The 66,055-nt window shown below is 44.4% G+C and overlaps 6 protein-coding genes across 22 annotated transcripts in view; 4 read left to right on the top strand and 2 right to left on the bottom strand.

Moving 5' to 3' along the window:
• csad (cysteine sulfinic acid decarboxylase) overlaps nt 1-5,882 on the top strand; it is a 6,198-nt gene extending 316 nt beyond the window's left edge. The window contains exons 2-14 of the mRNA XM_026998774.3: nt 620-771; nt 870-996; nt 1,081-1,171; nt 1,937-2,159; nt 2,317-2,396; nt 2,494-2,548; nt 2,828-2,944; nt 3,277-3,341; nt 3,474-3,555; nt 3,868-4,067; nt 4,220-4,271; nt 4,356-4,445; nt 4,566-5,882. Of these exons, the coding sequence (XP_026854575.2) occupies nt 620-771; nt 870-996; nt 1,081-1,171; nt 1,937-2,159; nt 2,317-2,396; nt 2,494-2,548; nt 2,828-2,944; nt 3,277-3,341; nt 3,474-3,555; nt 3,868-4,067; nt 4,220-4,271; nt 4,356-4,445; nt 4,566-4,739 (1,508 nt within the window). The 3' untranslated portion in view covers nt 4,740-5,882. The remainder of the gene's footprint in view (nt 1-619; nt 772-869; nt 997-1,080; nt 1,172-1,936; nt 2,160-2,316; nt 2,397-2,493; nt 2,549-2,827; nt 2,945-3,276; nt 3,342-3,473; nt 3,556-3,867; nt 4,068-4,219; nt 4,272-4,355; nt 4,446-4,565) is intronic.
• Nucleotides 5,883-6,136: 254 nt separating this feature from the next.
• On the top strand, nt 6,137-11,932 carry znf740b (zinc finger protein 740b). 4 transcript variants are annotated; one of them, XM_026998730.3, is made up of 7 exons: nt 6,137-6,260; nt 7,324-7,470; nt 7,876-8,094; nt 8,890-9,018; nt 9,139-9,268; nt 9,770-9,888; nt 10,264-11,932. In XM_026998730.3, exons 2-7 carry the CDS (start codon nt 7,426-7,428, stop codon nt 10,438-10,440), a joined length of 819 nt encoding a protein of 272 aa, XP_026854531.2. In that variant the 5' UTR covers nt 6,137-6,260; nt 7,324-7,425; the 3' UTR covers nt 10,441-11,932. The 4 variants fall into 4 exon arrangements, with proteins under 4 accessions (XP_026854531.2, XP_026854529.2, XP_026854532.2 ...); XM_026998728.3 differs by having other exon boundaries at nt 8,890-9,024; XM_026998729.3 differs by lacking the exon at nt 6,137-6,260 and adding an exon at nt 6,268-6,505 and having other exon boundaries at nt 8,890-9,024.
• Nucleotides 11,933-23,235: 11,303 nt separating this feature from the next.
• Nucleotides 23,236-28,941, bottom strand: copz1 (COPI coat complex subunit zeta 1). 4 transcript variants are annotated; one of them, XM_026998791.2, is made up of 9 exons: nt 28,843-28,941; nt 28,137-28,205; nt 27,253-27,334; nt 26,972-27,063; nt 26,807-26,862; nt 26,617-26,694; nt 25,338-25,389; nt 25,016-25,054; nt 23,236-23,884 (listed from the first exon to the last, which is right to left on the bottom strand). In XM_026998791.2, exons 1-9 carry the CDS (start codon nt 28,858-28,860, stop codon nt 23,837-23,839), a joined length of 534 nt encoding a protein of 177 aa, XP_026854592.1. In that variant the 5' UTR covers nt 28,861-28,941; the 3' UTR covers nt 23,236-23,836. The 4 variants fall into 4 exon arrangements, with proteins under 4 accessions (XP_026854592.1, XP_081560759.1, XP_081560757.1 ...); XM_081704633.1 differs by lacking the exon at nt 28,137-28,205 and having other exon boundaries at nt 28,843-28,922; XM_081704631.1 differs by lacking the exons at nt 25,016-25,054; nt 25,338-25,389.
• Nucleotides 28,942-35,883: 6,942 nt separating this feature from the next.
• On the top strand, nt 35,884-41,474 carry nfe2 (nuclear factor, erythroid 2). 2 transcript variants are annotated; one of them, XM_081704075.1, is made up of 4 exons: nt 35,884-35,931; nt 38,760-38,833; nt 38,974-39,126; nt 39,769-41,474. In XM_081704075.1, the coding sequence occupies exons 2-4, from the start codon at nt 38,786-38,788 to the stop codon at nt 40,984-40,986; spliced, it is 1,419 nt and encodes a 472-aa protein (XP_081560201.1). In that variant the 5' UTR covers nt 35,884-35,931; nt 38,760-38,785; the 3' UTR covers nt 40,987-41,474. The 2 variants fall into 2 exon arrangements, with proteins under 2 accessions (XP_081560201.1, XP_081560200.1); XM_081704074.1 differs by lacking the exon at nt 35,884-35,931 and adding an exon at nt 36,198-36,527.
• On the bottom strand, nt 41,303-45,382 carry hnrnpa1b (heterogeneous nuclear ribonucleoprotein A1b). 5 transcript variants are annotated; one of them, XM_035521698.2, is made up of 12 exons: nt 45,237-45,382; nt 44,643-44,762; nt 44,416-44,562; nt 44,126-44,336; nt 43,901-43,993; nt 43,726-43,815; nt 43,465-43,545; nt 43,162-43,311; nt 42,908-43,072; nt 42,743-42,828; nt 41,499-41,563; nt 41,303-41,396 (listed from the first exon to the last, which is right to left on the bottom strand). In XM_035521698.2, the coding sequence occupies exons 1-10, from the start codon at nt 45,246-45,248 to the stop codon at nt 42,758-42,760; spliced, it is 1,140 nt and encodes a 379-aa protein (XP_035377591.1). In that variant the 5' UTR covers nt 45,249-45,382; the 3' UTR covers nt 41,303-41,396; nt 41,499-41,563; nt 42,743-42,757. The 5 variants fall into 5 exon arrangements, with proteins under 5 accessions (XP_035377591.1, XP_081560202.1, XP_081560203.1 ...); XM_081704076.1 differs by having other exon boundaries at nt 42,743-42,825; XM_081704077.1 differs by lacking the exon at nt 42,743-42,828.
• Nucleotides 45,383-45,529: 147 nt separating this feature from the next.
• Nucleotides 45,530-51,608, top strand: cbx5 (chromobox homolog 5 (HP1 alpha homolog, Drosophila)). Of its 6 annotated transcripts, none has more exons than XM_081704080.1 (7): nt 45,929-45,944; nt 47,144-47,271; nt 47,357-47,429; nt 47,585-47,843; nt 48,019-48,241; nt 48,380-48,480; nt 50,217-51,608. In XM_081704080.1, the coding sequence occupies exons 4-7, from the start codon at nt 47,707-47,709 to the stop codon at nt 50,356-50,358; spliced, it is 603 nt and encodes a 200-aa protein (XP_081560206.1). In that variant the 5' UTR covers nt 45,929-45,944; nt 47,144-47,271; nt 47,357-47,429; nt 47,585-47,706; the 3' UTR covers nt 50,359-51,608. The 6 variants fall into 6 exon arrangements, with proteins under 6 accessions (XP_081560208.1, XP_081560204.1, XP_026854544.1 ...); XM_081704079.1 differs by having other exon boundaries at nt 45,930-45,944; nt 47,630-47,843; XM_081704078.1 differs by lacking the exon at nt 47,144-47,271 and having other exon boundaries at nt 45,829-45,944; nt 47,630-47,843.
• Nucleotides 51,609-66,055: the final 14,447 nt, after the last annotated feature.

The following is a 66,055-nucleotide window of genomic DNA, read 5'->3' as shown; positions in this document are numbered from 1 at the left end:
GTACACCAGTTATTTCAACCGCACATAAGCGCGTTCGACTGGCACAAAGCCACGACTACCTTCACGCTTCACTCTGCCTCAGCCTCTCCGAAGACAGACAGTAGAAATGTTAATTAAACAGTTTCTCTCTCTCGCTCTCTTTTTTTTTTCTTAAAAATGAAGTTGATTTTTTTTTACGTTTTTAAAATGCCCGGAAAGTCACAGGGCTTTTCTCAACGTGGCGACCTGCCTCCAGTCCCATCGCGTACACGGGCGGAAAGTGAATGAGGGGCGTTTACCGTTTTAGTGCTCGGCATGTTTTTGTTCGCTCCCATCTACGGCCTTCTTAGCCCGGGCCTACTCGCAATCAAACCTAAAGCCATGCCCACAAAACGGATCTCAGATCAGTGGGAAAAGGCACCATGGTTGCATTAAGTCACATTGTCGCGTTCTTGCAATTTTCTTGCCTGCTGTTTTTGTATTGATGTCCCATGTATTCACTTTTTTCTTTCTATGCGGATGTACCGAGTGAATTTGAATCTTCTCCTATCTTTCTGTATCCAGATGCCAAGATGCCAAGGTCACTACAGTAACTCATTTTTACTTTATTTGTTTGCGTCTTTCTTTATTTGTCTGAAAGCCTTAGGGAGTAGCATGAGCAATGGCTTGAATGGCCATTATCAGTGTGCTGAGACTGAGCTGAACTCTACGGAGGGTGAGCTTTTCCTCTCCGAGGCTTTCAAAGTCATCTTGGAAGAGGCGGTTCATAAAGCTACAGATGTGAAGGAAAAGGTCCATTGTTTTCAAAAAAATAAAAAATAAAATTTCAACCTAAAACTGCATTTCAGTAAACATTGAACAACACAAACCTTGTCTCCGAATGTTCACAGGTGTGTGAGTGGAAGGATCCTGACCAGCTGAGGGATGTGCTAGACCTGGAGCTGAGAGACCATGGAGAAACCCACCAGCAGCTGCTGCAGAGAGTCCGCGACGTGGCCAAACACAGCGTTAAAACGAGTTAGTCACTGGGCAGGTCTTTATGGAGGACATAACGCACCAAAGAAAGCTACAGTTTCTTCTTCTTCTTCTTCTTCCCCGCAGATCACCCACGCTTCTTTAATCAGTTGTTTGCAGGAGTGGACTACCACGCCCTGACTGGACGGCTCCTCACAGAGACACTCAACACCAGCCAGTAAGTGTTTGGTCATGTCAGCTCGCCCAATCATAGAGCATCATTATGAGTTTTAACAAATGGGTACCACAGCACACTCACCTGAGTGATGGTCTACCCAGACAACTACGCCTGTTACATACACATCATCCCCTTATTCTCCAGAATATCACAGTGCAGAGTTTTCCATCTTTGCCATCCACTAAAGCTCTTTTTCAAAAAATACATTTATGTTTTTGGAAAGGTACGCAAATATTGTCACAAAAAGCTACAGTGACAAAACAGTAAAAATATTCTAAAGCATTTTTATTGTACTGTAAGCCTCTGGTGTAGTTTTTGTATGGCTTAGAATCAAGTCTGAAAATTGTGCCTTCGGAATTTTCCATTAAACCCTATATCAATGATTGTCAGATCACTGTACTGACTCAAGGTGATAAAACACAAGCAGGTGACATCATTTTAAACCATAGCCACTGGATCAAATATCTGAAACACTTGTCATGGTAAAGAAAACTGGTTATGTTGTGATTTTGACATTTTGAGATTCATAGACACATGAATGTCACGATGCAACTCCAAGAAAGACTCCACAGTGAACCAATGCTATAAAACAAAGCTATCCATCCCTGTCCAGGAAAGCAGGAATGCTAGATTCGGAGACATATCCAAGAGTTCAAAATTTACATGAACTGCATGAAGCAATATACTAGTCTTTCATTGGCTGATGCCTAGCTCACACCCTTTGCAAAGTAACCAATCCAGTTTTACTTGCTACACATCTCTCAGGTACACCTATGAGGTGGCCCCAGCGTTTGTTCTAATGGAGGATGTGGTGCTGCGTAAACTGCGCTCGCTCGTGGGCTGGGCAGAGGGCGATGGTATCTTCTGCCCCGGGGGGTCCATGTCAAACATGTACGCCATGAATGTGGCCCGATACTGGGCATTCCCGCAGGCGAAAACCCAGGGGCTGTGGTCCGTTCCTCGCCTGGCTGTGTTCACATCCCAGGAGGTAAAGACAACACACAAACTTTTGTTCACACAAAAAATAAAAAATAGGGCTTGACATCACCAGTCTTATTTGAAATGTTTGCTTTAAGTGTGTTGCTTGGTTAAATTAGGATTAATAAACATGAAACCAAGTATTCTGGCACTTGTGTTCCATGCAGAGTCACTACTCGATGAAAAAGTCTGCTGCGTTTCTTGGTATCGGGACGGAGAACGTTTACCATGTGAAAGTTGATGAAAGGTACACCAAGCTGTGCGAGGTCGTTGTTGGTCTTTTCTACATACCCCACATGGCCTGCAGTCCACCTCATCCTTCTTTAACCTCTCTGTACCCACAGCGGCAGAATGATCCCAGAGGACCTCGAAGCTAAAATTGTTCATGCCAAATCACAAGTATATGCCTTACCCTTCCAACTGACTTTACTTTATATCTCATTTAAGCATTATTTAACCATGAGAATTAAGTACGAGAACCTTGAATAGAGAAACCCATACCCGAAGACCTTAATATCTGATTTTGCAAAAGCAAGTAGCTCTTTTACATGCCAATGGTTTTGCTAGACTCTGGTGTACATTTGGGTTTGAGAGGCAGCTCAGTATTACTGCTATGGTAGGTAGGGGATAGTAAGTGTTTGACTAGGCCCTGTTCTCTTCCCCCTCCTCCCATTGCAGGGCGCGGTCCCATTCTTCGTCAACGCCACGGCCGGCTCCACCGTGCAAGGGGCCTTTGACCCCCTCGACCGCATAGCTGACATCAGCGAGAGCAACGGCATGTGGATGCACGTCGATGTGAGTCCTGTCGCCTTATCAGCAAAATCGCACGGAACAATAAAGCAATGATGGGAAAAAGGCACGCGAACAAGTACTAGTGTGAAGTAATATCACTGACTACACGGACCCTTCAGCTCTCTTGGCATAACTTCCTCGTTACAGACATATATCCGATGCGGCGTCAAAAATCGGATTCCTGTACAACATACAACGCGACTGTATATATACCTGTCCGTTGTGGGTGTGAGGCATGGGTAATGTTTCAACCTGTCATGGAACTGCGATCAGAGATCCAGGTGATCCGGTGCATGTGGACAGGTCTCTTCATGACATACATCTCTTTCCCACAGGCTGCATGGGGGGGCAGTGTGCTGTTTTCCAAGAAACACAAGCATCTGGTTGCAGGCATTGAAAGGTACAGACATGCCAAATACCAGAGAGCAAATAAGCCAAATAAGCCTTTCTTTAGGGTGACTTCTGCCATAGATAAACACACCAGCGGGACAACTTTGACCCTGCTGTTTAACGGTGTCACTCTCATTTCCAGGGCGAACTCTATGACATGGAATCCACATAAAATGCTTATGGCGGGACTTCAGTGCTCTGTGATTCTGATGAGAGACACAACGGTACGGACCTGTGCTACAGCCCGTGAAAATCTAACATTTCTGTATTTCATGTATTCCAATACCATGACTAATGGTGTTCAGAAAGTGAAGGCACATTAAACCAGGGTTCCGCTACCTCGTAGTGTTAAACATCCTGCTATTTTTCTAAAGAGGACATCTAAAGACATAGAAATGTACTGTGGAGAATCCATTAGCTGAACACTAGTTCAAAGGACTGAATAAGAACTTATTATTTTATCGTATGACAGAGTATTTTCAGAGAAAACAGGCACCTTTTTTGGAAGACCTCCAGTAATCCTCTTTTCTCACCAGGACCTGCTGATGCGCTGCCACTGTGCCAATGCTACATACTTATTCCAGCAAGACAAGTTCTACGATATAAGTCTGGACACTGGGGACAAGTCTATCCAGTGCGGGCGCAAAGTTGATTGCCTGAAGCTGTGGCTCATGTGGAAGGCAGTGGGCTCTCAAGGCTTAGCCAACCGTGTTGACATGGCTTTTGCCAACACAAGGTAGATAATGTGTTGCTTAAGAGCGCCAGTGGAACTTGTTTGTGAAAGAAACATTAGCTCTGCTCTTTGGATTGGAGTTTGTGTACTACATTTTTAATAGTACCCAGGTTAGTGTGGTGTTTGAAATTCTTTGTCCTTCCTGCCTGCTCTAGGTATTTTGTTGAGAAATTGAAGAAAAGAGAGGGGTTTCAGCTTGTTTCAGAGGTATTTAACACAGTCTTTGGTGAATATGGCAACATGTCTATTCAATGTAGCATTGAAATATTTGTCCCATGGATTTTTCCACAGCCACAGTTTGTGAATGTATGCTTCTGGTATATACCACCCAGTCTGAGAGGAAAAGAGAACAGCGCAGACTACAAGGACAAATTAGCCAAGGTTGCACATAAATCCTGTGAAATTGGAATATGTGTTGGTGTTAATCGAATCTTGACTGCAATATTTATTTTTCATAAAAAACAAGTAATGTAGCATGTCATGACAAATCTTGGTCAACAGGTGGCGCCAATCATCAAAGAACGCATGGTGAAACAGGGCTCAATGATGGTGGGTTATCAGCCTTTGGATGGGAGAGTCAACTTTTTCCGCATGGTCATCCTTTCTCCCCAGCTGACTCAGAGTGACTTGGATTTCTGTCTTGATGAGATAGAGAGGCTGGGAAGAGATCTGTAACTTAAACGACTGTCGGTTATTATTTTCCCTTTTATAACATTGTTCTTTCAACACGCTGTGTAATTGTCACCCTCTATATTAGTTTAATTTGTCTGACCAACCTGTAACTTTAGAACTCAAGGTCAATGTAAACTTTAGATTCACCCAAGGGCTATTGCACAGCCAGCAGTCAGACATCAACAATAATCAACACACTCCAGATAAACCGATCTACACAGAAAAAAATGTTTATTATTCAAAAGTCACTATGTAAATTTGTTTTTAAAGGTAGGTTACTGATTGGTTGGAATAAAAGATTAGACCATCAGTGGCCCTTTGTTGTTGGGGCACTAGAACTTTAAATATGGAATTATAAATATGGTTAGATCTAACAATATGAAAGTAATGAGCTCAGAGAAGGATGCTGGAGCTTCTTGTTCAACCTTCTATAGCCACCTATTCAACCTTCTGTACTATTCCTCTACGTTAGTATGGGTAATTTATTTTCCAACTTTTGGCTCTAATCTTGGAATCTAAGATACTGTTGTGTCTTTTTTCAGAGGTATATTCTTTAATTTTAGCCAATGCTCTTCGAGTCATTTTCTAGGTAAATGTACTTTGTACATAACATCTTACACACGTGGTGTGTAGTTTTATACTAGACTTTTTGGGGGGGTTTTCTCCTATAACTCCCATATCTTCCTCAGGCCTTCAGTCTTGTAAGATTGTAGGCCTAAGCTTCCGACTCTTAATTTTCCATATAAATCACGTTTTCATCTTTGCTATTTTAGCTTAATTCGTCACTAGATTATAGGTCTTACAACAGCTCTTACTGCTTGAAAATGAAATGTATCATTGGGTTAATTTTAATAACCATAGATTAATCTTAACGTTATGAAGGCAAAGTTATTCTTTGTCGTGGTACATGAAGCCTAACTGAATTTTAGGTACATTTGTAAGTGCAGAGTCCCTTTCACATTTGCTACCAGTCAGGCTACTATAATTCCTTCTGTTTTAGAGAAACACAAATTTACTTGTTTTCTAAAGGTCTATACGGTTTTTCTGATGAAGGTTTGTCTATAGGATAATAACTTTTAAGTGCACGGAACTTAAGAGGGCATATGTCAACATGATGAATGAATAAAATTGTTTCCCAACTAACCATATATGCCCCAGCGTCTTTGCTGCCTATATGCGCTGCTTGTTTGTTTGCTAAAGCAACCTTTTTACAGATATAAGGACTACGTAACACTGTATGCATAACCAGATAACATAAAGGCTACGAGTATGAACGGTCAAGCACAGCACGACAAGCCAACAACGAGACAAAAATCACGTTTGAAAGCCTGTATCCCGCACACACGTAGCGTGTGCTGTAGCGCCCCCTGTCGGACCGGAAGAAGAACGTCACGTGTCGCCAGTCTCGTGGTCACGTGGTCGGCTCTCCCCTGAGAGCACTTCCGGTAGTGTTTCCTGTGTTTGTAAACTGGAAAAAAAAAATTGCAAGTCCGACGAAAAATATTAATCGCGAAGAAACGGAAGGTAAAGCCAACCGCGCAAACAAAACAAAACGGTCCTTTTTTAAACAGTTAGCACTCGATCGTTTGTTTTCAAATGGCAAAACGTGCGGTTTAGGTGACGCTTAAAAGGCGGCGGTGAACTCAGCCACACGCCCTGTTGTTGTGTTGTGGAGGGGGGGGCGATTGAGCTATCTTAGCATCATGCTAATGGCCCACGGCTGTCCCACAGTTGGCTGTTGCTATAGCTGCACTATATCTACACTATAGGTGGGTAGATAGCTGAATGCATGCGTTTCGTTTCTCATACTGAGCCTACAGTTGTGTCTTAGTTCTGGGTATTTAACGTGCCTGAGAACTTGTTCTGTCTATTGAATCAAATTCGCAGCAATCGTAGTTTTTTTCTGGTATTGCAGCACGAAATATTTTGTCTTCGTTTATGATTCAGTGTGAATATAGTGTGAATTTGTTCCCCAAGTAAAACCCGTTAAGTTTTCAATATTGATAGTGCCTCAGATGGCTATAGATTGGCTAAGACCTGTTAAAACCACTTACTGGTTGTTACTGTTTTCTTAATCATCTGTATGCATTTCATTTATATGTTCTTATCATGTTCAGGCCACTGGGTCTTATTGGATTTGAATGTCTTGCTTTTTTTGTGGATAATTTTGCTTTATGCGTCTACTGTGTTTGACCTGTGTTACTTTGGCTTTCCTCATTCCAATCCTTAAAACACACTTGTCCTGTGTTTTAATAGGATTGGTCTGTGAAGACACCAATTCCCACATGTATCAAACATTTCAAACTACTGATCTAGGACTTCCTCCCTCTGTCTATAACAACAAGAATGTCAAAAACTGATCCTAGAACAGTTGTTCTGAGAACTTTGATACGGAACACAGTGAATCATCAGGCCTACACTCAAGGAACCACTGGAGAATGAAATAGAACAAATGTCTGTTTCTGTCATTTACAAGCTGTACTTTATAGTTGAACAACTTTCTAGAGCTGGACATCTGTGGACCTGTTCGATGAACACGGGGTGATGTTTTCTTGGGCTGACATCCCCCTCCTCCCTCTGTTTGTAGGCTTGCGTTCCTGATGATTGTGCCTTGTGTGGTATCTATTCATTCTCTCTGTCAAGTGTGAAGTCCCCCCCCAACACACACACACACACTCTCATCACTGCGATGTCCCAGCTTTCCAACAGCTCAGTCCGTGAGCACATGAAATGGGTCAGTGTTTTTTTTCCCCCTCCTTATGTACATTTTCAGCTGTTTCTGTTTCATGTCTTTGCATTCAGAGCTTACGTTGTCCCCTCGCACGCTTCCACTGTCAATCCTGCCATAATCTGCTTCAGAGTTAGATCTGATCCTAATCTTTTTGTGGCACCTGCAAACATCTGAAAATCTTTACTTTTAACAAAACTAACCTTTTCCTACAAAACTGATCAAATACAGTTTATTAAATTAAAAGTGAGTTCTGTTCAATCTGATAAATCAGTGTTTACCAGTGGTCAAAAAAAGAACGAAGCAAGCAAAAGAGCCTGTGTTCAGATTATCTTTATGCTAGTGTGCTCGCTCGTGTGTGTGTGTGTGCGTGTGTGTGTGTGTGTGTGTGTGTGCGTGCCTGTCTGGCAGGCTGGGTTGCTGGGCTGTGAGGCAGTGCTCTCCAGTATGGCTCTGATGCAGGCCAATTCCACAGCCAGCCATAAAAAGATGAGCTCTCCCCTGGGCCAGAGAGACAGCCACAGCCAGAACCAGAACCCAAGTCAGAACCACAACCACAGTCATTCCCAGGATGCCCATAGCCACCACAGTCACATGGTCCTGCCCTCCGGAGTCAGCTGCCCACCAATGGTAAGAAATGGAGCCGGGGTCTGGGAAAGGAAACACAGTGAATCACAGTGTGGGAGGAAAAAAACTTTTGTTTCTTTTTAAACTCAGTACTTTGTAAATTCTTTACAGTGCATGCATGCATATTTGTGTGTTTGTGTTTGGGTTTCATTGTTAATATTTGCTTTCAATTCATAGCCTAGCAATTGCTGCAATCATTATTTTGTCTCCCTAACCTGTCCAGGAACATTTCCACCACAGTTGATTAGCTTTGTTGGAGTTCTACAATAATACTGTAAGCTTTTTTAAAAATCTTTATCGCAAAATTGTACTCACCGTAAAGATCCACCAGTGCTTCGCAAGGCATATCCCAATATGGTGTTTTCTCCACGTTTCGCAGATTTGTTAGTATACACTGCAAATTTACGGAGTCAGTACTTTTAAAATTATTGTTCAAAAACGGAGGTTAAGCTTCATGTCAGCTCGGCGGAGTTGTGCGTTGAGAAACAAAAACTGAAAGAAAGATGTCAGCTATTGGAGAAGACTGTGAAATGCAAGACATGTGTTACACGTCTTGGGCCAGTAAGGGCCAAGAAGTGTCAGCACTCTTTATAATTTTTTAGTTTGGGCCCCCTTTGGCCATTCGAGTCTCCACAGGCATAACTGCACTATTTGTGTTCTAGACGTTCGACAGTGCTTTAGCCAGGCTTTAAGATATCTTTACTGATGTGTGTGAGTAGCACCGGGTACCCGCGCGAGTGCGTATTGCAGATGGAGCCGCAGGGATCCTGACGGAGTCCAACTCGTTCGCGTTTGCAGCTCATCCATAAGGACGGAGAGTTCCACTCTTCCAGACTGCTGGAGGAGAAGGACATGCAGTCCTCCCAGAATCCGCAGCCAAAGAAGAAGAACAGGAAGTCGGGGACGCCCGCCAAAGTGCGAGAAAAGGCGCGGGCAAGTACCGAGGCAAAGTGCGCGCCGCTCGGCGCTCAAACATGTGGACGTGGGCGTGGCCCAGAAAGGTAACGTTGCCTCTTTGGTGTGTTGGGCGCGGGTGCGCGTCCACAGGTGGAGATGTCCGATGTGAACGATGACGGCTCCCTGGGTTCCCAAGTGCAGAAGAACTTCATCTGCGAGCACTGCTACGGAGCGTTCCGGAGCAGCTACCACCTGAAGCGGCATATCCTCACCCACACAGGTGCGCTCCTGAACCTCAGCGCGGCTCCTCCCGCACTAGTGCTGGCCTCGCCAACTTGTTTCCCGGCTGTCCCGCGTGCTAACCATCCACGGCTGGAGGAGTGTTTGAGGACATGCTCGGTGACATTCTCACTGGGGGTAAAGAATGTCAGGGCCCCAGTCTGCCTTGACCCTCAGTGATGTGACGGCAGGATTGGCACGGTCATACGGCTGAGTGGGGGTATTGGCGTTCTCCTCGGGGTGCTAAATAACCCGCCAAGGTCATTCATTCGAGATTTAGATGACAGGTCATAGTGTAGACACATAGTGAGAAAGCGAGAACTGCTTAGCATGAAATTATGTCTGAGGACTGCTTATAACGAAATAAGTTTGCCTCTGTTCAGAAAGTCTTGATTGGATGATACAGGTGCATTATTTTATTTCAGAAGCCAAGCTCTGGTGTTTAAGATGGAAGAGTACACCTTTTATGCCTGACAATGGAAATGGCTGTGTGTGTCTGCAGGAGAGAAGCCATTTGGGTGTGATATGTGCGAAATGCGGTTTATTCAGCGCTACCACTTGGAGAGACACAAACGCGTGCATAGCGGAGAGAAACCTTATCAGTGTGACCGCTGCCAGCAGGTCAGACACACACACTCACATTTGGACATAAACATTTGCTTTGCTAATTCAGCTCATTTCGTATGCCACCTTTGTGCTGCAAGAGCTGGCTTGTAATAAGACATTATCTCTTCTTTCCCTTGTTATTGAAAACTCCACGACGACCATGTCTCCACTCTGTCTCCTTCATTCATAATGAACTCCCTTAAACGTAACGCCAGGCTTTGTGTAAATGGGAATAACACGGGTCATCTTTTTGGTTAAAAAAACCCCCCCAAAGGTGTAGGAAGGCAAAATCATGCACCTTCCCTCCTGCAGACCTCTGCAGTACAGAACCAATTCTCTCTCATATCTCTCTCTCTCTCTCTCTCTCTCTCTCTAACTCTCCCGCCTCAGAACTTCTCAAGAACAGACCGGCTGCTGCGGCACAGGCGCTTGTGTGCTGTGGGCGTCCCCAAGGAGGAGAGCCAGTCGTGCTGTGAGGGCCGGCCGTACTCGCAGGAGCCGCCGCAGCACACGGCCTCCTGGAGCCCCCTGCAGGGCAACAGCAGCAACAGCCGGCTGGCGGTGTGATGGCTCCCCACCCCGCCCCCGATGGGAGCCTCCGGTCTGCCGGAGCGGCCACCTGGGGGTGCTCTAACTGTCTCAGACTGATCGTGGAGCCACTGGCAAAGACTTGGCCCCCAGCTCTGCTCCGAACGGCTCATGTTCAGCCACAGGAACGCAGATGTGTTTGTTTGTTTGTTTTTGTTGTTGTTTTTTTGTTTTTTTTTCCCCCCTTCTTTCTTTCTTTTTCTTTGGTACTGATCTGACTTGGGAGAAGAGGAGCTTTTTACGTCGTTATTTTCAGTAGATGGTACTGACCCATGGAAGGTCAGGCTAGTTTGTTATACTGCACAGGCAATAATGAGTTGTGTTAGCAAGTAGAGATCAATGAACAGGGGTAGTTACTACCTCTATTGATAGCAACCAGCACAAGGGTAGAGTTGGGCTTACACACATGAGCCAGTTAATCGTGTGGTATTGCTGTAGGTTTGATGTTACTGAATCGCAGGACCCATGGACAGGTCCTGGGGCCACAGCGAGTGTCACACGTGGCCTTTTGACTGTCATATCTAAAAAATACGCTCCAATACTCTTTAACGGCACACGTCCACTGTAGGGTAACCAGTAGTTCTTGGAAGAGGTGCTAACCAGTGTAAAACTGACTAATACAACAACCAGTAGTTTTCTGTCCACTCGGTACATTGTAATTATTCCAAGACAAACAGATTCAGAATATTTCGCTTGTAAGTATGTCAGCAGCCAAAAAGTCGTGAAATTCGAAAAGGTCATGAAATACATTTCTGTGTTTATCATGTCCAAAAAGTCGTGAAATTCGAAAAGGTCATGAAATACATTTCTGTGTTTATCATGTACAAGTCTATGTGCTTTGGCAACTGAACTGTCCTTTTTGCTGAACAACTTGGATCCAGGGTGTAAATGGGTCATTCCATAGACATGGTGCGATTCTTGTTCGGTCTTGTATTTGTGACACTGCGTCTTGAGTCCTGTTCTCTAACTGAACTGGAAAAACACTGGATCAACAGGGCAGAGGAAAAGCTAATGGTGTGTGCTTCTCACAGTTCCTGTTCTCGTAGTCATTTTTATATCTGAACCAATAGTTCCTTAGGAGGCCAGGTACTGTAGACTATCACCCCAAACACAGACTACATGCAGTTTTCCTCTGCTGAATTTTAATTTAATATATATTTTTATTTTTTAATTTTTCCAAGTCATTTTCAGTAGTTCTAGTTCTTAGCCTGCTGCAAGTGTTTAACCTGGTAGTCTCAGTAGGCCTGCCCCATTTTTGTACTAAGTAGGTTTGCATGATGTTGATTTCTTCAAATATGTATTGTGATTGTTAAAAGAAAGAAGAAAAGTATTTTTTTGAAACTTTTTTTGTATTTTTTACCATGCACAAACATGCACACTAAAGTCTTTCTTACCCAGCTAGGTATAATGTAGTGAATGGAAATATAGGACATCAAACACCAATAAATTGACTTCTTTTTCAAGAAACGTATGCTTTCTTTTGTACTTGTGTATCATGTACATACATTGGACATAGGCCCATATAATTTCGAGTTTGTTGTAGTACTGAACGTCCGCCAGCAGGTGGCACAACACATCCGATTCTAATGTCCCAAGTCGAATCGCATAAGAAGTGCACACTGCACGTGTGTGGCGTTTTAACCTCTACGGGTGCCATGAACTTGTATTGATTTGATTTGATTTTTTGCTTATTACTAGGGTTTATGACAGGACCAGCGGAACAGCTGCGAAATGCGCGGGAAGCATCTTAAAGTACAGCGTTGTTGACGACACGGGGTTAATTAGGGTTTTTTTTTTTTTTTTTGGTCACGCTTGGGTTTTGATTACTGATCAGCGAAACAATGACGTCCTAATTTGCTTCATATTTTTTTGCCTCAGTTTGCATAATTTAATGCCCCGCTGACGCGTCGGCTATAATGTTCAGTACAGATGTTGGTTAATGAGCTGTTGCCTATGGCGTGGATGTATGTGACAGGAAACTGTATAAACCAAAGCAGTGTAACGACTAATGTGGCATTGGGACCTCGTTGAGAGGATTATAGACCCTTTCTCTTTGGGTTGTACTAGTAGCCCTGATTTACGCTGCGTGTGGATAGGGAGCAATAACGGCATTCTCCTCTATGATTAAAACAGTGGGGGGGGGGTCGCACCCACGACCAAACCCAATCATCTAATGCAAGGGCTCACAATTCTACTCCCATGCGTACCCCCAGCGCACTATCATTATGTCACGAGTCCACACTTAATAAAACGTATTGTCATATTAGGTTATATTGTTGCCTTTGATTAGGATATATGGCATGGTCAGCTGTGCCACTGCATGAATCGAAATACGTGGGCGACGTAGGCCCACTCCGGGTTTAGCTCTGGTGCGAAGTTGTTCTAAGATATAATCGGTTTCTAACATTATGGATAAGGAGAGGAATTATGGATAATACTGTAGCTGAGATGGTGAATAGCACTCAGCGCAGAGGTTGAAGGAAGCGCATAGCCTCCGTCATTGATATTCTCCCCTTCCCTTGGATATTAACTGCCCCATCGAGTTTATCTCCAGTCATAGCCTGCACAGTCAGTGGAACTGATTGAGGTCTTCGGGATTGCTTTAAGAGGCGTATACGGGACTGGACCTTAACTCTGATGGGGCAACCCTGGAATATGGCGTATCTGTTTGGCTAATTTGTAGGCAAAAGACGTAGACAAATCGTTGTTTCTATAATGCATCCGAAAATGCATACCGTACTAAAGAATGCCCCACGGCGTAGAATGCACTCGCCACACAGCCCGAGCACACGTGCTCGTTCAATTAACAAATGAACCGCTCTTCCTTTGCAGCAGCCCGCGCACAACAATCCGTCATGCTCGTGACAGCGCGCGCCTCCGTGTTAATTAGCGGTGATATTTAAGCGCGTGGAGGTGTCCGGTGCCTTCAGCGCGGCAGCGATCTTCATTAAAATTTCAGTCCCGCCGTCCGCCCGTCGTCACGTCTCCCAGGACACAGCCAAGTATTAATATACTCGGGCTCCTAAATGATGAAAATTAAATATTAATAAAGCGTCTCCTTCCCTTATGAAACCTCCAGGCTACGCCTAATAGTAAGTAGATAAGTTACATTTTGGAGACGTTTAAGTGTCGTGGATACAAACCTAGCCCATCTTTCTTTTTTCATTCGTAGATTAAATATTCTAAAAGCATCTCCCGTCCTCAGAGAGTGTATATGCTTTACTCAAAATTATATTTACTGCAGTAATTACGCTGAAGTATATTCAGCAATGAAGACCTGCAACGTCTTGCTGTGTTTCATGAATAAAAAACTTTCATCAGTATGAGTCAGATTAATCAAAGTCACAGCCTTGTTTTTGTGAGGCCTAGGAGTTTGTTCTACTCAGAGCAGAAGAGATATGAGAGCTGGTACTGCAAGACGAAATAAAAGGAAACTGATCAGTAAGGCAGGTCTGAATTTATATACGGTGATTGATTTTGATGCCTGCGGATTTTTTTTTCTTTTTGCTTTTAATGCTCCATTTTGTCATTCACTTTAACATCTTAAGATACAAGGTAACAACAGTAAAGACACGGAGGAAGATTAATTAGGTAGCCCCAATTCTCTGTTGTACTGGAAGAGTCCTGTCACCAACATGGTACGGGACTCTAGGGAATTAGAAACGTTCTCCCTGCCTTATCCAAATAATTCATACATATTCATGTGAAGCTGAAAATGCTTCAGTTTGCAGCTGTATTCTTTTCGACGGTAGGAGCCTTTACGCAGTGCAAAAATAAACCGTTAAAATGATGAATGCCATTCTTTTCGTTTTTAATTTTCTTTTCCATTGTACTGCAACGTATATAATCGGTTCCGTTAATAAACACTGCAATCGGTGTTAATTTGACATATCATGTTATGAAACTGTACAATGCAGTAGTTGGATTGCAATGTAATGCAAAAGGGCAGATGCATCACATAACCATCAAGAATTCTGGAGGCCAAAAATAATGTCAGGATTTACACAGGGCACTCTTGCCAAACTGTCTGCGAAATCGCACTCCTAGAGAAACATATCAGCTTGTGCTCCTGGAATTAGCTTCATTCGGTTCTCGCCCAGAATGTACCGTCAGTGGGGAACGCAAAGTGTCAGAGCTGGCCGCAGCTGACCGGCAGCTCTTCGGCGAGATTTATCTCGCAGGAGAGCCATCCACATTCCCCGTGACAGGACGAACGCCCCCCGGCGCCCTGCCGAGAGCGCAAAAATCGCTCGGTGAGAGAGGCGTTTAGCCTCGACGGATACATTAACGCGCGGCGGGGTCCATGTCGCGCCATCAATCAGCGACTCGTTGGGACGCACTGCGGCCCAAGGGCCAGCAGGGGGCTCTCTCCGCAGAGCCTGACCGGAGGCCCTTCGAGGCTGTTCCTGAACGGAGACTTTCCTCCTCCCTGTAGGTCACGACTCCCCGTCATGCATATAAACAGAGGGGTCCTGGGTTACATTTGCTGGCTCGCCAAAGCATTCCAGAGTCCTCGGGGGAGGCCACCCTAAGGGCACCTGGAAAAAGGTCATGAAATGGTAGCAGGAGAGGAGTTCCTGGATGAGGGAAAAACTCAAAACCCATAGGAGAACAGATAGGAGATTTATCACTCAGTACTCAAACAAACACTAATGGTAAATGGACAGGCACTGATCTGTTGGCTTACCTGCTTCTGTCAGACTGCTGTGCTGCAGCACAAAGCCCGTGCACAGAAAAGCAGGAGCGGAGAGCTCAATCAGTGCAAGTAAAGTAAGCGGTATTCCCTGCACTCCAGATCTGGTCTGTAGCGAGACCAGCTGGAAGAGTCAGCATGTAACATCGTTATGGGACTCCATAATAAAAGTTCTTTTTTTTTTTTTTTTTTACCTTCCTTGTCTTTTGCTGTATGGCTACATGTTTACCACAACATCTCTGGTTATTAAGTTTAATTGAAAGAGCAATCTAGTTTTCCTCAAAACAATTCATAATGGTTTTCCCCAAACATATACATTTTATGATGCGATATTTATTACATGCTCACATAATTAGTTTTGTTTTAAATTATTACACCATGCCTTCCTAATTGGTTGTCGTTCCAAATTATACACTGGACATTTTGTTTGAAACAGTGTGTGTGTGTCATGGGTTTAACAACATTATTACTAAAGTATGCTTTTAGGTCCCAAACTGTGAGGTATTTATGTGATTGTTTTTCCTGGGACAGATCCGACTGCTAATGAATGTAATGAAAGCAGTGAGCATTAGACCTCCCCAACCTTCCCAAAGCCCCTGGTGGGCAACAAATCTGCCCCTCTGTCCCATGAAGCCCTGCTTTGTTCAGGAGAACGCGGTGCAGTCGGAGCGTGGCACTACAATCTACCGCCAACCGAGCCACGCAGGGGCCGGGCAGCTCGGGCAGCCATCCGGGCCCCGTGGAGCCAAATTCGCGCCCCTAATGCCTCTCTGTAGACGTTACGCAATTACTTTTGACAAGGGGAAGGTCTTTGTATGACTTTTCCTCCTTTCCCTCTCACTTTCTCTCTCCCCCCCTTTCTCTCATTTTTTTCTCTCGCCCCCCCCCCCCCCCCCCAGCAATTTTCCACATGAGCAGGCCAAGAGGAGAGAGAAACCGTGGCAGGGCAGCACTTTGGGGCGGGGTGGGGTGGTGGTGATTTGGGGGGGAGGGGGGACGTCGAGGCGGCTCCCATCCGGACAAGCGTGGCGTGTCAATCCTTGGTCTTTGACGAAGGGCGCCGGCCTCGCTGCCTCACCCCGGGATGTTTTTCACGGGTCACGGCCGTGACAAGGGGTGCAGGCAGGCTGCTGACGGGCTCTGAGGGATGAGCTGTCAACGTGATGGCCTGACGTGCAGATAAGGGCCCAGAGCAGGTAGGCTCCTCCAGGTCTCCACACAGACACTAGGCCAAAGTGACTTTGGCAGTTTGCCTCTGTTGATCAACCCGGCGATATACTGATTTACAAGTGGCCATTAGGAGCGCTTTGAAGAGATATGAGTCATGCCGTACTCCACTGATCTTAGGGGCAAGGTAAGGTCAGGGGGGATAAACCACGTTTCTGGATCCATATTCATAAAGAATCTCACAGCAGGGGCTCTAATGTAGGAACAGTTTCTTCCTCTATTTTATCTGTGTTCTGAGTCACATAAATAGGTACGACGTCAGCGTGTTCTCTGAAATGTTTTATGAATTCCAGGGCCGATCTGGCAAGACAGCCCTCCGATGTCCTAATGGAGACCCCATTCAGGGGTTGTACACATATCATTGATACCTAATGAATATGTATGAGATGTAAAGCCTGATAATAATGGGGAAAGACAAGGGCTGGATGTGGCCAACTTCTGCTTATTGCTGGGGAATTTTCAAAGATACTTTTCAGACTGCTCATTTTTCATGGTAAATTGCAGTGCAGTTACACACACACAGAGAGATAGACATCTACCAGTGAAGATTTATGTGACAGTTAACCAATTGCATGTTTCCATTTATCTTGAGGAAGTATATCCTGATCTCCACTTGGTTGGTTTAAAAATGAAACTGCGAGAAACATACAGATCAACTACAACAGCCGTTTACTGTGGCTCATCACAGTATGAGAGGACTTAATGTTGTCAATTTAGACTAAATGTTTTGACCACGCTATACAACAAATAGAAACTTAATATGTCAATACTGAACACAACTCCAGTTTGTAATGAAATACGATTACCTCAGACATGCATCTCATGGTTTGTCTCGGTCTGTTTTCTCTGCTCTTAGAAGAGGAATGAACTGAATTTTGGGTATAAAGGCAGAGAAAATGTAAAACTGTGTGAAACTGTGTTTTTCTCAAGAACAAAGGGTCAGGGTCAGGGTTAGGGTTAGGGTTAGGGTACATATGATAGGGTACACAACAGATAGGATGCTCTGGCCCAGTACAGGGGATGACGTTCAGTTGAACGTCACTGGCACCGTCATCTCTGACTAGCGCTGCGCTGTGTCTAGTAAACCCACCATGTAAGCCCTCCGTACGAACGAACGTTCAAAGTCCTGGTCAAGACCTCAACACAGCAAGCACCGTTGGCATTTGAAACATCAGGAACAGGCCTTGAAACAAGTCACCACAGCGACAGCAAGAACAACCAGAACCACACCTCCGATGTGTAGTTGGCCTGTCCACCGCGCTCTCTGTAATTAAAGCCAGAGCTCACCCTGGGCCAAGTGTGGCACTGGTCAGAGTTTCCTTCAGGGAACGTGATCATCAGTCCACCAGTCCACAAATTCATAATGTATAAATACTAGGCCCATAGAAATGACGTACAGTGATGACTATCTGCTGAAAGTCACATTTACAGTTCTAAAGGACTCATTCAAGTAAACAAGCGATGCTGAATGTAGTGTGGGCTTTTTGTTTTTAGTGTTGGACATTGGAATGAAATATTATTTCAAGTAGGTGAATTGTATGTGAACACATTCCACAATTCTTGACCGGCTCTATGAAAAAGACTTCAGCTTTAAATCTTTTGACCACTCTTTCTTTCTCAGGCTCTCCTTTGCTCTATCCCATCACTTCTTCTCCCTCTCCCTCTTTTTCATTCTATCCCCGTCTCTCTCTCGTTTCTGCTCTCGTGACGTCAAGAATGTAGTGCACGCCCCGCACCTTCCCTCAGGGAGAGGGTTTTACGATTGAAACCTGACACCATTTCTGTGTCCCATAAGCAACAGAGCTGTAACTCACATCAAAGGCACCCAGCATCAAATCACAGTGCAGCTGTAAATTTACCTGTCACTTGCGGACCAATGAGGGGCCGGCATTAAATCAGCTCTGTCACGCTGGCGGCCAATGGCAGGATGGCGGCGGTAAATCTGTCAGGCCAGGGTCTGTTAACGGGCACCGTGGTGCAGACGGGGAATCCATGGGGAGGGGGCAGGGAGGAATGAAAGAATATGAGAGAGAAAGAGAAAAAGAGAGGGACAGAGGGAGACCAAAAGTGAAAAAGAGAGAGGGGGATGGGGGAGGGTGGAGAGAGGGAAAGGTAGAGAAGGGTGAAGGAGGGCGGGAAAAAAAGGCTCGAAGAAAAGCTGAAAGCTCAGATGTGTGCTACTAAAACGTAATATTTTTCTCCATCTTTCTTGGGCTACATGAAAAGCCACGGGCAAGCAAATCATAATAAAATTAAAGCGCACGGAGCCCGTTAGCACCGAAACTGAGTGAAACAAGACCGAGCACAACCACATGAGAGAGGGAACACATGTTCCCCTTAGGGCTGCGTTCAGGATAAATAACAGGCTGGGAAAAAAGTGGCATAAAACTTTATTGCGACCACTGCTATCGAGTGTCGAGTGTCTGCCACAAAAGTGAGTTATGAGAACGTTTCACTTAAAAATTACATCACTAACTTTGTTCCAAATTCAAATCCTGAGCACATTAGGGTCAATGCAACACTCCACTTGTTGCAAGAACTGCATTAGATATGATACACTCAATAATTCCGGCCTCCTCTTTTATAGGTTAGGAGGTCGATGTATATGTATATGTGAATCACGGGCCAACAGTTTTGCGTGTACGCCCATGAAACAGTAACCCCAAGGGCTATCCCCACTCTGAACTGCACACAGTCAGCAATGGTGCCATGAGCTCCAAGAGTGGCGCCAGATGTTCACACACACAAGGGCAGTTGCAACTTAAGACAGCAGAGTCTGGATGAGTATGGATGCGTGTATATGTGCCTTGTGCGGGTGTAACCCAGCAGGACACTCTCGAAGGAGATATTTGTTGCATTCTAAATTATCCGGGGGGGGGGGGGGGGGGGGGGGGGCGGTGAACCTTTCTTACGCTGCTAGCTGTCGAGGGCTGAGAGCTCCACGAACATCACCAGTCCCGTGCCGCTGCCTGTTTTCAGTAGGGCAGCCACTGCCAAAGCCAATGACTGATAGCGCAGGCAAATCCAAAATAGAAATATCCAAACATGCTTTTGGACATATGCAACAGCCCAGCTGATGGATGCAGCATACCTCTGCTTGAATTTATGTGCTTTTGAAACGCCCAGGCGGGAGACATGAAAACAATGCACACTCTTACATGGAGATCTAGCCAGAGGAATAACATCTGAGTCTTTCTGAATGGGCCAAAACCTTTACTTTGTTGTTGTATATACGGATGTTGTGGAAATGGGAAATGGCCAATAATTTTGTCGTCAAGCAATTTTTCAAAAGATTTCTGCATGAGGACTGGGAGCCCCGGCCAGTACTTGCACCACCATGATGAATGAGTGACAATTCATAGAAATAAGAAGAACAAAAAGAAATGACTGTTGTTAGCTTTAATTGTTTTTACCATAACAGTACCAAAAACCCCGCCAAAAACCCCTTGCCAAAACAAAGATGAAGGCTGTTGTGTACGGAGCCGAAATAGCTGTGAGTTATAGTCGAGGGCAGAGAAAAGCTGCGGCACTGCTGTTGTTTTTGGCCATCTCGGCCTCCGAGCTGAAATGATTTTCTTGTCGATGGGGATCCATAAATGGGCCCACAGAGGGCGGGAGCACGCCATAAAGCATGCTGCGCCACACAGGCCCACGGGTGTGTGCGCAAGCACGCCCGTGAGTGAGCGTGCACGGGAGGCTCAGCTCTGGGACCGGCGAAGCGGGACGATTATCCCGTCCTGGCCGTGCGTGGGTGCGTGCACTCGGTCCCTCCCACGTGGCTCTCCTCCTCAGCCATCCTGTGAGCCATTCCCTCCCGCCAAACGTGGCTGGCTGGCGAGGCAGGACGCGGCTTATCGGCGCGGAGCTGTTTACACAACTTCTCTCACCTCCCCCCCGTGAAGCGTGCAGGGGCAGGATTAGGCCGAGCCGCTGTGGCTATTGTTCCGGTACTGCTCCTTGGTTACAAACACCATCATCAGCAGAGCGCTTTTATGTGGCTGTAGTCAGCGGGAGGTGCGGTGGTGTTTGTCACCAAGGAGCAGTACCGGAACAATGGCCACAACGGCTCGGCCCAGTGAAGCGCGTAGGGGCAGGATTAGGCCGAGCCGCTGTGGCCATTGTTCCGGTACTGCTTCTTGGTGACAAACACCATCGCCAGCAGAGCGCTTTTACACGGCTGTGGTCAGCGGGAGGTGTGGTGGTGTGCTCCTGCAGCCCAACGTGAGCAGGAAGGTGATGGTAGTTTAAATGGCAGTCGCATACATGCTCGTTAAACAGTTCTCAGGTGCACGGGGTGACCCACAAACACAGGCACTCACATTCACTGCAGCGGACTTACATACCCCGTAAGCTTGCAGATAACTGTAATTTATTGACCATTACTCACCCATGTATGTGTATGCACACCAACCAGCCTGCGCGCGCGCACGCACGCACGCACACACACACACACACACACACACACACACACACACACACACACACACACACACACACACACACACACACACACACACACACACACACACACACACACAATATGCATCTATCAATTATAGGCCTCTAGCCCACACACCTTTGACAACTTTATGGCATATTATGTACAGCATGTCAAGCCATGGCGTTTCAGACCATTATACTCATTCCGGTATAATTAATATAAATTACTTTTTTTTTTTTAATGGCGGTGCCATTGTAATTAGCGGCTGACAGTTGTCAAGAGCCTGCAGGTTCTACTTGAAAATCCAGATGAAAAGCGCAGGAGAACAGCAGGTATGAGGAGGGGAGGAAGGGGCTAATCTCACCTCCTCTCGGCCCCGCTGGGGCTACAGCTGATCCTACCACTTAATCCACCCCAGGATGGAGTTAAACGTCTGCACTCCCTCTCTCCCCTTCCTCTGGGTGAAGGGCATGCTTTGCTCATCATCTCTGCATACACTGCACGTACCAGCAAGTACACACAAAGAGGCTTTATGTTCAGGGAAAAGGCGGTGCGGCACCCTGAACTCGAAGGAAGCCGGGATTCTCGATGCCAGGAGCATCTACTGTGGATCTTTTGAATGCAATAGCGAGTCAAAGACTTTTCGGGCCTTAGACAGCACAGGCAGAATCCTGGTACCTAACACAGAGCTGTGGTCGAGAATGGGGTTCATGTGGACCGGACCCACCACAGCAGGCCTTGGTGTAGCACCCCTGCTGACAGCCTCGGCAGCTAGCAGCAGTGAATCACCTCCTAATGAAAGAGCCACTCCGCTCGATCTGCAGAGGAAATGGAGCAGGGCGGGCGCCGTCGTGTTTGAGATAAAGCCTCCCTTCATGGGAGCCCCCAGTGACGCGCTGGCAGGCACGATCAGGAATGTTGCCCTGCTGGGTTGGGTTTGCTCCGAACCTCCGCGAGAGCCTCCGCCTAACCCTCTCCCCGACCTGAGTCAGCAGCAGCCAGGACGAAGGTGGTGCTCTGCACCGCTTTCAAACTGGTACCAAGTAATTATTAAAGGCTGAGCTGGAGAGAAACGGACAGAAAAGTGGCACGCCGTAACCCTGCCCGAGTAGGGCGCTGCGAGACCACAACATTTCGTGCCTAAACAAGCCGTAACACTGAAGAATGATATCATGCTCATTCACATGCCGGCGCTAAATCCAATTAGCAAAGACGGCAAACACTCCCAGGTATTCGCAGACCGGAGTGCTACAAAAACACCGAGCTGCAGGTCAGGTGCTCTTTCCTACAAATACGAGCAAAGGAAACAACAGACACAGAGGACTGCGCAGTACCACTTGCTAGATCTACCAATCAGAAATAAACAATCTATCCCAACAAGCTGTGACCCAAAGCTGCTCTTCACAGCGCTAAACACGAGGGCAAGCTCGAAATAGCGTCTGACACCGTTGAGACAAGGACCAAACGCTCCTGTCAAAATACAGGACAGAAGTGTTGAATGCTGATCTGAGGTCAGTGTGTGTCCATCAGCATGGGCGGGCGGTCCAGGCCTTAGTTGAGGCCTGACGATGGTCGCAGCCCGGTTGTTAATGGGATCAGCCCCATGCGTGACTACATCAGTGAGAGTGCACTTATATCACCTCTCCCACCCCAATATACATCATCCATAACGCCATACCTGTCTCTCCAGGGAGCGCTCTCATTTGCATATGACGGGGAGGGGTGAACAGATCCATGTGAAAGCTCCAGTCCTCCCTGGTGCCTCTACTGTGACAGGCACATGCTGCAAGGATGCCCATGAGATTTCCAGACAGGGAACAAACAATTAGGAATTTTCACTAACTCTAAACAGGACGAGTACTACATAATCACGGACCGTGGACAAAAGACTTAGTAAGCAGCCATAGCCATAGTAAGTTTGTATAGCATCATATTTTACATAATATTCCCAAGTTCAACATAATATTCAACATAAATGGGCCAGTTCATGAGACACAGATGAAGCAAAGTGCTCAAATTATAATGATCTGCACCGATGCGTGCGTCATCATTCACGGCACAATTTAGTCCTGGCGCTCATGAAAAAAAAAACTTTCCAATATAGCTATGTGTTTAACAGCAGAAAACAAGTCAGTCACAGTGGCAGTGTGTGCGACTATGCAATATAAAGAAACGTATTGCAAAGGCACACAACGCATGATCACCTGCAACGTTGTGCTTTGAGCTTATCGCCAGAAGATGGCGCTCTTACCTCGCGTATGAATCCGTCCGCTTTTCTCTGTGGAAGGAATCTGTTGATCAATGACACATACGTATGGTTTTAATTTTAAAATCATTTGGTTCGAAAGAGGAACAGTAAGGAAGAAATATGACATTCAAGCCAGTCATAAGTAACCGTCCACCAAACGGCCCATGATGAAAAGGTCATTTTTATTTCAGTCATAACTTGGATCTGGGAAGAGAGAAGCTAGCCTCGACCACTGGAATGTACATGAATCATGTTCTCAGGTCACACAGTACAGCAGTGATATCCCTCAGACAAACACATGCGAAAAACCAACTGAAATGGGGTAATCAGAAAGTCCCCGGTACTTTTCCTTAATGGGCAGGTCCAGCAAAAAGAAAAGAAAACAACCGAGAGCTCTGGGTCTCATCCTGGACTGGTAAAAAGTGACACACAACAATGGCTACTTCCTTGCTCCCATTACCAAAACACACGGTATAGCCATGGCAACATGAACAGAAAAGACAATCCGATCATCAAAACGTCTACAGCAGGACACAGTTCGCATTATTACGTGACGTCTCCGCGTGCTGGGCTCTGAGCTCTCGAGTGCTGAGCTGTCTTATCTTGAGGTAAGGGGACATTCGGAAAAAGACTTTCTGGGGACCTACACTTTCACAGCACGGAGAATGTTCAGAAGGGTGAACGGGGAAGAAAGAGGTGAAAAAGATGAGAGGTGACTTGTGCCGCCTTTCTCCTCATCGCAGTGTGAGGGAGGCGCGGCGGTGTCTCATCGAAGTAGAGACCACTTGATCTGCTCTTTAGCTGACTGCAGCACCTGGACGAGGGGTGGGGGTCAAATAGAAATGGCAAATTGGATTACAATTCATAGAAATTAAGACTTAAGCCAAATTCTTTCTGAACACTGAGCGCATAGCAGGAAAATGGAGATTATGGCATTGACTTTGTGAATTTGAAAAGAACAAAAGGTAATTACACTTTGTTAGTGCATAAGGCCAGAATCAGGTTTTCTAAAAAGCGTGTTGACCTATACACCCATAAATAAACAAAGATACTCAACCAGAATTGGTAGAAATCTTTCAAAACAGTTTTTGCAAGGTGGAAGACTAAAACTAGTAATTGAATTTTAACGCACCGATTCGATGTGCCATTAAATCACTTGTTTCCTTATTTAGAGTTGTTACAGTCCTTACACAAGCTGCTCGTCAGTGACCCGCCGCCGACCTTCCTAAAGGAACGGCCGGGCACCATCGGCACCTCCAGTTCGGGTCACTTCCGCCACATCTCTAATGCAGTAAGCAGTTACGCGGAGGGCGCCCATTACACACGAGCTCATTACAGTGTAACGCACACGGAACGCAGGGGTCCTCAAAAACACAGGCAAACACACAAGCATGGGGTTGCACCCAAAGCCGCCGCTGGAGTAATGCAGGTGTGGGTAAAGATCCGGGAATTAATTAATCATCTTAATTTCAGGGAAGGCGAGGAAAAGCATAACCATAAAACAGGAGGACAAGGAGCAGCATTAATCAGCGGCGCAGGAGGGATGCAGGCAGTCTGTCACAGGCCTCTTAAATGAGACCATCAATCAGGCTGCGCTCGCAGCTCCCGCGGCCACGGGGAGCCGCCGTTGCCAGACAGCCGCCAATAATTAGCCATCATGCTTTACATGTGGCAGGCACAGAGGGGTCGGGCTGAGGGGGGAGGGGTTGGGGGTGGGGTTGACTTGGGTTTTTTGAGGGGGGGGTGGGTGGGTTTCGTGTCGTAGAGGCAGGCTCCCAGCGGCGTTGCAGGGCACCGGGCGAAACGCAGGCTCGGGCGAAGCTGAGCGGGGATCACTGGGATGATTTTACTAATGAGGTTTGAGTGGAGAGAGTGAGAGAGGGAAACAAGCAGGGGAGAGTGATGGAGAGACAGAAAGCGTAGAGGCTAGGGAACGCTTTCTCACCTGAGTGACTGTCTGTTCTGTCAGAGGCACGTCGTCGCCCTGCGGGGGGGGGGGGGGTGTAAGAAATGAAAGACGGCACCCGACTGCCTGCAATATGGCTTTTAAACATTTACCCCTTCCGTCACGTTTCTCTGCCTAGTTACCGAATAGTGCAACTCAGATCTGCTAGTCAACATACTCGCCAACAGCACTTACGCTCCAGTGTCAGAACAGAATACAAATGCATGCAAAAATGAAACCCTGCCACGGGGCGGGGCGTGGACTGACTGCACTGGGACTGTGCTGGCGAGTGATTATAGCAAGCAGGACTGCAGGCAGTTACCCTCAGAGCCACTCGGTGGACCACCTGCTGCGGGTCGCTCTCCAGGATGACCCTGCGGGAAAGGCGAAGCGCGGATGAGTAACGGCGCTCGTGTTCGACCAGAATGCGGTGCCGCGATCCGTGCCGCAGAGACAGGACAGGGCCCACAGACAGGGCGAACACAAACCAGTTCCACATTGTTTGGAAATCGCTTCCTTCTGTTCATCACATGCTATCAGACAAATAGACAAATCATTTTTCATTCCTACAGTGGAAGGGCCAACAAGGACATTATACTTAAAAAGGTGAATTAGACAACGTTCAAGAAACACCACCTCTAGCGGACAACACTGTTTTTTGTTTTGTTTGTTTTTTTAACTCTTTGGATTTGCCTTCCATGCTGGCACGCGAACACAAAGCATGGATTAGCAAAGTTGTCATGACGTCACTTGAGAGCGGTGATCTAGTCTGTTTATTAATTATACTTTGTTATTTGACAAGTTGTTAGCAAAAGTGAGCCTCATGGTAGCCATTAGCTCAGGGTGGGAATGCTTGTATACAGAAATCTGGATAAATGATAAGCATCAGGAGAGAGCTACAACACTGCTCGGCAAAGAACCGATTTATCCTACTTCTTTCTCAGCGATTTAGGGTCTAATCATTTTACACAAAGTACTCTACAAACTTCTTGGTGTGGCAGCGGCGTTTGGCATTTCTCCCCGATAGGTGGCGCTGCCCATTAGGACATTTAGTCTCTTGGTGGTGAAATTCTAAACCCAGAAACACTTACAACTGAGATCGTGAAAACTGCATTGTTTCTTTTACACACTATAATGTGCTGGTGCTGAATTTCGTAAACGTAAACAGATGCTGAAAAAGAAATGTCAAGTGTTTCCAATGTCCGATATTTCTTTGTCATGAGCTCCCAAAACAAGATTCTGTTCCAGAATTAAAGTTTTTCAAATGGTTCTTCACTGGCAGCCAATAAAATAATTATATTTCATTATGTTCTATATCATGTTCTAGGTATGTCACCGTTTATCTGAATTAGTAAGAAACGGGGCAAAAATGAACTAACGCACCTTCTACTGAAATATTTTAACTAGCCATATCTCAGTTGTGCCACGTCTGGATTATTGCATGTACAATGAGTACATGTAATGTAACTAAAAATAAAACCTTCTGAAGACATCTGAGCACATTTTGGTCCTATGCATCCTTAAAATGCAAGCAGGGTTTTCTCTGCATCTGTATTTTGACTTATATGTGCGGTTTGTCTGCAAAGAAAGGAAGTACATACCCTCCGTCTACAATCTCATCAACAGCCAAGAAAAGGCCCTCCATGTTTTCCAGTAAGGCCCTCTTCTCCACATTTTTCCTAAAAAAAATATTATTAATAAATAAAAAAAAGAGTAAAGGCATTAAAGGCAATTCAACCTGTCAGCAAGTTTAATTACAGAATGTGTTGAACAGTCAGAGCACTCGTTTACCTCAGCATTTGACTCAAGGAGTCAAACAGACAGTTTAACACTGACATGAGCATCAACTGTGGGACAAATAAATAAACAGAAAGGTCTGTGAATTAAGTATAGATGACTGAAATATATTTAATTTCAAGAGAGATTATATTTAAGAGTCTGATTTCCCAGAATTACCTCATTTTCATGTGAGCTGCCAATTACATAGAAATACAAATCTATGTTACTCTTGTACACAACAGTAAGACCTTCAAGCAAAGCGATTTCACCTGTTAAAATGAAGGACACTGTTCATATAAAAGGACCACGAATACGTTATAATCCACTGTGCAATAATACAGAAAGAACTAAACCATTTGCTTTCCATGCATATATTTGCTTCTGGGAAAAAAAAAAAAAAAAAGAGAGATCTGAACATACTTCAATAAAGGCAACTTCTAAGAAAATTAACGACTTACTGTCTGTTCTGTGTGTCTTGTTAAAGATGTTCTTCTCAAATGCTTTCTGTTCCTTAACTGTAGGGTATGTGTCATCATAATACTGAAAAAGGCATATGAATCGGACCAACATTACAATATGTCCCACAGATTAGCCCTTGCATCCAAGGGCTGTGTGAAAACAGTTAACACCGCGCAGCCAGCTCTAGCTACCAAACACTGAGCTAATAACTAAGTATGCAGGGCAGACCCCTCATTACGTCCCTTTACTGGCACTGTCCAAGTCAACACAAGAGTATGAGGAATAAGTCACACTCTTTTCTGGTTACTCTGGTACTCATTTCGGTCTGGTCAGTTTGACACTATTAACAGGGAATTTCCTCAAGAAGAATGCATTTCCAAGGACTGGCTTTTGTAAGAAAACTGTGTTGCTAGTGAAGTGTTTTGAGGATCTGGGCCATGGTGTTTACATACAGGGGTTAGAAGCTATCCCTACAGGGAGCGCACAAACTGTCATACTGATAAAAATGCAAATCACTCTGGATAAGAGCATCTGCCAAATAGTAATGAAAATGAAAACATGTCAAATGTATTTTAGAAACAATTACACAAAGCAGTTAAGGGGTCTGCAGCAGAGTTATAGTCACTGACACTGTAGAATAGAATGGTGAGCTCAGATCTGGTTAAATCCAGCCATGCAAGTTTATTGCATTTCTTGCTCTGACACACACAAAGCGCGTTGTGAAAGTCTTTTAAACGACCCGATCTCTATAATAATTTTGGCCGAAAATATGACGCCCGTCAAGCCATGCTGTACTGGGGGCCTGGTAGGACAGTAGCCTGAGAGGCCTTGGTTAGAGTACCAAGGAGGAAGGTAGCAAGGGTTACATTTGCACTCGTCTCACCTTGGCATACAGTCTCTCTCCATCGTTGTCCATAATTAAGACCGCTTTCACAGTGTACAACGAGGGCTCCTGTCACAGGACACGAGCATGACAGTTCATCAACAATCGCAAGTACTGTCAATCTACAGAGCACGCGCGCGCGCGAGCATACCAAAGGGCAAAGGTCGTCTGATGCCTTCACTCGTGAATAAGACGACATAAGCCTGTAAGCCTATGAACAACTGGCGCAGAACCATAGCCAACTAGTTATACAACGTTCACAAATTTTGATAACACCAGTAAGTTACTGACAGTGGACAAAAAGACAGTCACAGTTTAATCCACCGGTCTGTGATATAAGAGAGGCTATGACCAAAAAAAAAAAAAAAAAAGCACAGTTACTAGCTACCTAGATATGCTACTAGCTAGCTACCCGCTGTTAACTTAATTAATCTAACACTAGTTAGCTTTAGTTCCTTAAAGGCTAGTTAGATATCTAATTTAAAGAGCTTTAGCTAATGATTAAATGCACTTACAGAGGCACAAATTGAGCTAAGATAGGTTAGCTAGCTATAAAGAAAGAAAACAGCTTTACTGCTAACATTTGGCTCTTAGGCTAGCTAGTACTGCTTTAGAGCTAATACTTCATGTAATTACTTTTAGCTGAGCTGACAATTTTAGAGTCATCCATTTCGCAGTAAATAAGCGTCAATAAGATATTCTTTACCAGTATTAATGTATCCATCTTTCCAACAGCAGACAACGTAGCGTTGAGTTGAAATATTTTACTGAGTCGCTACTTCCGTCTGTGATATGGCGTGAGAGGTCAAAGTGGAGCCGGATGTTGCGCCTGAACGATCTACATAATATCAAAACATTTTACTTATTTTGTTTGTTTTTTCTTTAATATGGATGGCACTTATTGTAAAAATGTGTCTTATAGAAATAAAAGATAGTGTTGATGATGATGATAATGATACTACTACTACTATTAACAACAACAACAACAATAATAATAATAATAATAATAGTAGTAGTAGTAATGATAATAATAGTAATAATAATAATAGCAACAATAATAATAATAATAATAGTAATAATAATAATAATAATAATAGTAGCAATAATAATAATAATAGTAGTAATAATAATAATAGTAATAATAATAATAGCAATAATAATAATAATAGTAATAATAATAATAATAATAATAATAATAATAATAGTAATAGTAGTAGTAGTAGTAGTAGTAGTAGTAGTAGTAATGATAATAATAATGATAATAATAGTAATAATAATAAGTAATAATAGTAGTAGTAGTAGTAGTAGTAGTAATGATCGTTTAAACATTTCCACTGGCTGCCTTGTGTTCATGTAATAGTGGGGCCTGAAAGTTGAAACTGATGAGTTGAACCAGGTACACTAACATTGGGAAGAACAAAACTCTGCTGCGGTGGCCCACTGCAGTAGAGATGTCAGGAGGGATATCAAAACCATTTGACTTTGTCAGAAAAATACAGCCTTCATTTATAGATTCTCTTGCATTCTGGGCTTGCGTGAATTTATCCGAATGAATTTAGTTTAGTGACTGTGCCTGTGTATTGACCTAATGACCTCCCTAGATCACTCTGTGGACAACTCAGCAGAGTTGACTACTCATTCGGAGCTGTCTTGGCTCTGTTGAAACTTTCCATTTGTCAAACTGCATTCAAAACTATCAAATCATTCTATCACACAAAAATAGCTTTTGCCTTGGCCTCAATACCCAGTCAATACTCAGTGACTGACTATTTACCCATTTCTTTTATTGAGTAACTGTTGGCCCACACACATAATAAGGTGTGTGGTGTAGACAAAAGCTGATTCTTTATTTGACTTTCACTTATACATTTAGTCCTATTTAAATGCTAGTTATTCTTGTCTATAAATCTTTTAATCAAAATACTACATATTTTTGTATTTGTTTTGGGTTAATTTTAAATCTTTTAAGTGTATCTTCGGATCCAGTTGTATCAAACAGGACTTCCAGTTTTAGAAGAGATGGTATGCAAAGAGGGTTATGGTTCTAGTCTGTATTTAAAGGAGGCTTATTTATTCTATATTTAATATTTTTTTATGAAATAGTGGACACGCTAAAATCTTCAAAATGACAATATACAAAGACCTAAGTTAACACTTTGATGTGGTGAAGAAATTGTGTTCTGTAAAAGTGTCCCAGATAAACCCATTCTCCTTTTCCATTTTTGAGCTATCAGCTGTTATGTTAACTGGGACAGTATCTCTAGTAGCCTTAATATAATTCAAAGCACTCTGTTGGCCATGCTATTTAAAAAGTTCCTTCATGATACACACGATTTGTGGATTTGTGGATACAATGACAAGGACCTTCTCCCAAACAGCATATGATCCCATCTCTCCCCCACCTCCCCCATGCTAATTTAACAGTTCCTCCTACAGGCAGCCATCATAACTGAGCTGGCCACATCTTCTGGGAAGCACAACTGTAAAAACCAGGCTCCGAGGGGATTTCCCCTGCATGGAGTTCACATCTATTTACTACTCCAGCTACACTGACATCAGAGGTCTATCAGTCCATGCTCAGCCCTTTTGGTTACACACACACTGCTTTCAAGGTCTGTCTAAAGACCCATGTGTCATGTCAAGCTAACCATACCTTACCCTTACCGACTTTAGCTTCTGCTCTGTTGTTTGTAGTGACAAAAATATCGGGGGGGGGGGGGGGGGGGGGTTTGCAACCACTTTGAGGCCACATGCCTTTTTTTTCTTTGCATTAACTGAGTCTTTGCATAGAGATTCTTAATCAAAATCTGCAGGCAGCAGTACAGAAGCCTGTAAGATTATTACACAACAGAGCACTGGGATTTCATAAGTTCACCTCTAAGTGCATTTCGAAATGATCCTTTGTGTTGTAGAGGATATAATACAAGTTATCTGTATGCGTCCGGTGGAGAGATACAATCTTTTACTTAAGGTCAAAGTGTTAAAAGCCAAAAGTATGAGAACTAGTCACTTTATTTATTTATTAAATGCTCATGAAATAATTGCTGTTCTTAATTGTGATTCGCACCCAAAGGTCAACGGAAAAATGTCCACATCCGGCACATGAAATATATAGTGTGCAGGTTTTTTTTAAACATCCACATAGCATTAATGCAGATTACCTTGTTGGGATTGTCACAGTGAGAGACAGGGTGCTACGGCCTTAAGCGCTGTTGATAAAATGGGTCTTGTACTAATCAGCAAAATCATTGGAGATCCACAATCGCACCTCTTTTAAAATTGTGGTCCAGGCTTGACCTGTGTATGGAGATGAAGTATCTAAGCTACTTGTGAATATTTAATATTTTTTATTATCAAGCTATGACATGGCTTACGTAGTTTCCTCAAAAAGGAGGCAGGGGGGACTATGCATAAAAAAACCCTGTGATTCTTTGACTGTTAACCCTGGATAGTTGTCAAGATAATGCAAACATTCTGCACTTTAATCTCATGTTCACTGTTTCATTTCAAATCCATCCTTCTCACATATAGGGTCAAAACAACAAAACTTATCGCTGTGTAGTGATGAAGGGAACACTGAGTGGTGTGTCTATGTACTATTTAAGTGCTACTTAAAGTGTTTTATGGACTTTTTTAAAATTACACTTTTAATTTTTTTAATCAATTTTATTGTACAGTTGAGTTCATTTGTGAGCACAGAGCCTTTGAGGGGCCTTTTCTCGTCATATAAAAATACAATAAGAAGGTAGCAATTAGAGAATAAAAATGTGTCCTCAAGTTATATCTGTTGTTATCTGTTTTTTGTTTACTGTGTTTCATTGATCATGACGAAGATCGTCATTAGCTGGATGATTCCTGCTGACAGAAAAGGAAACAAAATCAGGACAGGGATCACAAAGATGAATTAATTCATAATTAATATCCAACTACTACCATACAACTAACATATCAGCAATTGCACTATTACATACTACTATATTATATTACTATATCATATATTTAATAATAGTATTTACTATTTAATATTTTTTGGTATCCAGGCCTCATTCTTAAGCATTTTCACGTACTGATATTCTTACACCATATGCCACACCGTCTTTCCCAGGCAAACCTCCTCCGTTCCACCAGTGTGTTTCCTTATTGACCTGCAGCTCTGCATCGTGATTGCAAAAACACAGTGATGTTTGTAAGAAGGACATTTGCTTTTCATATGCAACTTCAGCTTACTTTTGCCTCCTTTTAGTTTGTGTCAACCAAAATCACAAGATTGGGCCTTATGTCAGTGCACTGTCTTTTAAATAAACAAATATAAATATATTAGGTTTTATGTTTATGATTTGACCCTCTTCCTTTGGCTTGATAAAAAAAAAAAAGTCTCATTGTTTTAAAGTTACAGAGTGCAACTGTAGTTCTGAATAAATATATTTTATTTATTAATTTTGTTTTCATAAAATATCTTCACTGTCCATGCCTTTGGATTGGGTCACAGACTGCTGCCCTTACTGGTTAGATTCTGGGAATCTGCAGTTAAGTGAAATACGTTTCAGAATCATGTTTGTCACTGCACACGTTGTACCTGGTCGACTCCAAATGAGGAACCTACACCCACAGTCTTATTGCGTACAGTAGCTGTGTCTCAACAGGCCTGAGATCAAGTGGACTGATAATCGAAGGCCTTTCGAAAGATCTGCTGTTATCTCGTCATTCACACCAATGTATGTACGGTATGACCTCTTTGCATAAAGGTGATTGGAGACGCGATGGAGACAACAGCCACTGCAGTGGCTTGAGTTATGAAGACGAAAGGTTTGGGTCCTGTTTGAGTCAGAGTGTGTGTGGGAGGGTGTGGTGAAGGCAGTGTGGTGTGCTTGTGCGTGTGTGTGTGTGTGTGTGTGTGTGTGTGTGTGTGTGTGTGTGTGTGTATGTGTATGTGCGGGGCATCAGCGGGAAGGGGGATGTAGATGGCGGAAGTTGTGCTGCTCTGCTGGGCACTGATAAAGGCCTCCCTAGGTACTCATGCTAACTGCTGTGGTTTGGGGGCAAGAGAGGATCTGCCAATTCTGACCCCCTCCGCTTCCAAACCCGCTCCATTGCACAACAAAGCACGTATCCCATATGCTACTTGCTTTCAGATATATATTGTACATGCTCACTATACGCATATGCAATCCAAGACTGGCTTTCTCATTTACGAGGAGCAATGTACAGTAATATCCATAATAAATTACCTTTAATGATAGCAAGTGGGCTATTACTTCTTGAATGGATATAGAAACATTTGCTGTATTACATATATTTTACAATGTAAACTGTACTATTCCTTGGGGGGGAAAAAACATGAACTTAAACACACATGCACATCATTTCCAGTTTTCCCAGTTGAAGCCTAGGATGAATTTTCCCACTTTGACCACAAACCAAGAAAACAAATGCCTTTATGTGAGGAGGTTTTTCCCAGGCGTTCACCAGTTTGTTTGCATGTTGACAGTTTGTCCATGGCTTAATGGCACTGATAGACTTTAGTCCTGGCTGGATATTCTTTTCTCTTAGGGCTGGAGTATTTAGGTACTCCGAAGACCAGTATGCAGTATACATACAAATGTGGGACTGCTGACATGGTGCACATGGAAGAATGATGGGATAACGGACTGGTGCAGGGCTGTGCGACTGAAGACCTGAAGTCACGCAAATAGAGATGGACCATGTCACAAAGATTTGGGCCGAGACAACTAATCAGTGTGTGTGTGTGTGGGGGGGGGGGGGAGTGAGGAGGGAGAAGCCACATGCTTACAGTGTTAAACATACGAGTCTGGGAAGGGAACAGAAAGGTGTAGCGAAGCAAACACACGAGCTGAATTTCAAAGGCTCGCAGGGGACCCAGCAGCCGAAACTATGCGCAGGGAACGCGAGCCGAAGTGGGCGTGCAGCTTGGAATGAGACACATCCCAAACCGCTGCGGTTGCTGTAATAACACGCTGGGTTTGCGTGTGTGTTCGGGGGTGGGTGAACTGGGTGGGTGGGTGCTAGTAACCATGGCCCGGGAAGTCCCGTCTCTCTGATTACTGGCAGGCGCCCACCTCTGAGCACGATGTCAGCCACCTACGGCCGTCGCTCTGTTGCATTAGAGTTGCGGATTGATGATGGTATTTTGCTTTCAAATTTATAGTATCTAAATTATATACTTCCCCATGAATCTTCACGGTTGCAGCAGTTTATAGAAGCTTCATTTTCCAAAATAGCAACAACAATAAAAAACAATAAAATCAAAAATAAACTGTTCAAAGCTTCTTCTTCTTTTTTTTTTTGGTTTAGTTTTTTTTTTTAGTTTTTTCATTTTCAGCTTGGCCTGTATGAATGTGAATGTGTGAAATATACTCCTGTGTCTTCAGGAATATAAACATTTTGGACACAACATTTCTCCAAAATGATTTTGTTGTTCTAAAACCCCTGACTTAACCCCAGACTTAATTAACATCGATCATATTGATGTGTATCGGTTATCTTACACGCGATGCACAAACACCCTCTGCTTTCTCCAAAAACACTTGGCCACCGTGACAGAGGCTGTCATCTGTCACCCCCTGAAAGAGCAGATAGTGTGAGAGCGATTGTTGCTGCGGATTGTGAATGTGTGTTCTGGATGTTTACCATCTGGAAAATCCCAATTTGAGACCCCCTCCATCCCCCACCCCCAATGAGGGCCATGGGTATAACCCTGAATAACCCTGAAAGGCGGATGTGTGAAGCACAGATGGAAGGGTGTGCTCCCTGGAGGTGAGGACAGGGTGACAGGAACCGCCGCCCAGCAGGAGAGGATAGTGTGATAGGGACTGTCACTTCACGTCACTGATGGAGCCCATCCCTCAGGATGGTGAACGTATGTTCTTGCTGCTGTGTGAGAGAGCTGGCTCTTTTGTCTGGTGATCAGAGCACATGTTTACACATGGGTGGAGGTGTGGTTGCTGCCCTCAGCCTTCGATACAGATCTCCGATGCGTAGAGCTGCGATTGGTCAGGGTTTTAAAATCATCTTTTAATATAGCATAGGTCCTGCGTACAGCTTAACCATATTAATCAGCGGACCACTGTGGATGGAGACAGAGCAGCCGTTCAGAGCTTAGCAGTGTCTGATGGCAGTGCAATTTTAGATGAAGTAACAAATGAACTGGCGGCTGACTCCCTCATCCTAGTTACGTTCCACTTCGGCTACACGAGCGGTCTTTGGCATAAACAGACACTTTGTGTGCGGCTAATGATTGTGGATGGCAGTACACCTGAATGCTCTTAAGTGGTGTAATAGAGCTGTCTTTGTCCACAGTGTTATCGAGGGCTACGTAATGTGATAAGGCGAGCCGATGAAACAAGCTCTCCAGGTGGCCGAGGAAAATTGACGTGCACCCTGCCTGCCCGCTAAAGAGCGGTGCTCCGGCACGCTCAAACAGACGCTCCATCCTTCTGCGTGGTGAGACTCTGGCATGAGGCTGAGGACTCCGGCGGTCACTAGCTATGTAAGACACGCTCGCTCCCTCCCCGCATACCACCCTTCCACTTTCTCTCGCTCTGCGGCTGCCAGGTATATGAACAATGTGGCCTTTCTTACCTGTTGGAGGTGTACATTCCATCCCGGCTAAACCAAGTCAAAAAGCAGTGACCCCCCCCACCCCCCCACCTCCAGTTCACCCCCTCACGCAGGCCCTCATAATGCTGCCAGATTTACCTCCAGGTGCTTGAGCATGTGGTCTCTGATCCCTAACCACATCCTCTCTTCATGGCTTTCCTTCACATCATTACTCCAGGTAAGTTTCCCCCCCCCCACCCCATACACCCCCAGAGCAGAATGGATTTGTGAATACTCAACAGAGCCCAGGCTCAGTGGGCACGTGAAGATTTTGTCCACGACATGAGTAGCTCACCGATAAACAACTGTCAAGTAAGTCTGCACAGCCCGAGAAGAGCGGGGGCAGGGTGGGTACTGGCTCTTACACATCACGTTAGTGACATAACGCTTTGTGGTTTCTTTGTGGGGAGCATAAATTTGGGATGTCAGAGTGCGAGTGTTGCATTAAGGACAGGGGACGACAAGAGTGTGGAGGGGCTTCACAGGAAAGTGGCTCACATCATTCGCTGACCCATCCCATTTATGAAAGTGACAGCCACAGGAGAGGCGAACGAGAGAGAGAGAGAGAGAGAGAGAGAGAGAGAGAGAGAGAGAGAGAGATCGCTCAGATGCACTCTTGAAGTTCAGAGCTTTCGGTTAAAAACAAAGAACAAAGATGGAGACCGATTTGTGAAGCTCCCCGTCTGAACTTCAGGGTCAACACCTTTGGCTTGCAGGACAAAACTGTATTTGCTGATATTCTACCTGAATTCAAGGGTCTAAAGAAATGCTGAGGTATTTCATTTCCTTCTCTGTCATTACTCTGCCTTGTTTTAAATTCTATGCATACTGCAGTGTTAACATGCTTCATGTTATGTTATGTCATATTATTTAAAAAAAAAAATTCATGCTGACACTTCATGCCAGGTTTTACTGCTCACAATTGCAGAATTTCAAACCTTCAAATAACCCTTGTTCACAATATACTACATAGACTATTTATCTGTTTAATTTACATCTAAGGAGTCACAAAATTCTTAAATGTTTTCCAGTCGTATTTATAAGTCTTAAATATTTATTTGCTTTTTTGCTCTCAGACTTGAAGTGCTAACTTCAGACATTCCGTAAAGTTTATTTCGTACTGTATGATTATACCACAAAGAAACATCTTACATTGCATGTTTATATACAATAAGACCAAGCTGTCTGGACACAGACTAAGCTAACTAGATGAAAAACATTTTTTTTAAACCGAACTGTCTTGAGTCTCTTGATCACACAATGTTTCTTAAACAGTTATTTCCATGGCTGTAGAATGACTTTGTTCATCTGCTCAAAATACAACCGAGACCCACATATGATTGACATATCCATGAGAATATATTATATATTATATTTTATATATTATATATTATATATTAGTGCATTCGTGAAATATGAATGGATGGCATTTTAGACCGGTAGGGCACTCTTTCTGTTATTGCTCTCATTTTATATAGGTTTTCATATGCCTGTTGTATAGCAAGATTTTCTGCGGTGGTTTACCAGCTGCAGTACTACCTGGCATTTGTGTGTGTGCTGAGCAAGTGGTCTCAGTATACCACACCTGATGTTGAAACACGGCTTGTCTGTAAGACCCGTCCCCTCAGTTTGGGAAACCGGCGTGAGGAAACCAGACAGACACGGTGCTAAACGCAGGATATAACACTTTCAGTTTTACTGTTCTCAGCAAGTGGGGGAAAGATCTTGGTAGCATTTTGACATCATACAGAATTAACGTATAGCTACGGACATAAGCGGTTTTGCTATTATTGTATGGCACTGTATTCACGTTTGCAGTAGTTAATTATTTAATGGTAGAAATTAAAATGGTTACCAAGAAGAAGGAAAACAAGAATTTCTGGCATCTGTAAACACAATATTGAGATTTGTTACTTGGTTATTATAATAATGAAAGTTTTCTTGTACTTATGGACTTTCAGTTACATTCAACTTGCATATATTTATACACTAAAAGGCTAGGTAGAGGGCGTACTAAATTCCACAGTTAACACGCCTCGAGAAAGTTTTCCTGTGAATCTAATGTCTGCGGTGAGGCCTCAGCTTATACTTTCTGGAGAGCAGGCTGGTTCCAGAGAGATTGTGTTATCAGGACTTGACATTACCCATAAAAAGCCCAGCTGATAGGAGCAATCCTGCCCAACGGAACTCCATATGCTGTAACACATCATGACATTTAGAGAAGGCGGGAAGTCTTTTTGAAATACTACTACTAATAAGCCAAATGGCCAATTTCAGATGGACCCTTATTGATTTAGCAGATCACATTTGCTCATATGTCATCCTCAGAAATAACCTAGCAGTATGTAATAAAATATCCCAATTTCATTTTTATTTATTTATTTTTTCTTCTTAAAATGTATTTGGTGAATAAAGGTTGATATTTTGTGTCTGGTAAAGTGTTAGCCAAGAATTTGATGGACTAGCGACAGGTTCATTACTGAATAACGTTCACTGGATATACACACTTTGTCATGCTTTGGATGTACTTTATTTTGAAAGAATGAACATTTGATATTACATTCAAAATGGGAAAAATCGCCAGATAATATCAATCGGGCTGGTTTTACAAACACATTAAGAGTAACTTGGAATTGTAGCATTAAAGGTGAATTGAAAATTCTTTTAGTCGAGGATGGTTTAGGTCTTATCGGGTTTTGTAAAAGCGGACAAAGAAACAGACAGCAAAGAGACAGGCTCGAGTTTTCTTGTCCCAAAGCAGATGGCAAAATTCTTTTTCAAAACATGCTGAAACTGAATGACTCACAAAAACATGCTGAAAATTGGGAGTAAAATGAGTAAGACATCTAAAAGTATCACTCATTTAACGTCAATAGTTTGGGCATTGTAGTAGTGACCATTCCCATAGTCTTTTTAACGTGGTGTCATAATCAATGCATTTGCTATTTTGAATTAAACCTTAGTCAGTTTGTGGTGATGCTGTTTCGCTTTAACTGTTCACTTCAGAGGACTGCAGCTGGGCCTTTTCCTGAATGTGTTCAGCCGTAAATAGTGCTCTTCCCTTTAATTTTGCTTGTGAGGTGAGTCTTTATACAGCAGTAACAAGTCTCAATGCATCATCAGTCACACACGTTCAATAAAACAAATAAAAATGTGCATGCATTTGATTTTTCTCAACTAAATGTGGCTGTTAAACTGTCTCCAATTCTCATTCCACCAGGGGCTGGGAAACTCCAACAGACTTCATGGGGGAGTGTCCATGTCTACCACTCATAGGTTCAATGCGAGTGGCGGGTTCCCTCCTAATCACGCCCCCCTGCAGTCAGAGATGGACTTGACCTGGCAGGAACTAATGGCCATCACAGAACTGCAGGTCAGTGTGAGGCATTAAAAGTTGTGACTCATAATTGAATTTTTTCGTCTCCTAACCAGAAAAGTCCGAAAGTAAAACTAATCGGGGGACAGCCCCTGTGCATCAAAAAGCATTTTGCATAATTTCCTGATGAGACACCATTTCTTAATGCCTTATTTTTTGATAGGGTTGAAGGGACTTATCTTAATGAAAAATCAAGACCTAACATTTAGCGAACGCTGAATCCCCCCATAACACACTGATTCCGTTAACATGTGCAACAATAGGCCAATTGAGTGATGCAAGGATAAAGGAAGACAGAGAAAGGGGGTGAGTGCCACAGGTTGCCAGCAACCCCCTGCATTGCACAATGGCCATCTGTTCCCATGCGAAACCCGAGCAGGCCAGGGCGAGCCCTGCGCGAGCTATGGCTAGCGCACAAGCGCAGGTGGGCTGGTCCCACAATCTGAAATCTGCGGACGACCTCTGAAAAGGTTCACATTCATGGCCTAGTCTTCCATAGTAAGAAAAAAAAAAAAAAAAAAAGTCAAAAATGAAGTCAAATGCATTTTACTTTGAGTTCTGCGATTTGGAATTGACAGCATAGGCACAACTGCCACGGGGAAGTGATTAGTGATTTAATACATATTCTCTGCATTGCAGGAGCTTGAGGCACCCAATGAGAATCCTTTTGAGACGGTTCCATATCTCTCCATGGAGCCCATGATGTCGTATGGGAGCTTTGGAATGAGTCAGCCCCTGGTGGAACCCAGCCCGCTTGCATGCGAGGCAAGTCCTGCCACAGCCTTCAGAGGGGGCTACGCTGAGGGAGTGCCCACCCACCAGCGCCACAACCTGCACGTGGAGATGCACCACGGACATGGCGGGGGCCAGGTGGGGGCGAGGTTACTGCCACCTGCACAACCACTTCAACCTCCCCCTATGAGCCTCCTGGACATGGGCATGATGAACAGCCAGGGGCTTGGGAAAGACAATGCCCGTCACCCGGCAGATGACCTCGAGTCAGATTCAGGTCTGTCATTGGGTTCAAGCCCACCACTTGCCTCCCCGGAAAATGCAACACATGGGGTACCTGCCTATTTACCTTCAGATGGTACCCTTGGCTATCCTGAGGGTGAAGGATCGTGCATTGGGGACCACTGTTGTACAAGGGCAAATGTACATAGCTCTGTGGATTACCAGAACACATTTATCCCCTACTCTGGTACCTCCTACTTTCCTATAACCCCAAACCTTCAACTTGCACAGCAGCCAATGCCACAGTCTCAACAGCAAATAACTTCAATGAAACAACAGCTTTTACCAACAGCACTGCATGACCTCCAAATGAACGGCTCTAGCATGTCGAGAGGAAGCCAGTTTCAGGCCCCTTACCCAAATTCACGAGGCAGTGGGCCCACAGGCCCACTCAGCAGAGATGAGCGGCGAGCCCTCGGCCTCAAAATCCCTTTCTCGATGGACAAGATCATCAACCTGCCCGTGGATGACTTCAATGAGCTGCTGACCCAGTACACGCTCAGCGACGCTCAGCTAACACTTGTGCGAGACATCCGCCGGCGAGGGAAAAACAAAGTTGCAGCGCAGAACTGCCGCAAAAGGAAACTGGAGAACATTGTGCATTTAGAAAACGAGTTGGGTCAGCTGAAGGCTCAGAAAGAGCACCTAGCCAGGGAGAGACTGGAGTTCCAGCAAAACCTCACCATCATTAGATGTCACCTCTCAGATTTATATACCAAAGTGTTCTCTCAATTACGGGACGAGGAAGGGCGGCCGTATTCTTTGGAGGACTATTCACTCCAACAAACTAATGATGGGAATATTTACCTTGTGCCCCGAAACACATCACTGGACATGGAATAAGCAAGCACTATGGCTGGCTGCCTCTACTCAGTAGTTTCGGTTTGAACACAAAAACATAAGAGTTTGACTCCTCCTCCTCTTCCATGTCCATGAATATCTGGGACAAAAAAAAAATGACTTTCAGTCATGTGTGTGTGCAGTAGTTAAGCCTACAACACCCATGCTCAGGGAAACAGCCAGTCTCACGCAGGCTACATTCAAAATGTACCCTTTCCAATTTTATTATACATTTGCTGCACTGCACTTTTGCACTCCAAGCATTAATTGACTACAAACCCACTGCTTACAAAAGAGCACACCAGAGAAACCACAACGATTTCATATTAAAACCTTTATTAACAAAACATGGGTAAAAAAATGGTTTTTTTAGTTTTTTTAAAGGCACTAAAATTTCCATCAGCTCCTTGGTCCTAAAAAGAACAGATAAGACAGGTCATGTGGCTATAATGTCATTTGTAGCATCACTTGGGGGGGGGGGGGGGGAGAAACTATCACAGGCTAGTGCTGATTACCATCAAAGAGCCTGTAATGACAGGCAATGGTCCATCCTGGATCCAAGATGCATGGCATCAAATTCCTAGGAGAAACGCAGAAGACCAGACTTAACAAGTTAGGTCATGACACATCACAAAAGCTATATGTATATATGCTAAAAGCGCATGCATTAATTTGAAGGGACACAAACTTCAGTTGTATTATAAGCAGTTTGTGCCAGTTCATCACATACATCATCGCTCTGCAGTTACTTCCCTGTTAATTGACACTGAATACAAAGTTCAGAATACTGTACTGCATCTACAATAAATAAAATGAGTTGAGTCCAACAGTAGTGGAGATGTCTGTTCTTACCTACAGGAGGCAATAAAGCCTTTTTGTTGCTGCCTGCTAGTCTTTCAGAGACGACCTGTACTCAAATGCTCCCTGTTTCTTCTTATGGCGATGATCTTGCTACTCCTCCCTCAGTTTGATTCCATGGCAGTCACGTAAGCTAACCTTAATTTCACACAGTCTAACCAACAGACAGCCTATAGCGCTGTTCTACAGAGGGTTCAATGGCTTGCTTGTAATTATTTGGCTTGTTGGTTATAAGCCATTCTCTTTAAAACGTGTCACTGTTACAACCACAAACAAATCGCATCCTGGAGTTCCAGTCAGGTGACAAGATCGACCTCAGGAATATTCCAAATACTCCCGAGGAATACCCAGCAATCCCTCTCTAGGCCTGACTACACAACTCAAACCCCAGCAATCCCCAGAGACTAAAGACAGCACAGCTCTTAAAAACACAAACACTGGAAGATGCTTTATTTCAACTTGATTGGAGTTACACAGAGTGCTGACTGAAAGTAATTCTACATAAAAACGTTTTTTTTTGGAATGCGTTCCATAAAGAAAATAGAAATATTAAAAAGCCGGCATGACGGCACAGAAAAAAAAGTCGAAGTCCCACTCATGATAGCGCTACTGTACATCTCTTCTGATTGGCTGAGCAGATTCTAGGGAGTAAACCTGCAGCTGCCCTGTGAGCCCTCTCGCTCTCCTGCCTCCTCTCCTAAGTACTGAGTCCTGTTGAACAATATGAACAACAATGTTAAGCTGCACACTGCCCCTCAGGCTTTCATAGATCATTAGAAAAAAGTCAATATTTCACAGGGGGTCCAGTACAAGACTATGTGTTGGCATAGACCATTTCCTAATACTCATCGCTACAAAACCACCTACAATTTAGTAAGTCATGGTGGCGCATGCAACAAACCTTTAAAAAAAAGACTTAAAATCGTCTGCCTCCGCTTGAGCCTCCGCCATATCCTCCACCTCCTCCTGAATTACCTCCATATCCTACTGACGGGGATTAACCATATTTAGGCAACAAACAAACAAATAAACAAACAACAAGTAAACAAAAGCCCAAACCCCTCACCACCATAGGGGCCACTGTTCCTGCTGCCTGCTCCACCAAAGTTTCCCTTCATGGGGCCATAATTTGACTGCTGGTTGTTATAGTTGCCAAAGTCGTTGTAGCTGCCACCGCTGCTGCTGCCACCACCACCACCGCCTCCACCGCCGCCGCCGCCTCCAAAGTTACCTGCACGCAGAGGCCCGTGTGCATAAGAAGGAAATCTCTACACAACAGTCATACCTTCCTTCCTCGGCAGGCCTGCACACGGGACTCACCACCTCCAAAGCTCCCGTTGCCGTTGTAGCTGTCGTAGCCGTTGCCTCCGCCACCGCCGCCCCCGTATCCTCCGCCGCCATGGTTGCCATAGCCTTGGCCACCGCCATACCCTCGGTTGCCACTGTATCCATGGCCGCTGCCATAGCCTCCTGTGAAACATTCAAGAGCGGGGAAGCCACTGTTACCAACAAGGCGACTTTTCGGGTGAAAATTTCGTTACCAAACCTGAAGTACACAGAGCATTTGCAGTAATTGTTCAAAATAGGAATTAGCTTAACCAAAACAACTGAAGGACCACACACCATCTCCTCCAAATCCGTTGTTGTAGCCATCACCACCTCCATATCCTCCTCCTCCACCACCACCACCACCACCGCGGCCCCCTGGAGACATGGAACACAAATTTACACAGGGCCCGAGGCCAATTTTGAACTATAAACACTGACTCAAGTTATGAGCATTAACCAGACGCACAACATGCATGTTTAACCTGCACCGTGGCCATAATTTCATCGTTTTGTTGAGACCATTAATCATCCAAACCCTCTCATACACATGCATACCTCGACTACCAAAGTAACCTTCTCTGCTGCCTCCGTAATCATTGTAACTGCTGCCGCCATATCTACCACCGAAGCTCCCACTGCCACGCCCTGTATGAGAAGAAGTGGGAAGCAATTAGTACACCCAAAGTAAATAAATTAAAAGCGGTTGTTAACCAGATACAAAATTTCTTACCCCTCATGTTCATTGATGAGTTTTGCATCTCTTGTTTGGAAAGGGCTTTCCGCACTTCACAGTTATGGCCATTTAGTGTGTGATATTTTTGAACTAGAAAGAAAGTGTTTCATTAAATCAAAGCTAAACCTAAAGGCAACTGCTTAACCTTTCAGCAAACCAAACTGTAAAAAACAAACAAACAAACAAACAAAACAACAACAACAAAAAAACCACCACACTTACTGACAATACGATCCACTGCATCATGGTCATCAAACGTGACAAAAGCAAAGCCCCTTTTGTTTCCAGTCTTATGGTCCACCATTATTTCAATAGCCTCCATTTTCCCAAACTGCTCAAAGTATTCACGAAGATGTGATTCTTCCGTATCTTCTTTGATGCCACCGACAAAGATTTTTTTCACAGTCATGTGAGCAAATGGTTTGTTGGAATCCTGGAATAAAACGGCGACATTCACTTAGCCACAGACCGAGCCGGCCACCCATGGAAAATGTGAAAGTGTCCCCACGCACCTCTCTAGATACAGCTCGTTTAGGCTCCACCAGTCTACCGTCCACTTTGTGAGGACGTGCATTCATGGCTGCATCAACCTCCTCCACGCTGGAATATGTAACGAACCCAAAGCCCCTGGACCGTTTGGAGTTCGGATCTTTCATCACCTTTAAAAGAAACCCGACAGTTAGCACATCTATATCAAGCTACAACCACTGCCCTTCGTGGACGCGGACAAGAGACTCACCACACAATCAGTTAAAGTGCCCCATTGCTCAAAATACGATCGCAGACTGTCGTCCGTGGTCTCGAAGCTGAGACCCCCGATGAAGAGCTTCCGGAGTTGCTCCGGCTCTCGTGGTTGGCCCTAAAAACACAGGTAAAGGTGTTACGCGAGGTATGATTAAAATAGTCGCTTAGGGCTAGTCAGATAACTGCGGTTTGTTCAGATTACTGCGGCCGAGGTGAAGCAGCCTATCCGCCATGTTGATAGCAGCCACCAAGCTACAGCTAACAATGCAAGATGAAATTCCAACATTATGATCTCTTATGAGCGATCCGCAATCAACCCCGAGGCCTAAGATTACAAATAATAAATCAGCAACCTGCATAAGTGCAGTTTTCAGCCAGCTAGTTAGCCATCCAAGAGCATTTAGGTTCGTGCGGCCTAACAATTGAATCAAAATGGCGGAGCCCAAGCATGTGGTTAGGTAAACAGCCCGTTTTTTTCCATACACAACTAAACACTATAATTATTAGAAATAATCAAACGCGGAGCTTTACAAAGATGCAAAATCAAACGATGCATAACACATTTGAGCAGAAACATCAGCGAATTTACCTCCTTCGACATACTGCGTTTTTACCCTCGCCGTACTTCGCGATGCACGAGCCCACGGAAACGCGCCCGCACCATAAATATGCCCCGCACACATGCCCGCCCACCGACGTTAGCGATTGGTTTACGATTCCCGCTGCACGCCTACAATGGCTTCCTTCAAAACCTGATTGGTTTACAGCCACGCCAATCTCGCTGTCAACATGTCTCGCAGTCTGAATTGTTTGCGGCTAAGACCTTATCGAACTAGTGATGCTAGAGTAAGCAAAACATTTTTTTTTGCCATTCATTTAATGCCTTTATGTAATTAGTTTAAAACTTTTATCAGATACGTTCTTGTGTTCTTTCGCTTCAGTATACCCGTCATATAATACATTTAAAATAGCTATCTAACTAGCTACTCTCATTCCCCAAACGTAATGACTTTGTTACAAGATGTATCCTCTTCCATCACTGTAATTTGTTGGTTTTAGGTGATAGCTAAGATGTGGTTAGAAAAGCTCCACATATAATAAAAACCAGTGTATCGGTCTAAAATTATTTAGCCATTAGGTTTCTCGAAGGAAAAACATGGAGCATGCGTCGTCCTCGTGCGCTATTGTGTGTTTTGGCGCGCGGTGCGGCTCACACACACTTACTTGAGTCGCGTGAACCTGGAGGGAAATCCGCGAGAGAGCTTGTTGCCCATACAAGCAAACGGCAAAGACCTCTGTGAGTGTGGTTTTTATTTTGTTTTGAATGGCTAAATAATTAGTTTCTTTGTTTTGATTTTGCAACTTATGCGTGATAAAGTCCAGCAGATGTTTAGTCGTGGAATGGACTTCCCGTTCATCATAATTTACCCAAATACACAGCGAGCGAGCGAGCAAGCTTGCTAGCCAGTAGCTAACAGCTAGCTAACTTGAATTATGTTGATGGAAGAAGCTTGAGGAATGCGACATCTATGGTTCCAAGTTTAAATAAGATTTAGTCTAATAAATAGCTCGATGCATTAGTCAGATGTTGCATACACGCTGCGACTTTTCGACTATCTCGATCGGCAGATCTATAGGTTAATGAGAATAAATCGGTCAAGACATGGCTAGCGTGATTATCTAGCTGGGTAGCTAACCGTAGATAGGTTCTAGTTGTGGCACCGGAGATACTCGACCAGCGCGCTCCCTACGATTCAGTAACTAGCAGGTCTTTCCAGTTGATCGGATGAAAGGTTGTCACTTTAGGTAACCTGAACTTTATCGTCTACATTTTAATGGCGGAAGTTAGCCAGCCAGCTAGCCGTAGGTAAGTACATAAGGTAGTAGTTACGTTAGTTAGCTAGCTAGCTAGCGTATGTGGCTAGCTAGGTTACTAACCAAGAGTTTTCTAATGCGACCCGACTGTGTAATAACAGTATGAGAATAGAAATTATGAATCCTGTCGGTCCTGTGTAGGCTGGCAGTGCTTACCTTTAAAAATAAAAACCATAATGGTTATGGTTGCAACTAGCTAGCTAGGTGAAGTGTCTCGTCGAGTTTGGTATGCGCTAGCTACAGTGTGTTGCCCACGACTGAGATCACTAGCTGGGTGGACGCAGCAAGCGCGATGCTTTCCGAGCTAGGCTCATTGTTACGGCCGTCACTTTATTTAAGTAGCTGGCTAGAAACCTTAAACTGCACGCTTGCTTATACTCGCTTATTTTTGTAGTGCTCTTCGTGTGATGCGTGTACATAAGTTATCTGATGTAGCGAGTTAACAGTTGGCATTGAACTGATGTTCTCTACTTACAATCAGTGCAGACGACTAGCGTTTGATGGTTTAATAGTTTGATAATGTCTCGGTGTCTAAATGCGACCTGGTTGGTTTTAGGTAGTGTGCATTATAAGAAAGCAGGCTAATATGTATTTTGTGAGCTCTTTTTCCCTTTCTTCTAGTGTGTTTTTTTTAATTTGGCCTCGATCGTACCCGCCTGTTTAGTTCAGAGACGAAAGTTAGTCCTGGTAGAAGAGTGAAATTTACTGGTAGACGTCTCTGTAGACGGGTTTTATTGCAACCAGTTCCAGTGAGTAAAGCATTTTGTCTTTTTTAAAGAATAATTAATGAGTCATTAATTGACGGTAAATTTTCTTGGACCTTTTGCGTTTTAGGCGGGGGCAGTTTATGCTGCGAGTTTATACCTGCAGCTGAGCCTAATCTGCGTGCCCTGAGATAAGATTACGGGTAAGCATTAAATGCAGAGAGAGAATCACCCCAAGTTGATCAGTAAAAAGTAGTTCTTCCTGTAAAGTAGTTGCCAGAATGGGTATATGTATAAGTATCGTTTTGAAAGTTATGAAAAAAAACAACTGACATTTCTTTTCTGTCCATGTTGGCAGCAACTTTGACCAGTCTTTCTCAATGACCTTTCTCTTCCGTTGAAGAGGGAGCCCCTCATTTATCCAGGGAGAGGTCCCCTGTGTTAGTTGTGTGTGGGAAGAAAAAGGTTTCAAACACAGTCATGGGGAAAAAGAGCCAGAACCGTGAGGATGAGACTGCGTCCACGGATGAAGAGGAATATGTGGTGGAGAAAGTCTTGGACAGAAGGGTTGTAAAGGGCCGTGTGGAATATTTTCTCAAGTGGAAGGGTTTTTCAGAGTACGTTGTCATTTGAGTGACACCCCCCCCCCCACCATAATTGTTAATGAACGATTGTTTGCATATTACACTTTCAGCAGTAAATCTTGGTATGCTTGTACTTCTTGACTACCTTTTAGAATGTACACTGACGTAGAGTCTTCTACAAATAATTTTGTTTATTTATTTTACGTAGCAAACACAACACTTGGGAACCAGAGAAGAACCTGGACTGTCCAGACCTTATCGCCGAGTTCATGAAGACCTACAAGAAAGGCAGCAGTGGTACAGGCACCCCCGGCAGCGCTACCAAATCGTCCAGCTCGTCTGGGGCCCGTTCCAAGGACAGCAGTGGCAGCAAGAAGAGAAACTCGGATGAGGAGGAGGAGGGCGGCAGCAAGCCAAAGCGGAAAAAAGAGGTGAGGAAGCACCAGGTGTTGCCCTGTTGTCCGGTGACATCCCTTTTCTACAGTGCTCCATATTGTTGGTGGTAGTAGTGGGAGTAATTAGAGCTGTAGGAGCACTACAATAAAGAAACGACTTGCCGTTTTGATCAGGATGAGATCCTTGTCGCGAGGGGCTTTGAGAGGGGCCTGGAGCCGGAGAAGATCATTGGAGCAACAGACTCTTGTGGGGACCTCATGTTCTTAATGAAGTGGTGAGTGCTTATGAGCACGACTGTTCCGCCAATGTCTCATTGCACGTCTCCGTTGTCAGCTTTTCCCAAGACCATTTGGTTGCTAATTTGACCTTTTTGTTAAAATGCGTTTAGTGCAGTTTGTTTAAATTCCAGTTCATTTTTAAGTCTGTTGTCCTTTTGTTCCATTTTTCTGAATCACAAGTGAGATTGATGTAAAAATTACTGTTAGGTGGAGGCGTGAACGTCCTCAGTAAGTGCTTTTGCAGGTCAGTGATGCAAATCTAGCGACATGAAATTCAAGCACATTGCTTTAGCATATAGGTTAGGATTATGGGCACCATAATCTCAATGAAAGTTTTCCTTTTGTGGAATTTACAAAATGTTTCATTTACCAGGAATACATAAATAAAAATTTGTCTAATGTATTGTAAATTAATAGGTAATCTAGAGATAAGTGCCTAAAATAAATTGCATTGGAACATTTAAATATTTTATAAAATATGCTCATTGCAAAATGTGACATGAAACATTATACGAAATACGACCATGACAGTGGAGTCATTTTAGCTGTCTTGCCCTAATTCAGTGATCCTTCATCTGAGTAGGTCTGTCCCTGTCTAGACCATGCTGACACTACACCACCTCAGATAGTCCACAAGAAAAGTTAAGCCTCTTAGTCATTGTAGGTGCATCACCAGACATCAGAACCATCTACATCAAGAATGCGAAGGTAATTATACACAACAGAAAGGGAGTTCTAACAGATAAATCCAAAGTAATAAAATGTCAGGCACATTAACATAGTCAAGGCAAAGTATTTTAGAAAAATTCAAATTTAGGAGGCCTTCGGTTGACCTACTCACTGGAGCAATTTTAAAGTAACCACAAAAAGGTGAAATGGGTGTTTCAGCTTCTCAAGGCACATTACAGTACATGGTTGCCTTCAATAGTATGGACGTTCAGTCCATAATAGTATTTTGATCCATAGTAGCAAATAGAGCTGCGTGTAACAATTTTATCAATTAATCTACTGGTTATTTTCCCAGTTAGTCAGTTAATCTACTGACAAATTTTAGATATTCTAAAGATTTTCTTTTTACTTGCATAATATAACAACTTAACCAAAAGTAAATACCAAAACCAGTCTCATAGTTCAATCATCTCTTTAAGATAAATTAAGGAAACAAAGTGAAAAGAGCAAGCAGGATGCAAGCACGAGTCAAGGTTTTCAAACAAAACCGAAAGCAAAAAGATTCCATAATACTTAAGCATATAGACATAAAGAGCAACAGCGCATAAACGTTTATGGGAGTGCTTACTAATACTCACGCAACGCAAAACACTTACAAACTCCCAGAAACGACCAGCACCCATAAGAAGAAACAAAAAGAAACCAGCCACAGGTGAGGATGTTAACAAGGGGCCGTGGCAACGTGAGGAAAGGAGAAGGCAAACGGCAGCACGACACAACCGCAGCAGTACTGAAATGACTTAATGTGAAGTTGATAAAGAAACATTTGGAGATTCAAATTTAAGCGGCAACTACTGAGAAACACGTTCCGCGTGTTGATGGCCCCAATATACCATGTCGCAGTGGCAACAAAAAATAAACAGGATTTAATGATGCTGTCTTGCCGCTGACTTGAAAAGGCGTTCCCGGGTGTGCATAAAAGTTGTACTGCTGTCATGAGCCGTTGTTTGGATGCCTGCATTTGCCAGCAGCGAGTCTAACGTCCGCTTTTTGGTCCCAACAGGAAGGACTCGGATGAGGCAGACCTTGTGCTTGCCAAAGAGGCCAATCACAAGTGCCCACAGATCGTCATTGCTTTCTACGAGGAGCGCCTCACCTGGCACGAGGATGGGGAGAAGAAGGAGAAGAGCGTTGCCGCAGTGTAGGAGGGCCGGCAGGGGCCGGCAGGGCGACCTGCCCCCTTTCCTAAAACCACCCCCCCTACCCAGCCCCCAGGAGACAGACACACGTGCACTCACAATCCATTCTTTGTTACGGACCATTTAAAAAAACAAAAAAACAAAAACGCCACCGGCTTCCTGGCACTGGAGGCTGCTACACACTTTGTTACTCTCCTTTCAACACTGTCAAGTATTGAGGGACTGGCAAGTAATTGAGAGCTCATACAAGAGCTTGGGGATGGGATGTGTTTTACTGTTAGAATCATGTGGTTAGTGTGTTTTTATTTTAATTTTATATTTTTAATCTTCTTTTCAAATTCTTCCTGACCTTCACCCCTCAAGTATTCGTGCCCCCTTATGGCCGTTTTTATGATGTGAACCAATGTGATAGTGTAGATGTCGAATACAGCACGTGGCGAAGTGTACTCAGACAGCTGCCATTTTTTTTCGGTCCACCTGGACACAGCACGCGTGTTTGCCGGTCAGGTTGCCACCGCAGTGCTGGACTAGTCAGAACAGGTTTATTCTCACCGTTTTACTGAGCACGCCAAATCACGGATGCCCTTTCTGACGTGTTCCTCACGCATGATCCAGTAGAAATGTGGTTTCCCCCTTTCTTCTAAGTGTAGGACCTCCTGTAACAGTTGACTTGTTGACCTTTTTAAATTTGTAATATTCTCTTTAACCCTTAAAATTGGCCCATATTGGTTGTTACAAATTGGACATTTTAGTCGCGTTTGCGTTTGGCTTTTAATGTGTGAATGTCAACTTAGTATTTTTGAAATCTAAACACGGTTTCCAAAATCTGCTGATATGAACTTCTCGCAACTGGTTGTCTGTGTTCATAGATTAAATGGCTCCCTTGTGCCTGGACCAACCTTTGGGGACAGACAGCTGTCATTTAGATTTTATGCAGGGGTGTTCCTTTGGTCACTGTAAGGGCAAGCTTCTATTCAGGCATCCAGGCTGGTCAGACTCAAATGCTCCACCTTGTGGCCAAGTAGCTGTATATGCGGAGCATTGAAGTTTGTGATGTAGACTGTGACCATATCACTGTTTGCCCTTTCTCTGTCCATTTTTAAAAGGTTTGGTATCGGGATTCTCATTTTAATTATTTTTCAAACCGGAATTGAATCAAAGAAGTCTTTAACGGGGTTATAAACTCAGGTGTGTAATTCTGTGTTTGTAGAGTCACTGGACAAATGCTACCCAATAAAAATCCTGATTTTCATTGACCTGACAGCTGCTGATTCTGTTTAACAAGTTTCATTAACCACGTGTCGTGAATGTAGTCAGATGAAGACATGACGTTTGTATCAGATGAATTACAACATGCCTTGTGTTTGCATTCTCTCAAACATTTTCCTAGCGCTTCGTACGTGTTTTATATTTCCAAAGTTGTGGTACACTTTAGAAGGTTAATTCCTTTGAGCCTCAGACGTAGACAGTGGGGTGAAATGGTCCAAGCAGGCCTCGGCCCCGTCAGATTGATGTATGCTATTGAGATGATCAGTTGCTGTAATGACCAAGTCTCTGTATGTGTAGTTTACATCGGGAATAGAGCTATCTGTTTTCAAGTATTCGTTTTCAAGGAAATGCTGAGATATGACGGAGGGGAAGCGTTTTCCTATATGTCTAAATAAAGCTGTAGAGCTGTAACAGGGTTGTGCATATATCTTTCACTTATGACTGTATAACTTTGTGTTTTGACATTTCATGTTTATTCTGTTTTCATGTTTTATATGTTAATAACCCTCTTAGCTATTAACATTTTATAAAAGATGTCCAAGTGTTTTCAAAATATTCTTTTGATGTCTCTTAGCTATTTCTTTTTAAATGTCATAATGTCATGTATTAGATTGTAGTAAACCTAGTTTTCAACACATTTGATTGATTTAAAAAAACATTTTATTCAACTGATTATGTTTTATTTAAAACATGCCTGTTTCCATCCAACTAGGTGTGTTTTGGTTCATGATGTACCTTAGATGTGCACAGGCAGTCAGTTAGTGCTTAATTTTCCCCAGCAGGTGGTGCTATTCTACTGTGCGCTATTATTTATTTATAAACGGCCGCCTTGAGGGTAGCTCACTATACTGTATTGAAGGGACATAGTCCTGGATGGTATTTGTTTAATTGATACTGTACATGTTGATTCCAAAGCGAGGTCAGTGAGTGGCACAAAATACCTTGGGAGTATGTACGTACATGGTGGTACCTGTTTCTCTTTTTTGTTGGCTTTCTGTGCAAGCTGCTAGCATTGTTTCAAATTCTGTTGCAGACATGGAAAGTAGCTACACACTGCCTCCTAGTAGTAAATCTTTTTGACCTCTTAATCCATTTGGCCTCTTGATATCTGATGTGTGTTTTATTTGTATTCATATGGATCATTTTGTAATGTATGCATGTCCTGCACAATCAGGGAAATGTCCTTTTTCCAAAATTTTCAAGTTTTGCAGCAAGAATCTCATTTTCATAGACAAATACCAAAATGCATCTTAAGTTATCTGAAAACAAACTAACATCAAAAAAAACCTTAAGTGCATATAAGTAAAACAAAACAACTGTCTTATGAGCAGTTTCTGCAGAGTAAGTGAGACTAAGTGTGACTGAGCTCTTAAGGCTACTGCTATGGGGCTCGTCCCACTTAAGACAGAAGCAGCCTTTCACACACACACACACCCTTACTTATAGACGGCTGCTTTCCTGACTACCTCAGTGGCAGTGGAATTTTCCAAAGTGGGGGGAGAGAGAAGCTGCATTACTCCAAATGGAATGTAAAGGTCACCACTAAATTTTGCAGCCTTGGGGAGTGCGGGGAGTGCGAGGCAGCATGCTTTATGGAGAGCCGGGGCTCCGGCAGATCCGGGCCCCTCCAGCCGTACCGACGTCTCCACGTCGAGGAGAGGAGCCCCCAGCGAGCTCGACAGCGACAGGCAGCCAGCTGACTTGGCTAGAAAAAAACAGCCGTTCACACTGACTGCGCGGCTTGAGAGGGTGCATGTGCGCGCACTCGGCTGTGCGCTCTTAATAGGGACCAAACGGTTCCACATTTCTAGGGAACGATGAAAATTCTGACTTAGTGGGAATATATTGCCAGTCACTGAAAAAAAAAAGAGGCTTGAAACAGCACATTTCAGTTTTAAAAGTTAAACGAGCCAAAGCTTTACGCTGTATGTTTTGGTTACTGAAATTAAGGTGTAGGCATAGCAGTAGTTAAGCAAATACAGTTTTACAGTCTGTGTGTGTGTGCATGATGAGATGAAATTGAAGAATGTGTTAGTGTGTGTTTCAGGTGTCCCAATTCGCCTCCCCATCAAGCCTGCAGCATAAATCAACACATGGAGTGTTTGGATTTAATATGGTTATTCTCAAATTAGTCTGAGCCTAGAACACATCCTCTACAAATCCACCAGGAAGCTAAAAGAGGACCTTGGTTTAGTGGGTATTTATGGGCATGTTTATTAGAGGACCGGGGGGTCCCAGGACACATCCATGGAAGAAACAGTTTGTCTGTGTAACCTTTGGGACAAATGCGCTCTGGTGAGCTTTTCCGGTGGCGGGGTTGGGTGCCGCTACACATTAGCCCAAATGGATGGGCATTGAGGCGACTGATGGGCATTTGTAGTAGGAGTCTCGAGTCAGGGAAAGGGCGACTGCAATAGGCTGCACCAACACTGCGGCGCACCCTGCCATACACACACTCTCTTTCTCTCTCTCTCTCTCTCTCTCTCTCTCTCTCTCTCTCTCTCTCTCTCTCTCTCTCTCACACACACACACACACACACACACACACACACACACACAGGGTTTTAGGGCTTCACAGTTACTGGGAAAGAAAAGTAGAGAGCAAGTCTGTGTCCTTGCAGGGTCCTGAGCCTAATTTGGAAATTACATAAATTATTACTTGCATTTTCAACGATTTACTGAACTGGGTCATGAATGCACAGATGGCATGAGAATGTTTTGCTTTCCTTGTGCAGTGGCTAAGCGTTCTCTCTCGGCCTTACTCTGCAGCTCACGCCTGCACCCGCTCTCCAACTCATAAGCGTTTGGCGCTTTGCATCAACCACTGAAAGCAAGGAGACGCCTTTATGCCGCAGCTTCTTACTGATCAGTGAAGAGTGTGTGCGTGTGTGTAAGACGATGCAGTACCACGGTAATTTGGGGCGCCAGCCACGTTTCTGAACGCGGCTAAGCTTCAAGAGACAAAAACCCCATCTTGCTCCCGGCTACCCCCGCCTGCATCCCTGCCCCCACCCCTCGGCCCCCCGCCCAACCTCCTCCTTCGGCCGAGGCAGTGGGGAGAGTTATGGCAGCCATAAAACGCAGATAATGCATTGTTAACTAATTCTGTCTGCTCGGAGCTGATGTATCCAGCACACTAAATCTCTGCGCCTCCAATAAAATGCAAATGCTAATGCTCGCTGCCCGCGAGCTGGTATCTTTTCGAGCAAGAAGGCTGGAAGTAAAATGCCATGAGGAGAGACCCCAGCACAGGTAGCGCCAGGTCTGGTTGGTAGGCTAGGCTTGGTCTGGCGCTGAACGCCCACGGTGTCAGTCAGGCCCCGTAGCAGGAACAGTACAGCATGGAGGTGTGTGCCTATCAGCGCTGCTGTAAAGGTAACACCACCAGCGTTGCTGAGGCCACTCTGTTGCTGCCTCCACGGACAGACGCAGGAATGATGGGAGAATAAATGTCAGTGTGTAATGCCCTGCAACCTGATTCATGAGCTGCTTTAAATGAGCTCAGAGCAAATCATTGTGCTACTTCATATGTATTATTTACAACATATTGCATTAGGAGTCTCAATGGAAAAATATTAATAGTGTTTGCCTCTAATTAGCAAAATGTTGAGTGATAAATTGTATGCTCATTTTTGATGTGATTTACAAGATCATAGTGTGTTAAGGATTCTTTCACAAGAATATCAATTTATTGTTACCATTCATTTTTAGCAAGGACAGTTGCTTTCGATAGTTAGCGCCACTGCAACAATTTAATTAATCTATCAAGTTCAAAGGGATATAGAAACATTCCTGCTCAGTGGAGTCGGTGTGTTCTTCATTTTGTACAATCTGTTTAAAACGAATCTGAATAAGGATAAAATGTCCACAACCTTTTCACTCACCGTCATGTCTTCTGGGACTTCTAAATATTGATTCAGATCTATATTTCAATTAGCAAAGGGTAATTTTGCACCATCAGTTAATGATGGCTGATTTGTGTTCTTTCATAACTCCAGGCTTACACTGTAATTAGACAATAAATTAATTTGTGGATGGGAGGTTTGTGTAAATGAGAGAAAGAGCGAGAGAGAGAGCGAGAGAGAGAGAGAGAGAGAGAGAGAGAGAGAGAGAGAGAGAGAGAAAGAGAGAGAGAGATTAAAGCCATTATTCCGATCATGGCAACTGAAATCGTGACACATATCTCAGTGCTTTTTTTCTGTAGCTACAACTAAACTATATAATTTCATTCACGCTGAAAACCCTATAGTCCTAAATTATTTAGAAAAAAGCACATGAACCGTTGGCCTCAGGGACAAGTACAATTCTCCGTCAAGTTCTATCGGATACTCACATAGCCGTGTATTTACAATCCTCAAGTGTATTTACAGTCCGAGCGTTCCTAAAGTATACCTCCGCTGCTGCAATGGAGCCTTGCAAACTCCATATGGGATTTAAGGTGCAATTCAGATAGGTAGCTGATATCTTTGTAAAATGTTTGTATGCCTTTCACACCTAGCGACACTTTAGGCCCACATCCCTGGGAAGCTGGCGCACGGGATGAGAAGGGCCAGCCAGAAGTGCCCACCTGCTGTTCTCTACTTACACACAGCGAACCCCGAGTACCGCTCCACATTACCGGGTGGTTTGGGACGGCATGTGTTCCCAAATTTATGACGCCGACTTATCGGCGCCCATTCAGCGTTAAAAGGCTTCTCGACTTTCCAGGCGAAGCTTGAAGTGTGGAGAACGCAAATCCGCTCGCATTTAAAACAGACACGTTCAGGTTCTTGCCCGAACTGAGCAGACCGCGGTGGGACTCGAGGCGATGTAGCTTATTAAGGCGATATGCCGAACGGCCTCTTGTTAGGCGGCTGCGGCCGGATGAAAGGGAGGCGCGATCCAGCGCAAAGCGTAGACCAGCTGCGCAGAGTCCCCCCCGGGGACACCGGAGCGGTGGCGCATCATATCTGTCTAACGGAAAAGCCAGGCCGTCACATGCATCTCATAAAGTGTCAGAAGACGACTGATATCACGTTCGGGAAAAGATGCACTATGAATGGTGGTTTATTCTATCGAATATCCGTAAAATCCCTTGGCTTATCGATTCAGACATAAAAACGTGATTGAACTACCGGTCTCAGAATTCTAGTTCAAAAAGACTTCATACACGTAAAGGCAGATTTCCGAGAGCTGGAGGGCTTCCAACGTCACAAAAAATTGCATCTGACAACTATTTTACCTCAAGGCGGTCCTTTGTGAAAACTATATCACGGAATAAAAGTGGTATGCAATAAACATAATGTGATTTAGCCTGGGATATTTTAAAAGCGGTATGGATTAAGCAGGATATGAAATTCATCTGATATGCACCAGTCCCGCAGTATCGGAGGGTGACCCGCATATTAACACTGCCTGATAGCTTCATCTTAGGATCATCTTCCTCATCCCCAGACTGCATCAGGGCAGTCAATGGAGTGAAACATAGGCAGGGCAACCTCGCGGGAATCCTGAAACATGAGAGAATTTGGAGGGAGAGACAGATGATATTTCCAACAAATATACCCGCCCAAGTCCCCGTTCTCGTTCTTTCTTTCCCACCCATTTGATCTCTCCTGCTTTCTCTCTCTCTCTCTCTCTCTCTCTCCATCCCTTGCTATCCGCCCCCCGACGTCGAGAGAAGTAGGTGTTCCTTTTCCAGACGCTTAAATCTGTCCGCGCGGTGTGGCTCGACAGGGGGTTGCGTAACTACACATCGAAAACCCCGTGTCTCCCCGAGCGATTGTAGCACGTTGCGCTCAGCGGTCCCTTCTGAGACCAAGAGAAAACCATTACATATACGGCACTAGTGCGTCTTTCCTTTCCTAACCTTGGGAGTAGCCAGCTGCTTTCCTATAGCTCACCAGAGAGGGGCTTACGACCCAGCGAAGAAGGACGTACGCCTTTTCTTTTTATATGCACGGTTTATGGATTGACACAGAGTTACGTAGTCAACAGAAAACCTCATTTCGAGCGCTGACCTAATTTTGTTGAACAACAGTTAAAACACATTTATGATGCATTGCATGTACCTTTTTGGCGCGTAAGAAAATGTAACACGTGGCAAAAAAACCAAACCATCAAGAGCCTAATTAAGTGCAGCAAGTCAATATGTTAAAGAGGTCCGCAGCAGTGAAGCGAACTACATCACTTCATTGTTAGAATGTCTGGCTTAGATTTAGCCAAATATTGTGTGTTTGAAACACTTCAGAAGCACTGGCAAACATCTTTTTTTAAGAGTATTATCCAGAAGCTCTTCGTGGAGGCCTTTAAAAGCTATGCCAAACTATGTGAAAATGTATGGCAGATGTGTTGCCTAGACAACGCGGAGGTCACAAAAGGCCTGGCTGTAAAGGAGTAACTCATCTGTTTCTTATCGCCAGCGGTGTTGCTGGAAACTGCACCTTCACACTGACCTCAGATCAGTCCTTGGGCAAGGGTTACGCTTCAGTTCTGGGTAAAATGGGAACTAATCCCGAGTCGGCATTAACTGTGCAGCATGAGCACAGAGCCAGAGAAAGTGGGAAAAGCAGAGGCCAGGAAATGACTGCAGTGCGACGCGGGTCTGCGCACTGCCAAAACCTCCCCGTCAGGAATGTCCAGCACCTGCCGCGCGTGGTTTCCCCCCACATAAATCCAGCCATGACGCAAAGGGCCCCACGACACGGGGACGCTGCCGGGGGCCAAAGCGGTTTCGTCGTGTCCATGATCGGGGCACGTAGTTGACACACACACACACCGAGCCGGCTATACGCTTCTCTACCGAACCTTAGGAATTCATAAATCGCTTATAAGCAATTTATAAGCGTGCTCTTAAATTGAATCACTCTTTATTTCGTTCACGTCTCCCGATACTGATTTGACGAGAGAATAAATAACAATCAAAATGATTAACAATGGCGTGATGCGAACATCGGAAAAGCAGGGAATTCAGGCGGAAAGTCTCTTTGTTGGCCTTGGTTGCGTTACAGCCTGATCACAGAGCAGAAATCCTCGCCAACTACAACCGTCTCTGTTTTTACAATCAGCAAATTGGAAAATGGCCCATCGTTGTTTGGAGGTGTCGTAGCCGCCCTGCAAAGCATTATCTCGGTTGCACTGCCCCCTGGTAGCGCACATTGGAAAGGCACCTAATTCAAACAATGGCGTGAAATAGCAAGGTAAATAAAAAATAAAAAAAAATTAAAAACAGCTTCGGTATTTCAGAATCGTTTTAAGAACGTCAAACGGGCCGTGTCAACTGAATATAGTAATTCCATTGAAGTAAATCCATTCGTTGGTTTTGTCTTTCATGGTTTTGTTAGCAGATTTCAGAACAGGTTGCACTGGCACACGACTCTTAGTAAATCACAGAGCTGGCACCAGTGGGACAGAGGCCAAGTGCGGCTCTAAACAGAGTTATGAGCTCCCGATGAAGACAAACTAGGTACTTAAGGACGCGTTTACTGCCGTAAATAGACGAACATAAACGAATACTGTGGTTGTACCTTGACCCTATTTTGGCTATGATATGCGTTCTGGGTAAATACAGATAGGAAAAGCTCTATTTTAATAAAATGAAAAATAATTGTGAAAATATTAATATCTTCTCTAGGCTAAATGAACAGAATATCGAGCTTCTCGAGTGTATTCCAATGATTGTTTTGATTTGCCCTGACTGCGCATATAAAATAGAAAATGAAACCAGTATTGTCAAACAGCACATGTGGCCTAAACGTGGACAAAATTACCTGCATTTTTGATAGCAGACGTTTTTTTTTCATATCACCTAAAATCATAAATACTGAAGTATTGAAAATCAACTTGAACGAGAGGCAACGGACGCTTCACGCAGAAGTAATAGACCTGTTGTATGAACGCTAAGAAACTAATTGCCACAAGATGGCGCTGTCAACCGAGTCATATTGAGACCACAACTCGAATTTGTTAGTGACGTTCACGGGACATTAGCGTGTTTATAGTTAGCACCGGATTTATTTTTTTATTTATTTTTTGCTGGGAATGTGGGACGTTGTGGAAATTCCAGATAACCCAATAACAAGGAGCATTTCAAAGGAGACAAATTATAGAGGCAATGATATATTTCATAATTCTGTTATTTTGCGCGCTCGCACCTCACACGCACGCACGCACACGCAGACAGAGAGAGAGAGAGAGAGAGAGAGAGAGAGAGAGAGAGAGAGAGAGAGAGAGAGAGAGAGAGAGAGAGAGAGAGAAAGAAAGAAAGAAAGAAAGAAAGAAAGAGAATTCCTCTCATCCTTCAGCTCGCCGGACTGGAACTCAGGTAAGTGTTGTAACATGTGCAACGCGCGCATTTACGATGTGTTCGACCTTCAAAACAACACATAATGATTTACCAATGAATACCACTTTTCAAGTTTGATTAAGCTCTTTCATAAAAGTGTTGCTATTGTTTTCCCGACGATGTGAATGCACATCTACATTTGAGTTTTGTTTTTTGTTTTTTTAAACTACCATTAACGACTAAACCATTTAAGAAGCTCTGTTTATACAGCAAGATTATACGCACACCTGCCTGTACTGTTCAATGTCTTATGTCCCATCAGCCAGCAGGTGGCCCTCTAGGGTGTTTAATCTCTTGCAGGAGGAGGTGTGTGGCCCAGTGACAGATGATTATGGATCCTCTTTATTCCCTGTCCTTTTCTTTTGGGTCACCCATAGTATATTCCACTGAGAATTTACGTCTCCGGATAATAGGTATTAGAAAACTGGCACAGTGTAGAAACAAATGGACAAACACACTGCTGATGTTTCTGCAATTGATAGATCTACTCTGCCACGCGCCAGAGAAGCAGGCAATACATAAAGGGATGCGATGATGCAATGTAATGCACAGTTCACTGACTCTTGGCCTTGATGTTCGCAATGAGGTCAGTGCGGCCATTTTCAAAAAGGTCAGTAAATTATACTCCAACCTATTAAAGTCTATCCACGATTAAAAAAAACAAAACTATTTTGTTATTTCTGGAAAAAAAAGGTTTTCTTAAAAATAAATAAAAATCGGCAAAGGAAAAGAGGTTGATACAGGTTGGTGATGCAACTCGGTTATCATAAGGTTCATGACACTCTGTGTTTGTTATTTTGAACCGATCTTCAGAAAAAGAACAGGCTAGCTAGTGCCTTCTTTTGAATATTCTCGCTGTATGGCTGTTGCAGCCTAATTTTAAGTTAGCTCCGATCTCTCTTCAGTTATAAAGTACTGTGCTCTCTCTTCACAGGTAGGCTGACATTGAACATTTTCATAAAATGTGTTATCTGTCATAAAGTCATCTTAATTGACTCAAAATGGAAAGAAATGTCACCCTCGAAGCTTCTAAATACCTCAATAGTCCTATGTTATGTGTGATTCTCAAAACCATGAAATGTAAAAACTGAACAGCTAGGCACCTTGAAATTTTATTTGGCTGTGCCTTTTCATTTACACTGGTGCACGCATTTTCCCATGACACTGCCTTAAGAAAAACAAAAAAACCCATCTTTCTCAGTTCCAGCTAAGTTCACTGCATCATTGTGTTCCACCAGAGATCTTTCTTTGCAAACGCAGCTGCTCAGATTCTTCAAAGGTAAGCCTTGCTTTATGTCCACCGATGCTGGCCCAGGGCTTGAGGTTGGGACTCGCTCCAGGTCTCTGTTGGCTGTGTCGTTTGCTCGACGATAACACTGGCATTTGGCAAAAGACGACCCTACTCGGAGATGAATGCCTGAATTCAAATTCGTGGCTGTGTTTTCCCTGGCCCCTGTCCAAATGTTTTTGGGCGTAATACCCTGACATATCCTGCTGCTACACATGGGAGAGATTTTGGATGGAACTAGTAAATATCTGGTTCTAGTCATCCTTTCTGCGAACTGAGGGCCCACAGATGAGGCCCCGCTGTTTTCCTATGTGCTGTAGAGGATACTACTGAAGCCATTGGAAATGGCCTTGTGGTCAGAGCTCTGTAGAGCTGCGCCAGTCTCAGGCGCTTTCCTGCTGTCCTTGGCGTCCTCGTTGTGTGTGTGATAGGAATGTAGAAAGCGCAGAGAGTATTGGTGGGAAACGTGACCCCAAAGTCTTATTTTCCTCATTTCTCCCATATATCACATGCTATATTTTGTTTATGAACTCATGAGGCTTCACCTTCAAGGTGGCTTTTTTTCAAAAATGTACTTGCGGACTTACAATTGCTGCACTGTTTTTTTACAAAGACTAATCTACCAGCAACTCTGATATTATCCTTTAATCCACTGGGGGTTGGGTTGGTGGTGATGGTCAATGGGAAAAGAGAAGCAATTTGGTAGAACTTTGAACTATTCTTGAACGTACCTCATGTATTTGGACATATGCACCATCATTTGATTCCCCTCTTCAGTGATCCAGTGTGCAGATGCTGTAAATTTGTGGACGTACAAATATTTATGAACAGCCTAAACCCCAATTCTCATCTGTGGCCTTATTTGTGTGCCAGGGATCGCTTCTGTGTGTGGATATGATGAAACGTGGCCAGAAAAATGAGTTAAAAAAGGAAACTGCTACCTATAAGTAAACATAATTTAGTCAGCAGCTGGCTTTTACCAATGCCCAGTCAGAATACTGTAGACTTAGCAATGTGTCACATAGGAGTCACACAGTAATGGCATTATGTGTTTAAAAATGCTTACAAAAAAGTGATGAGCAATTTTAGCTTTCATCTAGTAGATTCATCTGTTTTGCTGTGTGTAGGTTTGGCGGGACCTCATCTGGGACGCAGACTGAAGCGGGTGTCCTGTCGCCTTCAATTTGCAGCTCACGCCCAAACCACAAAGGTTGGATCAACCAGTGATGATTCATTGTTGTTCGCATGATGGATGGCTTGTTGACACCGAAGATACTAATTACACAGTTCTGTTTCTGTGTTACGAACAGTAGCTTTTGTGTTGCAACACAATGCTCCTTGAAAGAAATATAGCCCTCTTTATTAGCAGAAAAGTAACTTGGGTTGATTATTACATTTCTGGGCTTCATAAGGCAGCTACCACAAATTATGCTACGTGGCTAACTGTCTGTTGGGAGGAGGTACACGTGGGGTGTAGTCACATCAGTCCTCGACAGGCTCTCGTGGCACTGAGGCTCGAGGCAGGGGTTCAAATGCCTAGACTTGTCACGCCTGATTTGGTGTTATCTCCCATCTCGACAGGATCCGTCCTGAAGCCGGCGTGCTGTGGTCTTGTCGAGCACGGCCCTGTGCGCTGGGGGGCATCTCTGTAGTTGGAGCTGGATTTCGCAGGCTGAGGGAGAACCTCATATTTGCCATTTTTGAAGTTAACAGCCCATTTCAACCTGACTTAGGTGCAGTCCTTTACGTTGTTTAACTTTGGACGTGCACTGTGCGAGTAAATATTTGCCCTGTTTTCTTAGGATTCTGCATTGTTACTTTTGGCCGCTAGAGGGAGTTTGAACTTTAAAGACCCTGCACTATCAGAAACTGACGAATTGTAGCAGTCTTCTCTGATCTAGTTCTTGGTTTTAGTATATATGAACTTCTAGTGTTGCCGTTGTTCAAAGACTTTCTTGTTGCGGTTCCAAACACTGTGTGCATATTTCTTTTGTGCTTAAAGCCACGGGTATGCTGGGCTGTGCCCTGCAACAACACCAGGTCATGCTGGTTGATACTCCAGCCTGTGGACGTGGAGGGGCACGGCTTAGTTTTCTCCCCTGACTCCGGCAGGGAAGGCCTTCCTCAGACTGGACCAGTAGACCCCTTCCAGTGGCCCCCAGATAAATCACCCTTCCGGGACAAAGACACGTCTGAGAGAAGGAGAGCAGAGGGAACAAGGCCATGAGGATTTATGGTGGCAGAAGCAAGAGCCTTGATGCTGGGCGACCTCGGCTGCAGACACTGCCCGGCCTCTGGGGGACCCCCGTCTCAGGGAGGGGAACACGAACCGTCTGTGGGCGTGGCTGTGGGCGGAGCCGCCTCCCCTCCCCTCCCCCCCAGAGTCCAAGTCTGCTCGCAGCTTTTGAAGTGTGCCCAACTCGAAGGCTGCAGAGCGCACGCCCGCGCCCGCCGACGTACGGAGACACTCAGCACGGGATTGGCTCGTTCGTTCTTCTGGGGCGGGGGCTCGGCCGCTGGTGATGAAATACAGCATGGAGACCTGCTACATGTTAGTTTAAGAGATAGCGCAGGTGTAAATTATGCAGGAGACTCTGGCTGGCCTTATTTATGAGGGCCCTGTCAGGTGTTTAGGAGCAAGATGTGCAGCTTAAATCGTTTACTCTTGTTGTAAATCAGCAATGCGGGCCACGTCTGCACTGCCTGTGTGTGTGTGAGTGTGTGTGTGTGTATACATGTGGAAGCAGCTTCTTTTAAATTAACATAATTCTGTAAAGATAGGCTATGATTGTACACGTGGACACGAGCTGACCTGCTCACACCGCTGCCGCTGGTGCTTTGGTTTAATGCAAAATGTCTTTGAAGTTGTCACTTTCACGAAATATGGGCCTCGCAAACATTTCTTTACCATAATGTTAAATATACGCGTTATTGTCCCATTAAAATGTTATTGCCGTTTTATAGCACGCTGGGCTGAGCCGCAACACACTGTTACCGTGCCGTGCAAACCCGCCGCAGTATCTGTTAAAGCCTGCACTATTATGGGATGTTGAGGAATGTAACGCAAATACCGGATGATAAACGGTTGAAATAAAAATTATTACTGATGCCTGAGCATGTGGAGGACACTTCCTTGGCCTCCGCAGAGCACCACCCGTCCCACAAGCCTCTGAACGGAGGAGAGCGCCAGTGATGAATGACCCTGAACCACCCAATAGGATGTCCGAACACATTGTAAACGAGTCATTGAAATAGTAAACCACGCCGGAGTACTTTTCCCGGTCCGGAGGGGAGCAGCCATACGAGGAGTGTTGATTTTATACCTGTAGGCGTTTATGAGCCTCCCACGATTCTTTTCCCAGAGTGCTCCAGAAGTGGGGCATGGGAGAGGGGCGGGGGGATATAGGGCGGGGGGGGGGGTTGGCATGTGTTCCGATACGCCCTAACATGAGTGGCTCGTTTCCTCAAGGAAGTGGCATCCAACGAGCTCGCATGTCCGCCCGGCGCCAGGAGCCGTCGCGGCGTCTTTAGCATGTGTGGGGAGCGCTGTGGTGGAGGTACCGTGGCAGGACGGGCCCAGTGCATGCAGGCCGGTTGCCACGCGGGGAAGGGGGGGCCGGCCGCTGGGGTGCGTATCCTACTGGCGTGGGTGGTGGTCGTCTTGGCTTGGATGCTCTAAACATTGTGCAGACCTGCCTCCAGGCCCGAACACAGGCAGATTTATGTCACCCTGTGTACGTGGGTGTGTGTGTGTGTGTGTGAGACACTGTCTCTGTCTGTCTCTCTCACTCTGTCTCTTTTTCTCATTTTCAGTATTCCATGTCCACTCCTGTCTCTCTGTCTCTTTGGAGCTGAGAGCACGTCTTTGTCGCTCTGGTCTCTGCTCTGGGCTATAAAGCACACTGGACAGGGGGCGGGGGGATGTAAATAACAGCTTCTTCTCTTGTTTTGGACGAGTTCCTAGGACCCTGCACACCAGACTCAACAAAGACAGACGACAGAGCCAGGGATGGGAAAGAGTGTGAGAGAAGAGAGAATGAGGCTCTGAGTGTGTGTGTGTGTGTGTGAGTGTGTGTGTGTGTGTGTGTGTGTGAGTGTGTGTGTGTGTGTGTGTGTGTGTGAGTGAGTGTGTGTGTGTGTGTGTGTGTGTGTGTGTGTGTGTGTGATGTTTGTCTCTTTGTGTGTCTATACTGTCCTTCCTTCACTGTTTGGGTCTCAGAGGGCATCGACCCCTCCCTCTAAGTAGCTGTCCAGACGCGCTTGCTGCCCCCCCTTCCCCCCCCCCCCACCCCCCGTCACTTCTCCTGGCCGTCTGCTTTATTGCACTTGATTCTAAACGTCTTCATTCCTGAGATGGCTCGCCCAGCAGATGCAGCTGAATTGCCTGCCATAAAGCATGTAGGGTTTGGGCTAAAGGCCTGTTCCTGAGGGGGAGGGGCCCCGCTCCTGATGAGGGGGGGGGGGGTCTCTCCATTGGCCCACGGTCATGTGATCACCTCTGCCACAAAAACTAATCCGCCGCACCCCGATCCTCAGACTGCACCTTTAGCAAGTTACATCTTTAACAGGTGGTTTATGTTTTATGTCACATGGTGGTTTATGTTTAAAAATGATTCGATTTGCTCACAGTACATGTGAGGAAAATGACTTTTATTTGTATTATTCATTTTTAATATTCTTGTAAATAGGATAGGGTATATAGTACAATTACTTTAGTTTTCTAAAAGTGTAAGATTTCTTAAAAATATAATTTTGTAAATTCATTTTGCAGCTGGAATTTGCCGTAAATGGTTGTTCCTGAGTATTGACATTGCACTTTAGCG

Source organism: Electrophorus electricus, chromosome 21, assembly GCF_041902795.1.
Source record: "Electrophorus electricus isolate QZ-2024a chromosome 21, ASM4190279v1, whole genome shotgun sequence".
Classification (NCBI taxonomy): Eukaryota; Metazoa; Chordata; class Actinopteri; order Gymnotiformes; family Gymnotidae; genus Electrophorus; species Electrophorus electricus.
Note: the sequence above shows the minus strand (reverse complement) of the source record. Positions and strands in the feature narration are given on the sequence as shown.

Excerpts from the sequence above, each read along its gene's own strand:
- cbx5 (XM_081704078.1), top strand. The coding sequence starts at position 47,707 with ATGGGGAAAAAGAGCCAGAACCGTGAGGATGAGACTGCGTCCACGGAT. Across the intron at positions 47,844-48,018 it reads AAGTGGAAGGGTTTTTCAGA|CAAACACAACACTTGGGAAC; the intron begins GTACGTTGTCAT and ends TATTTTACGTAG. Across the intron at positions 48,481-50,216 it reads CTCATGTTCTTAATGAAGTG|GAAGGACTCGGATGAGGCAG; the intron begins GTGAGTGCTTAT and ends TGGTCCCAACAG.
- copz1 (XM_081704631.1), bottom strand. Across the intron at positions 27,064-27,252 it reads CAAGACACACAGAACAGACA|GTGAAATCGCTTTGCTTGAA; the intron begins GTAAGTCGTTAA and ends TCATTTTAACAG. Across the intron at positions 26,695-26,806 it reads TCCTTGAGTCAAATGCTGAG|GAAAAATGTGGAGAAGAGGG; the intron begins GTAAACGAGTGC and ends TATTTTTTTTAG.
- hnrnpa1b (XM_035521698.2), bottom strand. Across the intron at positions 43,816-43,900 it reads CTCATCAATGAACATGAGGG|GGCGTGGCAGTGGGAGCTTC; the intron begins GTAAGAAATTTT and ends CTTCTCATACAG. Across the intron at positions 43,312-43,464 it reads CAACGGATTTGGAGGAGATG|GAGGCTATGGCAGCGGCCAT; the intron begins GTGTGTGGTCCT and ends AATGTTTCACAG.
- znf740b (XM_026998728.3), top strand. The coding sequence starts at position 7,426 with ATGTCCCAGCTTTCCAACAGCTCAGTCCGTGAGCACATGAAATGG. Across the intron at positions 9,269-9,769 it reads GCATATCCTCACCCACACAG|GAGAGAAGCCATTTGGGTGT; the intron begins GTGCGCTCCTGA and ends GTGTGTCTGCAG. Across the intron at positions 9,889-10,263 it reads AGTGTGACCGCTGCCAGCAG|AACTTCTCAAGAACAGACCG; the intron begins GTCAGACACACA and ends CTCCCGCCTCAG.
- nfe2 (XM_081704075.1), top strand. The coding sequence starts at position 38,786 with ATGTGTTCAGCCGTAAATAGTGCTCTTCCCTTTAATTTTGCTTGTGAG. Across the intron at positions 38,834-38,973 it reads CCTTTAATTTTGCTTGTGAG|GGGCTGGGAAACTCCAACAG; the intron begins GTGAGTCTTTAT and ends TCATTCCACCAG. Across the intron at positions 39,127-39,768 it reads TGGCCATCACAGAACTGCAG|GAGCTTGAGGCACCCAATGA; the intron begins GTCAGTGTGAGG and ends TCTGCATTGCAG.